General features: G+C 43.3%; 3 protein-coding genes and 1 long non-coding RNA gene across 5 annotated transcripts in view; 3 read left to right on the forward strand and 1 right to left on the reverse strand.

Annotated features, from left to right (window-relative positions):
* The first annotated feature begins 8600 nt into the window (after positions 1-8600).
* LOC144893052 (uncharacterized) lies at positions 8601-24334 on the forward strand. Its single transcript, XM_078782668.1, has 11 exons — positions 8601-8879; positions 9365-9401; positions 11655-11776; positions 12120-12162; positions 12285-12440; positions 13119-13252; positions 17974-18162; positions 18368-18547; positions 18679-18858; positions 23879-23983; positions 24206-24334. Exons 1-11 carry the CDS (start codon positions 8778-8780, stop codon positions 24332-24334), a joined length of 1377 nt encoding a protein of 458 aa, XP_078638794.1. The 5' UTR covers positions 8601-8777.
* A 128-nt stretch (positions 24335-24462) lies between these two features.
* LOC144892799 (eukaryotic translation initiation factor 4 gamma 3-like) lies at positions 24463-29789 on the forward strand. 2 transcript variants are annotated; one of them, XM_078781129.1, is made up of 4 exons: positions 24463-24654; positions 25365-25688; positions 25811-25909; positions 29325-29789. In XM_078781129.1, exons 1-4 carry the CDS (start codon positions 24493-24495, stop codon positions 29409-29411), a joined length of 672 nt encoding a protein of 223 aa, XP_078637255.1. In that variant the 5' UTR covers positions 24463-24492; the 3' UTR covers positions 29412-29789. The 2 variants fall into 2 exon arrangements, with proteins under 2 accessions (XP_078637255.1, XP_078637254.1); XM_078781128.1 differs by lacking the exon at positions 29325-29789 and having other exon boundaries at positions 25811-26210.
* Positions 29790-41897: 12108 nt separating this feature from the next.
* On the reverse strand, positions 41898-46377 carry LOC144892800 (uncharacterized). Its single transcript, XR_013623950.1, has 2 exons — positions 46237-46377; positions 41898-42232 (listed from the first exon to the last, which is right to left on the reverse strand). It is a non-coding gene; the product is annotated as an uncharacterized LOC144892800 (long non-coding RNA).
* A 3652-nt stretch (positions 46378-50029) lies between these two features.
* The window catches only part of LOC144893053 (uncharacterized), a 22425-nt gene continuing 365 nt past the window's right edge, over positions 50030-72089 (forward strand). Inside the window, exons 1-18 of the mRNA XM_078782669.1 lie at positions 50030-50071; positions 50379-50438; positions 51312-51374; positions 51860-51896; positions 54147-54268; positions 54612-54654; positions 54777-54932; positions 55611-55744; positions 57830-58018; positions 60467-60655; positions 60860-61039; positions 61171-61350; positions 65958-66062; positions 66709-66813; positions 67036-67140; positions 67287-67484; positions 68182-68505; positions 68628-68726. Coding sequence (XP_078638795.1) covers positions 50030-50071; positions 50379-50438; positions 51312-51374; positions 51860-51896; positions 54147-54268; positions 54612-54654; positions 54777-54932; positions 55611-55744; positions 57830-58018; positions 60467-60655; positions 60860-61039; positions 61171-61350; positions 65958-66062; positions 66709-66813; positions 67036-67140; positions 67287-67484; positions 68182-68505; positions 68628-68726 — 2331 coding nt within the window. The remainder of the gene's footprint in view (positions 50072-50378; positions 50439-51311; positions 51375-51859; positions 51897-54146; positions 54269-54611; positions 54655-54776; positions 54933-55610; positions 55745-57829; positions 58019-60466; positions 60656-60859; positions 61040-61170; positions 61351-65957; positions 66063-66708; positions 66814-67035; positions 67141-67286; positions 67485-68181; positions 68506-68627; positions 68727-72089) is intronic.

The raw sequence follows: 72089 nt of genomic DNA on the forward strand, positions 1-72089 counted from the left end.
GCTCAAGGGAACCCCCAAAAAGTTTGATGACAGGTTGTCTCTTGTTCCAACCAAACCAAAAGAGACTTGTTCCACACAAGATTTGTTTTAAATTATAACTGTAATTTGAAAAAGTCTTATAAATTGTTATAAATTGTTCTAAAGCACGTAATGTCATACAGTGTATGTGAAGAAATATTAACAAACGTTTTATCAAAAAATATGAAACAACTGAACTTCTCCGTCTCTGTTATGATTAGCACATGAAGTGGTTAAAGACAAAAACAAACTTTTACTTTGACATGTACATATGTGCAACGATTCTTCTATAATGTGAGAACTTTAAGCGACATTTTCCCGACCTATTTCCCGACGAAATGCTCCTACACATCACACGGTCCATGCTATTCCTAACTCAAACCTACCTTACCTACCTCCATAAACATAACAATACATTTATACTCCATGCATATTCCTATTCGTTGGAGAAATACATTTTTAATGCTGAAGGAACTTGTGAACAGGAGTAAATACAACTTTACATGTACACATAATCCTGTACCGCACTCTTTACTTGTCATTCTACTATAATGTGAGAAGTGTCTGTTTCATTGCACGTTTCTTTATTTGACGTTTATGCATTCCTAAACCGCTGGATAGAATGAGGTGAAAGCTTGTGATTGTTTCTATCCATGTCTTGACTCAATTAGTCATGCTAGAACCTTACAAGAACCGTCAAAACAATTGAACATTTTACATTGTTCATTTTTAAAAGAAAAGATCTGCCAGCAAGCTTGTGGCTCGTGCACAGAACAACATACTGTATTTACAAACCAAGTGCAATCCTAAGTACAATATCAACATACAAAATAAGTGAAATCATAATTACATCAACATAAAAAATAAGTGAAATCCTAATTACATCAACATACAGTATCGACAGCCCAAGTGAAAATCCTAACATTTGAAGTTAGTCATAACTTTTATACTTGCTGAAACTGGGAGGAGAAAGTGGAGAGGGAGGAGCGAAGATGGGATTGGTCGCATGAAGAAAAGGGGAGGAGAGCAGTAGGATTGGTTAAGCAAAGTGTAGGTGGGAGGGATGAGGGAAGTGGGGATTGGTCGAATGAAATATTGGGGTGGGAGGGAGCAAAGATTGAGGGATACAATGTGATTGGTCGAGTGAATGCTGCGATGGGTGGACTTCCCGCCGAGTCGGTCCACATATCAAATCTTTTAATGAGGCACATCTGTTTCCCATTGTCTTCTGCTAGACTTTTCGGAGCAATCATCCTTTTAAAGTTCTTGAAGACCATTAATTTTTGAAGGTCATTCATTGACTATCTTCAAAAAAAACTTTATTTCAAAGTACCATATCTTTAACTATATTAGCCTTAGTCATAAATAAATAATTACAGTGCCTTTATTATTAAAATTATACCAAATTATTTACCATTCTGTGGTTTTATCCATAATTCATTTATCCTTAACATCATTGTTTCCACAGGACCTGAGTATTCTGCCAGTTGATGAGAGGGTGAAAAACGTGAAAAATGGCACGTGAAACGTGAAAGCTGAATGCCTCAACTCTGTGTTTGCCTCTAAATCTTGTGTCCCAAACCCATCCCTCTGTACCCACCGTACCCAGTCGTACCCAGCTGCTCCTGGACTCTGTGTCCTTTCCTCCTGACAAGGTGCAAAAGTTTCTGTCAACCCTCGACTCTGATTCTGCAACTGGACCTGACGGCATCAGCCCACGGGTCCTAAAATCCTGTTCCTCCGCTTTACAGAAAAAAGGTGCAAAAACAGATCCTAGCAACAACAGACCAATCAGCCTTCTCCCAAATTATCAGCAAAGTCATGGAATCCATCATTGCTTCATATATGAAATCTTTCCTCTTCTCCATTGGCTTGATCTCTGATCATCAATTTGGTTTCTGACCAGGTCACTCTACTCTGGACATGCTGCTTCTGCTGTCTCAACAATGGATGGAGGTCCTCAATGCCAAACAGGAAATTAGAGCTGTCTCCTTCGACATATCATGTGCCTTCGATACGGTCTGACACCCCGCTCTGCTCACCAAACTCTCCTCCTTTGGTATCTGTGGAAATCTCCACGCATGGCTGGCGGACTTCCTCTCTAGTCGTAGTCAACGCGTGGCCCTGAATGGGTTTCTCTCATCTCCTCTTCCTGTTCAGGCTGGAGTTCCCCAAGGCAGTGTTCTGGGCCCTGTGCTTTTTCTGGTCTTCATCAATGATCTCTCCGACTCTCTTGGAAATCCTCTCTATCTCTTTGCTGATGACTCCACTCTCTGCCGCTCCATTCCTCATCCCTCAGATCGGCAGTCTGCAGCCTCCTCACTCTCTGCAGACCTAGACAAAATCAGACTGGGCAAACAAGTGGAACATGTCTTTCAATCCTGACAAATCTCACACTCTTACGATGTCTCTCCGAAAAGACCGACTGGACAACCCTCCCATCCACTTTCTGAATCAGGATGCACCATAGGAATCAAACGGCATAGGAATCAAAATGGCGGTGTGTGGAGTCAGCCGTCGCACTGCCGAAATGACATCACATCACCCCTGTCACGTGACCAGATCCTCAACTCTGATTGGTGTACGTTTGAGGGGGCATACATTCATACATACATACATACATACGGACAGACAAACACTGTTATAGACGGCTTTGCCCGATGGGCTACGCAGTAAAAAACTTTTAATAAGACTATGCAATAACAACACAGACAAGCACATGTCATTGCCACGCACGATAGGAGGGGTTCTAATTGGAATACTCTGCACTTTGCACTTCACTCACCTTTCTGACAATCGTGAGACGGGGATGAAGGTTCGACATGCCACCAGGAGGTAGCGATGAACAACTTGTAGTGAACTGCAGCAAGGCCTCGCGTTCGTGCGGGGCCATCTTGCAAAGCACATTCACAAAGCGCAAAAAGCCCGGACTGTGGGAACCCACGCATACAATGTCATGTGCTCCAATGGTTATTGGGTAAACACAAATCCTATTAAGCTACTGCAAAACCCACAAATGAATTGTGCAGATTTCGTTCCTCTGCTGTGGTCAACACTTGAAGTTCAATGGAAGAGATTTCTGTTGGTTTGGGAGCACAATCCATCAAATTTGCATTGAGATCACAGTAGCTTTACCATCTCTTCCCAACAGAAGGTCAAAGCAAACAGCCATCATTCACCAAATGATTTAGAAGCTGAACATGAGCAAGCTTTATTAAAAACATGTTTGAGGTGATAAGAAACGTCTGCATTCATGCCAAATTGCAGGAATTGCAATGGGACAGCTGAGAAACAGTAAAGTCTTTTGGGTCCTCTGGATCTTTGGGGTCCTCGTGTATTTTCGGTCATATGGGTCTTTGGGGTATTTTGGCTCTTTGGGTAATTTTGGTCTTTGAGATCCACTGCACCCTCAGGATCTTTAAAGGTCTTTTTGGTGTTTTGGATTGACATCCCACAGACGTAAATGAAGAATCAGTTTACTCTGCACACTTTGCACGTCACGTTCAGCGAATTTCACCTCCCTACACCGTGTATTTATTGTAATTTTTAAAAAACGCCACCGTACACCGACCTTGAGGCTCGGTTTGCAAGCCACCGTCCACAAATCCGGACATATAATTGCGGCCAACGATATCCCCGAGAGAGGAGGCGGGAAAAAGGATCGTGTGGCATGCCGGGAAACTAAGCAAATCGCCATTCACGCCTCATTAGTGTCCACAGCTCATTTGTACAGGTGAATAATTTGTACAATAAGAACAAAAAAATCAGAATTTACTCGCACGATTTTTAAAGGTTGAAAATTTATTTTCTTTATTGGTTCTTGAGTTTACTCTGACACTTTCTTCTCTCAGCTTTCTTTTATTTTTATCGTTCTTTCTTAAACACACACACAATTTCGCGCGTCCTCTTGCATCATCCGCATTACACGCACCTCACCTGCACCTGTACAGGGTGGCCACAAAGTCCCTATGCATAATAATTAATATAGTGTGCCCTTTGTTACTTTTGTTTTTATTTTAAAAATTGTATATAAGATCGAGGCTCGTGTAAGAGCTAACATTAATCACAAAAAACACAGACACATAAAACATATAATAAAGGGAGCAGGAGACAAGATGGGGAAGAGAGGGAAGCACAAAAGCACAACAAAAGTAGTTAAACGGTATTAGACGGCGGACACTGAAGCACTGATTGACTGGTTGGTATCCACGGTTGATTTATCGACCTGCTGCGGCACAAGAAGTTCATGCGCGGTAGCCTCAGGCCCTGTAAATTTGAGGTCAACTGATGCTACCCCTGTTAGTAGCCACAAAACCCAGGGCCGCAAAAATATAGACAGTTCTGAAGATGTTAATTACATAGGCCAAGGGATTGACCGGCTCTGAAATGACTGGTAACCATGGTGACAATATTTGAAAAATGACGGAATAACAGGATACCACAATAATTATAATGGGAACTAGAACGCCACTAAGTAGAGCGCATACTCCCGCTGTGGGTTTAGTTGGAATAATACGTTTTGTTTAACATCCCTTCTCCCCAAAACAATAAATGAAAAAGAAAGTAGGCCCTAACTGTCAGAGAATTTATTTTGATATATCTCGGAATTGGAGGAGAAAAACATCATTTAAGAATAAGAATAAAAGATTTAATGCAGTAAAACAGAAAAATCTTTCCCAAAAAAATTCCTTGATCCGGAATAATATCCTGAGCTTCACCAAAAACTAATGATCAATTCTTCCTTATCCCAAGGGCAATCATCCCACCAACTTTCATCCAAATCCGTTCAGAACTTTTCCAGATATCTTGTTCACAAACACACGAACACATGAACATACGAACACACACACGGACTCCCTTGCGGGAGTAATAAACCTGAAAATCGCAGAGCCAGAACGAGAATTATTTATTTGGTCTGGGAAGCCCATGCGAGGTTTCTTCTTCTTCAGCCTCTCACAACCCTGGGTGAATATGCGATCTTTTAAAAAAAAGTTCGAATTTTGCCAAATCTGTTTTATTCGTTTGTTAATATACCTCAGCCATTGACAAATCTGGAATTATAATTTTATTTGAGGTTCAAATTAACCCGGGAGATTGTGTCAAACGATGCCTGCAAGTCTGTACATGTGATAAATAATTAATCCGCCACAGTCGAAGACTTCTTCTTCACACAATAACAACTTCTAGCTTCCAGACCATACATCCAATGATCTTCAAATTTTGCACACTTGTTACTCTTCATGACTTCTACTACAGTATGAAGTTTCACAGCGATCAATGATCGTTTGCAATGCAATCAATGAACCGTTTCACGGTTCAAGAGATATAAATGTTTTTATTATTTGCGTTTAATTAACGATGTCTGCCAAACCACGTGACCTATCGCAAATTCCAAAAGGACATTTTAGTAGACTGATATGCTGAACAGATCTGTGAAGTTTCCCCTCGATTGGATCACAAATGAGGGAGGAGCTAGGTTTTAAATGTTTGTGCTTAAAAACGTTATATAACTCTGAAACCATGTGATGCATGACGTCATGCTCGTTGACTTTTTTGTTCGTCATGGGTATGCGATTCTGCCTGCAAAGTTTGGCCTCGATCTGTTCAGGCGTTTTGGAGAAAATTGGATTTTAGTGTTTTTCACTCAAAACAATATGGCGGCCGAACCACATGGCCTGTGACGTCATAATTACCATAAAAATATTGTACAGACCGAGTCCCTCCTATGGTGAAAATTTGCTCTCAATCGCTCCAATTATTGCAGAGAAAATGGTTTTTAAAGGAAAACAGAAAAAAAAATTCCCAAAGAAAATTCCTGGATCCGGAATAACATCCTGAGCTTCACCAAAAACTAATCAATTCTTCCTTATCCCAAGGGAAATCATCCCACCAACTTTCATCCAAATCCGTTCAGAACTTTTCCAGATATCTTGTTCACAAACACACACACACAGACACGCACACACACACACGGACGGACACGATCGGATGCATTACTCCCTGGCGGGCGTAAATATATGGAAACAAATGACGAGGGCTCATCATCAATGGGTTAACGAACATACTCGAAATTAAATTCCATTTCAATTCGACTATTAGAAGCGACAGCCATCAGAACCCTTAATTGTGAAGTCACCAATGGGCGTGACTGCATGAGTGTGTGACGTCACAGAGCGACAGTTATTTATCGCATTTGAAACATTGCTTCAAGATGGTGAGGACGTGTTTCTTCCTCGTTGCCTTGCTTTTCTGTTTCACACTCTACTTCAACCTCGGTTACCTGCTAGTACTTCAACAGGTGAGCTTTAAACGAGTGGGAAGATTTACGTGTACGTTTTAACGTGTTTAGAAGTGTGGTTTGAGAATCGAAGCTTCCAAGTGGATGGTGACATGCACAGCTAGCTGCTCGTTCCCACCTCGCTGGAGCTGAGTTTTCTGAACCGAATGGTCCTGTTTGTGTGTGTGTGTGTCAATGTGTGTGACGTTGGTTGTTATCTCCACATGCGGGTTTCAGAGGTTGAACGGATTCCTGCCAGGTCTCGATATATCCACCTTTGTGTGTGTGTGTGCCATGTTTTTTGTGGAGTTTTACTTGAGCGTTCTGATGTGGAATGTGATACAACAGAATGATCGTTATGACCTCCTGAGTTGATTAGGCTTTCAATGTTTTTAACACACATCATGTTCAGGTGTATAGAGAGCAGCTTAATAGGTCCTTCCATGGCATGTCATTCAAAATAAACAACAAAAAGAATCATAACATTGTAACAAAGTATATAATAATTAATACTAATAATATTAACAACAATAATAAGAGTAACATCATTTGGCAATAATAATAACGAACGTACAATCCTCCCAGCCCTGCCAAAGCTCATGATTCGTAAAATTTAGCAGAAATGCATACATAATATATAGACAGTCCTGAAGACATTCATTACATCGGCAGAGGGATAGACCGGCTCTGAAATGACTGGTAACCATGGTGACAATAATTTTAAAATGACGGAATAACACGATAACACAATAATTATAATGGGAAATATACGGAAACAAATGACGAGCACTCATCATCAATGGGTTAACGAACATACTCGACATTAAATTCCATTTTTTTTTTTGTTTGTTTTTGTATACAGTCGAGGTTCGTGAAAGAGCTAACATTTATCAATCAAACAAACAAGCAAACAAAGTATATAAAAAGGGGAGCGGTCGACAAGATGGGGAGAGAAGGGGAGGAGGCACACAAACACAACATTTGAGAGCAGGGACATCGGGAGATGTGTGGGAGGGAGAGGGATTGGGGGGAGGCAGGATAGGTATAAAACGAAAGGACACCAAGAACTTCCAGGAAAGAAGTTGGTATTTCAAAAAAGTGGATTTGGGGTGAAATTCGACTTCAATTCGACTATTAGAACCGACAGCCAACAGAATCCTTCATTGTGAAGTCATCAATGGGCGTGACTGCATGAGTGTGTGACGTCACAGAGCGACAGTTATTTATCGCATTTGAAACATTGCTTCAAGATGGCGAGGACGTGTTTCTTTCTCGTTGCTTTGATTTGTTGTTTCATGCTCTACTTCAACCTCGGTTACCTGCTAGGACTTCAACAGGTGAGCCTTAAACGAGTGAGAAGATTTACGTGTACGTTTTACCTGGTTTAAAGGTGCGGTTTGAAAACCTTCCATGTGGATGGTAAAATGTGCAAGAGCTCGTTTCCACCTCGCTGGAGCTGAGTTTTTCGAACCGACTTCGTCGTGTGTGTGTGTGTGTGTGTGTGTGTGTGTGTGTCCGATTTCACCACCAATTGGTCCAAATAAGTTTTCCTGATCCAAAATGTTTTTTGCTTCCATCTCTCTCATATAGAAGCTGCCAGGATATTTCGGATACATCTCCGAGAGTCTGGTAAACCTCGTTACGTTTCAGGTATGACGTCAAACAACACTCCATCAATATGTGACAAATTTTCCGTGTAAGCAACAGTACACAAGTGTTTTATAAGAGGAGGTAAAATTCAAAGAGCAGAGATAAAGGACACCAGCAGGAACCTTACAAACAGGTAGGGAAGTGGGAAAGGCAGGTGAGTCGGCTGTGGAATAACTTTGTATCTCCTGAGTCGATATCTCTTCCACCGCACACTTCCACAACATAATAACATTGTCCAGACAGAGCTTATGACGTGGTGTTTTAAAACCTTGTGGTCTCCACACATCATTCGCCACAAACATAAACAATCTCGTCAAGTACAATCGTCCCAATGTTGTTCTTCTGAGTGACCACATGTGCATCAGAAAGAGCTGATGGACAATTTGTATCGAGCTCTGAGTTTACATCGTACACATTTCCGGGTGGTACTTTCCCTTCGACAGTAAAACACAATTCAGGAAATTCACTTTGACTGATACAAGATGTTTTGTTTATCTCTGTCTGTCGTACAGGAGCCTCCAGGTCTTTCTGACCATCTTTGGAAAGATTCTTCAACTATGTTCCCTTCTTGAAGATAAGATGGTTTCGAGAGGGGGGGGGGGGCATTGGGATTCCCATGTTTGTATGAGATTATAACCGTGTGTAGCTTTTCTTGGTTACTTGATGCAGCTTTCTTCGCTGGAAGAGCATGGGACTTGATTTATTTGATAATCCTAGCCACCTGGGGTAATTGGTTAGGTGAGAGCGGATTGGTTATACCCTCCAATTGTGGGTGAGAGACGTGATTGCGTCTTGTTATTTATTTGCATGTTCACTGGGATTAGCAGTGCAGATGGTACATCAAGATATTTTGTTTGTGTCTGTCCTCCAGAAACCTCAAAGTTTTTCCGACCATCCCTTGAAAAGACTCTTCAACCTTGTTCCTTTCTTGAAGGTAAGATGGCATGGATGACTCCAGGTACGTGATATAAAATACCATATTGGGATGAAGGTTAAAATTTATATACAACATTAAACCGGTAAACCAGTTCAGTTGCAGTTTGTAATAAAACACAGAACCACCGCTGCCTGATACAGTACCAGCTGCTACACTGCTAACTGTAGCAACAATCAGCCTAGACGCCTTCAGAAGGCTTTTATTTGGCAAATCAGGAGCCCACCTCTTGAGGAAATGGATCAATCCAGGGACATATTTCTGGCTCACTGGTTGTCATCAGCATGGAGTGGATACCCCTTGGGCTGAGGAGATTGGCTGGTAGACCATCCTGTGGTGTGTGTGCACGTCTGTGTGCATGAGTGCATCTGTGTGCGCTTGTTGTGTGAGAGAGTACAACTTTGACTCGAGGACTCAAACTCGAAGAAGAAGATGAGTGAAAACCTATCCTTTTTGACATTGTTGCTCTTTCTATTCTAACGCAGCCCCGGAAAACAAACTGGATATCAAAACTCTCTCAGGGTAAGTCATTATGTTCCATTATGTTCATTTTCATCTTTGTTCTATTTGCCATACATGATGAGATTGCAGATTGAATCGAATTCACACGCATTGAACAGAACACCACAAATGTAAGTATGTTTATTCACTTCTTTTTTTTGTATACAAGATCGAGGCTCGTGAAAGAGCTTACACTTGAACAAGCATGTGGTAAGATGAACCGATTGGAGCAGAAGAAGAGCAGCAGACATTTGCAGTGAAGTTCGTCATAACCAAGTCTCGAAGAGAAGATACTCCATTGACTGAGATCCGGGTCGGGAAATTGACAGATTGTGCCAGTCCCCGTTGGTCGCAGAAGTCCTTTGCTGAAGAGCCATGACTGGTGAGAGAGGTACCCACACCCAGCCAACTGGCATGGTGACAGTTGAAATCACCACATATGAGGAAGAGACGGTTGGGATGAGTGGATAGAAGTTGGTCCATGTTGTCAGACAGCGAGATGTAGATGGAGTCATCACTGTTTGGTGGACGGTACAACACACACATGAAAAAACGGTGGGAGCGAAGGGGATGCCGTAGCCAGAGGTACTCCTGGGGGTGAGATGGAGAGAGGGCAGTGCAGGGCGAGTGAGGAAGAGAGTTTTTGATAAAGATAGCAACCACACCACCAAGACGAGGCTCAGGTCTATCATACCGGAGGAGGGAGTAACCAGGGAGAGATATTAAGGAATCAGAGACATCTTGAAGGAGGAAAGTTTCTGTTAAGCAGATCAAGTCTGGTTTGTCAGAAGCAACCTGAATGGAGAGATCAATCAAGTTTGAGCGAAGGCCCCAGATGTTTGAGGTCCATACCGTTAATGAAGAGGAAGGGGGAGCATCGGATACAGGACAGGGGAGGGAGGGGGGGTCGGGTAAGATGTGGAAGAGGAGGAGGAGGTAGGGAGAGCTGTTGAAGGTGTGTCAGAGATTTCAGAATAGTTCGGAGGAAGGGAAGGATGAGGAGGACAAGGGGTTTGATGGTGATTGGGTGAGGCACAGCGAGGTGTTGTTTGAGGGGGGGGGGGGCAGAGAGAGGAAGAAGGTTGGAGGAGATGGAGGTTGACAGTTGGAAGGGAGAGGAAGCAGGGAGGACGCTTTGAGGAGGAGGGGGGAGAAGGGAGAATTGGAGAAAAAAAAGTCGGGTGGGGAGATTTGAAGGGGAGAGGGGAGTTTTTAAGGAGAGGGGTGAAGGTGTAATTTAGGAGGAGCGAGGTGAGGGGGGAGTTTGGGAGGGGATGGTGAGGGGGGAATTTAGGAGAGGGAGGGGTGAGGGGGATGTTTAGGAGGGGAGGGGCGAGGGTGGAGTTTATGAGGGGAGGGATGAGTTTGGATTTTAGAAAGTGTTGGACAATTATAAATGGAAAACGAACATTTATTGCAAAATTAGTTTCTTGTGATTTTCAAGTCAGAGATCCTTTTGAAAACGTTGGAAGAACGAACGAACACGAACAAAGAAGGAAATAAATAATGTATATATATGTATTTTTTTAATTAAGATTTTAAACAAAGGGTAAGATGTTCGGGGGAAGTATGGGGTGAAAAGAAGACTCGGAAAAACTGTGAGAGAACGAAAATAAATGGACCACAATCGACCGCTGAGAGAAGACAACAAGGCCTCAAGGCAGTAAACTTGAAAGACCAGGCCTCAAAATCGCGGCAGGAAATAACCGACGATTTTATACAGGTGTGCATGATTTACACCAAGATCTTCCTAGAGACACACAGTAGGTACACACACCGTGACATAAAAATACAGTTTTGACAAAAATACAAACGGGAACAATTACTTAACTTTGATAGCATGGAGAGCGTGGAGATCTTCGAAAAAACACAACTTCGCCTGCAAAACCGGAAGCGGCAGTTCCCTTCTTCAGGCAAATTTCAGGTAAATTACCTTTTCTTCAGGTAAAACTTTGGGTAAATTACCTTGTCTAGTTTTGATCATTTATAACTTATCTCCTATTATTTGAAGCACAATGAAACCAAGAAACCACTTTCTCTGGGTTAATCTGCTGGTGGTCTTTATCTGAACTCCTCGCTCATGTTGCCAAGGAAGATAGGTGTTCAGGTCCCTCGTGCGATGGAATTGTTCATTGTCTACCAATGTCTTTGTAATTCACATTCAAGTACACAGGTGTTTATATCAATATCCTTGTCCCCTAATTGATGTATGTATCTTTGAATCAATGAAAGTTGAAATAAGCCTTTTAACACTCTCTTTGCTCTTGTTTACAGGACTAACATCTTCCTGGAGCGAGTACTTCAACCGAGCCGCCACTCAACACTGGCAGATGGGAATGATGATGAATTACCAAAAATTTATTACACTTGTCGTGTTCCTCAGCCTCATCATCGAGGTATAAAAGTGATATAAGCTCATGGGCTTTGGTTAACAATCTCGTTGACAGACCATTTCAGAGTTTATTTTGGGTGAAAAAGTTCAAGTGATAAAATGCAGTCCCAAACGGAATTACACCTCAGATTGAACAAGTGATGCTAAACAGCAGGAGGTCATATACCCAAGGATCCATCGCTACTTGGTGGAGGAGTAGACCGTGGGGTTTGTGATTAGTCTCAGTCAAGATTGAGAAATGTCAGGTTTTAAATTTTAAAATATCCCAAAATAACAACCCAACAAAAATATGCCAAGACACAAGGTCCTCTCTTAATGTGTATTGTTTGCTGCTCTTTGTGTTACAGATCATAAATGGCTTCCAGAATCACCGACATCGCAACAAATGCTGTAAGTTCAAGCTTCTGGAATTGAGATTGGGGACATTTTACGAAAGTACACTAATAATAAAATAAAATTAACTTGAGGAATTGCCACTCCATCTGGTAATGATTTTGTTAACTCATTCACAGCCTGCACGGGAAAAAACTACACGAAGAGCAGAAGCACCGGGAGACGGAATGATGGGATCCCGGAAGTGGATGCTCTTATGGTGATCATGGAATCACAGCAGCATCACACATCGCGACCACCAGCTCTTCAGAATCAGACGGCCATGCTACAGAGAGGTGATGGTTTATCCACAGTGATGCAGAGCGGCTTCAGATCATGTGGCATCAGATCAGAGGCCCGAGAGAATGTGTCTCTTGTGTCTCATGGAATGGAGAATGGAAATTTAGAGTTTTGTACAATCCTCAATTTGATGTCCATTTGGTTCACGACAAACAATCAGCAAGTGATCATCACTGTTCATGCATCCCGACATGTAAACACCCGATGGTGTATGATTGAATCGGATTCAGTCGGAATCGGAATACCCAACCAACTAGGAATACCTGTACAGTGTGAACTTGGCCAGTCAGCCTGTAAGAATGCACTGGGATCACCTGGATCAACTAAATACATCCTGACATCTAAAAGTTCCTCCCCAGTCCTTGAGCAACAGGGATGGTCTGATATTACTCACCATCTGGTATCACTAGTATCAGATAATGTAACTGAACAAGGCAACACTCATTTTGCAATAAATGTTCGTTTTCCACTAACCGTCCAACACTTTCTACAATCCAAACTCCACCCTCCCCTCCCAATTTCCCCTCTCCTCCAAACTCACCCCTCCCCTCCTAATCTCCAAACTCACCCCTCCCCTCCCAATCTCCCCCATATCTGAACTTAGTGATATTCTGTCCATTGATCTTTTTCTGTCACAATATCTGTTTCATGTTCATTTTTCCTCTTCTTTCCAGGATCTTCTCTCTGTCATGGTGAAGATGATGAGAGTTCTTCCGGTGATGAGAGTACTTCCGGTGATGAGACTACTTCCATTGATGGTAGTTATTGCAGACCTGATCTTGGAGAGTACGAGGTGCAGCAGGTGGTGGTAAGCAAGACATTCAATTTCCTTTTTGTGCCTCTGTTACCGAAGTCGCCGGAGGCATTATGTTTTCAGGTTGTCCGTCCGTCCGTCCGTGATAGGTTTTCATTACCGCGATAACTTGAGAACTGCTGAAGGGATCTTAGTCAAACTTGGTGCAGGTATGTATAATGAGGTAAAGATTAACTGATTAGATTTTGGGGTCACGAGGTGAAAGGTCAGAGGTCATGTTTGGAAAAATCCTGTTACCGCAATAACTTGTGAACCAGTGATGTGATCTGCCCAAAGTTGATACAAGGATGTATTATGATGCTGAGATTAAATTATTTGATTTTGGCGTCAAGAGGTTAAAGGGTCAAAAGGTATCTGTGATAGGTCTACAACTTGAGAATGACTGAAGCGATCTAATTCAAACTTGGCACAGGTATGTATAATGATGTAAAGATGAACTGATTAGATTTTCTGGTCAAGAGGTCAAAGGTCACAGGTCATGTTAAGTAAAAAATTATGTTGCTGCGCCAACTCCTGAACCAGTAATGGGATTTTGAACACACTTGGTGTTAGTGTTTATGATACAAACATGAACTGATTGGATTGTGGCATCAACAAATTAAAGTTCAGAGGTCACGCCAGGTAAAAATGTGATAACTTGAGAACAGCTGATGGGATTTAAATCAAACTTGGTGCAGGTATTATAATGATGTAAACATGAACTGATTAAATTTTGGGGGGAAGAGGTCAGAGGTCCTGTTTCGGAAAAAATATTTTGCTGTTCTAACTTGTGAACCGGCAATGGGATTTTGCCCAAACTTGGTACAAGTATATATTATGATGCAAAGATGAACTTCTTATATTTTGGCATCAAATGTGAGAATTGAGGTGATTTTGTGATTTTATTGAGGTCAGAGGTCATGTCAGGTAAAATGTGATAACTTGAGAACAGCTGATGGGATTTAAATCAAACTTGGTGCAGGTATTATTATGATGTAAACATGAACTGATTCAATTTGGGGTGAAGAGGTCAGAGGTGCTGTTTCGGAAAATATCTGTTGGTGTTCTAACTTGTGAACCGGCAATGGGATTTTGCCCAAACTTGGTACAAGTATATATTATGATGCAAAGATGAACTTCTTATATTTTGGCATCAAATGTGAGAATTGAGGTGATTTTGTGATTTTAGTGAGGTCAGAGGTCATTGTCAGGTAAAATGTGATTCTTGAGATCTTCTGAATGGATTTAAATCAAACTTGGTACAAGTTTCAAGTTCACAAACGTACAGTCGTTCTGTCGACGATTTTGCGATTTCCCAATTTTGTACTTTGTGATGTATTATGGTGTTTCTATCAGTCTTGTAAGTTCTGAAAACGTTCGAGAATAAAAGTTCAGTCTTATCAAGTGATGTACGTGTGAGTTGAGGCGACGCAAGTCGGGTGGTGCTATAATTACATGATGACATAATTGGTGGTATTACTCCATTTATTTATTATTCCAATTATTTCTTCCTTTTTAGTTCCCATGAGATATCTTAGTCGTTGATGTGAGCTGTCTAGCCTGGGTTTGAATCCCAACCCAGCTATAAACTGTCATTCCGGTGTTTCATAGGCCCTGTGATTCATCAATGTGTGTGTCGTCCTTCGGATGGACGTTAAACTGGTCATCCGTATGCCGGAATTAGTTGGTGGACATTAAAGATCCCATGATGTACTTCACAAAGAGGAGGCAAACTATCGCTGGCAACCTGAACACATTTCGAATTCCTGCCCCAACTTCGTACGCTGAGCTGGAGTGGTGACCTGACCAGCATTGTGGCCAAATATCTGCTCTGCCTAGACTAGGAGTTTCAATAAAAGGAAGAAGAGGAGATGCAAGGAGTAAAGGAAGAAGAGAATCAGGGAAAGGAAGAAAAAGATGCATTGCTAGCGAAACGAGAGGTGCAGAAGGGACAGAAAAAGGAACACCAATTAGAGCTGGAATCCACTAATTACCACTAATTACCAACCAATTATAATTATCGTTGCTTGTATGTGTGAATTATTATCTTCATTATGCTATTTCTGTCTCTTCGTGAGCGCAATGTTTCTACCACACAGGTCGAGGTTCTTTCAGAACGCTTGATCATGCAAGATGATCAATTCGATGAGATCACCGTGAAAAACAACAAACTTTCGGCGGATCTCAAAAAAGTTTCCAGCACCTTGTCGGAAGTGGAACTTCAGCTCGAGGAGCAGCAACAACAACATGAGGAACAGCAACAGAAGAACGTTGAGAGCTGCCAAAAGGTAAATAACCGTTATCAAACATGTGGGACTACAGATGGCCAAGGTGGTGAACATCATGCTCACCTGCACATGTTCTGATGAGTTTTAACACCTTGCACGGTTCATGCTGCTCTTGAGACTTTCACAAATGGAAGACTGTTGATTGAGATTTGTGAAACTAGTCCACCTGCTAACTACAGGAGAGCCAGGAAGGGTCATTCCTCTTTGGGGTATTTCGATTACAGTCGATCTATGGTCGGGTCTCAAGAACATTGGGTGTGTGTTCATTTACCAAGCTTCTTGTGGAGAGATCGTCAAGTGGTTTAAGCATTTGAGCAAGCACTCCATTCAAAACCGTGAAGGAACGGCTGGCTTGGCAAGCGCGAGCTAGCTGCTTGGTAAAGGAGCACAGCCCGAGCTTGTCCCTTTCAGTTTCGCGTTAAACAGAAGGAGCTTGTTTCAAAAGTTCACTACGAAAAACGCCACGTTAGCGCCAGGAAAGGCCATGTTATTAACCCAACATTTGTGGGTTATTTAGAGTACAGTAGATCTTCGCTCAGTTCTGTAAGTAAACCTTACTTCACGGATGTTGGGATTCCTCCAAATTTCTTAATTTAGTGTTTTAAAGAGCATTAGCGACTGTTTAAAAAGTTAATCACACGTGTTTGTAGTTCATAATAGCCGGCGAAGCCGGTGTTGTCAATAAACGCGTACGTATTATGTCGAAAACCTCATTATGCCTTGGCTTGAGAATTCCGAAGCGCAATGGAGGCCGCCATCTTGCGGATGCGGAAGTATGCATAACAAATTGAAAACGTTCAATAGGAATTTCTTTCACCCGTCATTGTTTGATTCACAATCTTATGCACCTCTAATTTATTATTAAAATACTTTAAGACCAACCTCGGCCCACACGGGCCTGGTTATCTTCAACGAAACGCGTCACCAAACACCGGACCCAATGAGAGTCGAGCATTTGAAAAAATATTTCTAAAACCAAATCACGCACTGGAGGCCGCCATTGACCGGATGCGGAAGTTTGCATAAACCAATTGCGAAAAAGTTCAATCGGAGTTTGTTTCACCCGTCTTTCTTTGATTCACCATCTCATGAACCTCTAATTTGTAATTAAAATACGTTAAGACCAACCTCGTTATCTTCACCGAAAATCGTCACCAAACACCAAAACCAATGAGATTCGAGCATTTGAAAAAGAAAAATTTCAAAGCTTATTACGTGTTTCGGAGGGTGAAATCGGCATCCAATATTCTAAAATTGACGAAGAATTATTTTTTAGAAATCTCGTGGTCGTCGGGGATAGTTTTTCACCGCCAGAAATATGGTATAAGCGGTTTACATATTTAGTTTAGAAATACGGATAGTTTTTCACGGCCAGAAATACGGTATAAGCGTTTACATATTTAGTTTAGAAATACGGATAGTTTGTCACAGCCGGAAATATCCGAAGTTGAGACGGAATTCACCGAATTCATCACTGCAAGCTAACTTCTTCTGGTGGAGGAAGCCGCAGTGCCCGGAGAGAACCAGTCCTGACAGCGACTGAAGTTAGAAGACTACACACAAACTGTGAAAACGTATGTTAAGCCCAGTTAAAATTTCTTAAAATAGGCCTTAAGCTAGCACATCGTATAGTTACTTCCTTAAGCTTCTTGTGACATTTATTGTATGCAGGTATTGGGGAGGACTGTCTGCTCTTCTCTTTTACCAAGTCATACCAGGTACGGTACCTACACCGACCTACTATCAACTACCTAACCTACTGATGCCATAGTGATGGGTAAAATAGTGGCAAGAGGCTTTGGCTTCGCCAGCTCATTGTGGCTTTGCAGTCGGTACTAGTATTTTTACTTCCAGTAGAAGCTGTTGATCACACAGAAACGCCATTATAGCAATAAGATATTTATACACGTTATCACTGCAGGAAAAACACCTTGGGGAAGTCGGACATTATTAGTATGAATATTATTTTGTATTAGCATCAATAATATGCGATTATCATTAATTTTGTTATTAAAAGCGTCTTTGGAAAAACGCCACGATAAATCTTCTTTGGAAAAACGCCACGATAAAGCTAATTTAACATTTATATACACCTCAACGTTCAACCCCATTGACGGCAATGGCGGGGAAACTCGCCCAGGGGGAGAAAACCCCCTTGGGGAGCGGGGCAAATGAATGTGCTACAACCTTCATTGTGCAACCCTTCGTCATCCTGTCAGGTTTGGTTGAGATTCGTCTTGGATAAGTAACGACAGAATGTGTTGGCGTCAAAAATTCATCAGATCAGACACGAAATGGCGTATTTAGTGTGATTCCATGTGAACTTTGCACTGAAACCAGAATTGATCCCACTTTAGACTTGAGAAGACACCTCCATAAAGTATTGATTATGTGTAGATCAGAAAACAGTAACTTTAACTGTTGATTACACTGTCATGTACCACACAGGTCGAGGTTCTTTCACAACGCTTGATCATGCAAGATGATCAATTCGATGAGATCACCGTGAAAAACAACGAACTTTCGGCGGATCTCACGAAAGTTTCCAGCACCTTGTCGGAAGTGGAACTTCAGCTCGAGGAGCAGCAACAACAACATGAGGAGCAGCAACAGAAGAACGTTGAGAGCTGCCAACAGGTAAAGAACCGTTATCCAACATGTTGGATTACAGATGGCCAAGGTGGTGAACATCATGCTCACCTGCACATGTTCTGATGAGTTTTAACACCTTGTAGGATTCATGCTGCTCATGAGACTTTCACAAGTGGAAGACTGTTGATTGGAAAGTAGAACAGAAAACAAACTTTCCTGTCAATGACACCGTCATGTTTCTGTCGCACAGGTCGACCTGCTACCTGAGCTGTTGAAAGCAAATGAGCATAAACACCATGGGCTCGCTGTCCAATTTGAAGGACTTTCAGGGCATCAATCACACCTGAGCAGCAGGTTTGCTGCATTGGAACAGCAGCAGCAAGAACAGCGAGAGAGGCAGGAGCACCAGGATGTTGATTACCATCAACAGGTGAGCAACCGTTATCAAACAATGTGGGACTTGCTCTGCAATGTGTAACTGGTGAACACAAAAGAGCAGATACCAAAGAGTTGAAGATAATGTTTCCCTTGATGTGTATTATGTGTTTTAATCACTTGCAGGTGACGCAGCTGGAGACGGATTTGGAGGATCGAGACAACCGCTGGAGAGACGTGGCCGTTAAAAACCACAACGCCATGAAAGCGATGTACGAGCTGTTCAAGTGGATGGAGAAATTGAAAGAGAAGGAACAGGTGTGCCGAAAGAACCAGCAGCAGGTGTATCGATCACAGCCAAATAAGGTACCGCAGCACAATCTCAAGAAGCCAACACAAATACTACAGTTAACCCATGAAGTGCTCCATTTACTGCTCGTTCGGCCATAAATGCTTTTTGTTAACGGCTTTTCTCCACCAATTAGAAGCAAGATTTCCATAAGTTACCTGGGAATTACACATTGAAAGAAAAGTCATGATTCGTTCTTTTGGTTGACGTCAGTTTAAACTCATTTACTGGAGGATAGTGGCCCAACGCTCTTTATGGGTTGACAATGCTTATGGGTTGACAATGTTTATGATAACAGTTTATGGGGTAACTTTAAAGGTTAAAAACAACATTGTTGGGCAGTCATCAAAACACGGAAACCAACTCGCATTTCTGAACATTCGAATCATTTTCCAATCTGGTTTTACTTTGGAACACGATATTTACTGGTGAAGAACTCGTCCTCAGGTTCGGGTTAATTCCGTCGAAAATGGCGTATTTTAGTCTAACTTGTAATATCGACTTTCACCACCAGGAGGCGCGACACGATAAACATTTACATAGAGAGAATTGGTGTACACGTCCACCCTGAACCCTGGGGACTGAATTGTTTTTACCCTCTAAAACTTTCCTGTGCACACCCTTCATACAACCAAAAGTTTTCAACTCATTCTGTCCAGTGGTTCAGGAGTGCATGGATGTCAAACAAACACACAAACAAGTACAGATACATTCAAAGTACACCGACCCAATGCCAAATAATTAAATATCCTACAGCGCGGCATGTCCGGGTGCCTATGGCGCCCGACAATACCGCAGTGCAGCTCATAGAGACTGCATTGGGAGGGAGAGGTGTACGCTAATTGATTGATTAATTGTATAATTAAAATCAATAAAAGATTATCACAAAATATTTTCTTAATAAATTGGCTAATAGCATAACTAAACCACTAGTGCTTCATCCGAAGATGTTTCTTTTAGAAATGTAATTAAATATGTCATCAATAAAAAAATTAATAATTGATTGATTAATCAATAAATAATTAATCGATTAAATGATTAATCAATAAATCAAATATATCCTTGATAGCCACATCACTTGGTCGCTGTCATGTCCAAATATTAGCTACCCAGCTCAAAAGGTGCCTGAGATATTGGCCAAATGAGAAAGAAAATAAATAAATGATGAATAATGAAAATAAATAAATAATAATCATTAAAAAATTAAATTATCAATCATTTTGGTCACAGAACACATAAACCACCACCATTTCATCAGAATCTGTAACTGAAAAAAAAAAATTTGGGTCATTAATCAAATAATTAAATGATTAATCAATAAATCAAATATATCCTTGATAGCCACATCACTTGGTCACTCATGTCCAAATATTAGCTACCCAGCTCAAAAGGTGCCTGAGATATTGGCCAAATGAGAAAGAAAATAAATAAATGATTAATAATGAAAATAAATAAATAATAATCATTAAAAAATTAAATTATCAATCATTTCGGTCACAGAACACATAAACCACCATCATTTCATCAGAATCTGTAACTGAAAAAATAAAAATTTTGGTCATTAATCGAATAATTAAATATTTAATCGATTAATTGATTAATTAATAAATCAAAAATAGCCTTTGCAGCCAAATCACTTGGTCACTCATGTCCAAATATTAGCTTCTGAGCTCAAAAGGTACCTGAGATATTGGCAAAATGAGAAAGAAAATAAATAAATGATTAATAATGAAAATAAATGAATAAAAATCATTAAAAAATTAAATTATTAATCAATTCGGTCATAGAACACATAAACCACCACCATTTCATCAGAATTTGTAACTTAAAAAAAAATTTTTTTGGTCATTAATCGAATAATTAAATAATTAATCGATTAATTGATTAATTGATTGACAAGAAAGAAAGACAAGTACAGATACATTCAAAGTACACCGCCCCCATGCCAAATAATTAAATATCCTACAGCGCGGCATTGCCGGGGCGCCTTCGGCGCCCGACAATACCGCAGTGCACCTCATCGAGGCTGCATTGGGAGGGAGAGGTGTACGCTAATTGATTGATTAATTGTAGAATTAAAATCAATAAAAGATTATCACAAATTATTTTCTTAATCAATTGGCTAATAGCATAACTAAACCACTCGTGCTTCATCCGAAGATGTATCTTTTAGAAATTTAATTAAATAAGTCATTAATAAAAAATTAAATAATTAATTGATTCACCAATAAATAATTAATCGATTAAATGATTAATCAATAAATCAAAAATATCCTTGATAGCCACATCACTTGGTCACTGTCATGTCCAAATATTAGCTTCCCAGCTCAAAAGTTAAAAGGTGCCTGAGATATTGGCCAAATGAGAAAGAAAATAAATAAATGATTAATAATGCAAATAAATAAATAATAATCATTTAAAAATTGCACTATCAATCAATTCGGTCACAGAACACATAAACCACCACCATTTCATCAGAATCTGTAACTGGGGGAAAAAAAAAAATTGTCATTAATCAAATAATTAATCCATTAATTGATTAATTGATTAATTAATAATTTATTAATCAATAAATCAAAAATATCCTTGATAGCCACATCACTTGGTCACTCATGTCCAAATATTAGCTTTTGAGCTCAAAAGGTGCCTGAGATATTGGCCAAATGAGAAAGAAGATAAATAAATGATTAATAATGAAAATAAATAAATAATAATCATAAAAAATTAAATTATAAATCAATTCGGTCAGAGAACAAATAAACCACCACCATTTCATCAGAATCTGCAACTTAAAAAAAATTTTTTTTTTTGTCATGAATCAAATAATTGAATAATTAAAGAATTAATAAATTAATAAATAAATAATAATAATAAACAAATTAAATTATTAATCAATTCGGTCAGAGAACACATAAACCACCACCATTTCATCAGAATATGTAACTTATATAAAAAAAATTTTTTAGTCATTAATCGAATAATTAAATAATTAACCGATTAATTGATTGATTAATTAATAAATCAAAAATAGCCTTTGCAGCCAAATCACCTGGTCATTGGCATGTCCAAATATCAGCTTCCTAACTCAAAAGGTGCCTGAGTTAATGGTCAGAAGAGAAAGGAAATTTAATTAATTAAATAAGTACTTAATTAATCGCTAATAATTAAATAACTCCTCAATTAATTGATTAATCAAAAAACAAAAAAATAATATTTTTGACAACGGACTTGCTCACTACTGTGCCGAAATTTCAGCTTCCTAGCTCAAAGGATGGCTGAGATATCGTCCGGACCAGTGTTTCCCAACCGTTTTCTGATCGAGTACCACTTGGAGGTCCCGTACCGTCGCCGCGTACCACCTGGTTTCAGAAAAACCCAATCCGCGTACCACCTGGTTCCAGAAAAACTCAATTCGATAAGATATCAGGCTTATTTCAATTTAATGCGAGGGCTGCATCTGTTTCTTCTCCACCAGCTGGTCGATGCGGGGCATAACTTTGCTCACAGCACATCGGAAATCATGAAATATATCAGAAATCAGAAATAAAAAAATTATCAGGCCAAATCATTTTTTTTAAAGGTTGTCGCGAACCACCTGGAAGGCCCTCGCGTACCACTAGTGGTACGTGTACCACAGGTTGGGAAACACTGGTCCGGACAAACAAACAAGAAAGAAAACAAGAAAACAACCAGAGTGAAAACTGAGTACTCACTTTCAGCGTTCGTCACTGTCGAGCTCCCTTCGGTGCCCAGCAATGACGATTTGCAATGCCTGGAGATGGCATAGGAAAGGAGCGGTGTACAACAGAGTGAAAACTGAGTACTACCTTTCAGCATGCGTCACTGCCGAGCTCCCTTCGGTGCCCAGCAATGACGATTTGCAATGCCTGGAGATGGCATAGGAAAGGTGCGGTGTTCAACAACCAATAAAACAAACAACCAGAGTGAAAACTGAGTACTCCCTTTCAGCGTGCGTCACTGCCGAGCCCCCTTCGGTGCCCGGCAATGACGTTTTGCAATGCCTGGAGATGACATAAGAAAGGTGCGGTGTACAACAAACTATAACTGCACTCAGTAGAGACATACCTCCGCAAGGTGAACAGGTCACGTTTTGTATCCCAGAGTAGACCAGAAAATCACAATACAGAATCACATTTAATCAAAATCATCCGTCCACAACTTTTTGACAAATCCGGCTTTGTAGCATTTTTGGCCCAATCTCCCGATGGTGAAGAATCGCTTTAAAATTATAGTAGCTGGATCCGGAGCTTCACCAAAATCTAATAATTTCGTCCTGCTCACGTCTCTGACAAATTTCGTCTGCATCCATCCACAAATTTTTGAGATATCTTGTTCACAAATGGACAGATGGACAGACAAACTGACAAACGGACAGACAGACAGACAGACAGACAGGGGTGAAAATATAATCTCCATCCACCTTTGGTGGCGGAGGTAACAAACACACAAACAGACAAACAAATAAACAAACAATCAAACAAACACACAAACAAACAGACAAACACAAACAAACAAACAAACACACAAACAAACACACAAATGGACAAACACACAAACAAACACACAAATGGACAAACACACAAACAAACACACAAACAAACACACTAACAAACAAACACACAAACAGACAAACACACAAACAAACACCAAACACAGAAATAAACACACAAACAGACAAACAAATAAACAAACAGACAAACACACAAACAAACACCAAACACACAAACAAACAAACACACAAACAAACACACAAACAAACAAACACACAAACAGACAAACACACAAACAGACAAACAAACACACAAACAGACAAACACACAAACAAACACACAAACAAAGACTTCTCCAGTGATAAATTGGATGATTGCTATTATTATGATGATTATGATGATTATTATGATTATTATTATTAATATTATCATTTTTGGAGCAGGTGCGGTGTTCACTTTACAGTATTGTCAATTTCATGTTTTCTGCTGCTGTTTTATTTGAAAAACTCTTCATTTGTTTCCACAGGGTGCTCGCGTTGTTAAGCACGTCGTCCCAAGTGGTCTGGACCTCAAAACTTCCAACAATACCTGGAGGTCCAGCACGAAAACAGGGATGACAAGTTGTGATCAAGTGAGTTTGGTGTGTTCTATTTGAGAGGATGCTCATTTGTGTCGATTTCACGTTAAAACATCAAACTTTCCTTTCTTCTCTCATTTATTATGATGATTATTATGATTATTATTATTAATATTATCATTTTTGGAGCAGGTGCGGTGTCCACTTTACAGTATTGTCAATTTCATGTTTTTCTGCTGCTGTTTTATTTGAAAAACTCTTCATTTGTTTCCACAGGGTGCTCGCGTTGTTAAGTACGTCATCCCAAGTGGTCTGGACCTCAAAACTTCCAACAATGCCTGGAGGCCCAGCATGAAAACAGGGATGACAAGTTGTGATCAAGTGAGTTTGGTGTGTTCTATTTGAGAGGATGCTCATTTGTGTCGATTTCACGTTAAAACATCAAACTTTCCTTTCTTCTCTCATTTATTATTTTGACACCTCACCAATGACACCTCCTTTGTTTTATTCCCATTTCCTTCCCCAAGGATGTATGTCGACAGTTTCGAGTTCTCCTCAACAAAATGACACCAGAAAATTTTGGCCGCCTCATAAATCAGATGAAGAGGGTCAATATCACCAAAGAAGAAGATCTTGAGGACATTGTACAGCTTGTCCTGGACAAGGCGATAAAGGAATCCAAATTTTCTGAGGTGTACGCACACGTGTGTCACCACCTTGCAAAGGTGAGTTAAGTTAACCACTACCACAACTCATGAGAGGAAGAACACCATACCAACAGACATCATTTTCTGAAACTTGTGAAATATCTGCTCTGCGCCCCTCCTATCACCTCCTACCACCTCCTACTACCCCCTCCTACCACCACCCCCTCCTACCCCCTCCTACCACCCACTCCTAACACCCACTCCTTACACCTCCGCCTACCATCTCCTACCACCCCCATCTTACCACCACCTCCTACCATCCCGTCCTACCACCTTCTCCTACCACCTTCTCCTACGACCTCCTCCTACCACCTACTCCTACCACCCCCTCTTACCATTGCCCTCCTACCATTTTCTCCGACCACCGCCTCCTTCCACCTCCTACCACCCCCTCTTACCATCTCCTCATACCACCTCCTACCACCCCCTACCACACCCTCCTTCCCCACTCCCCTTTTCACAAACTGATACACAGTGTGCATTACTCTCATTTCCTTGGTGATATTTCCTCCCAAACTTGTTTACCCTCCATTGCAGGCCTCACTGCACTCCTTCCCTTCTTTTTTTCACTCCCTCTATTACAGGCCTCACTGCACTCCTTCCCTTCTTTTTTTCACTTTTGATTTTCTCAATTTATCTCCCTTGACCCACACCTGTTTAGAAAGTATTTAATAAACAGGTACCCCCTTTTCTTCAACAACATCCACCATTCTTTCATGTTTTCATAGATTGAGGTACAAGGAAGAGATAAACCTGGAAAGGTCCTCAACTTCCACACGCTCCTCATTGAAAGCTGCAAGAATGAGTTGAGAATGGGGAATGATGGGAACTCCAGCTCGGATGATGACGCATCCAAAGAGAAAGGTCGACAGCGCGCGCTGGGCCACGTGGTCTTCATCGGGGAGCTTTTCAACGCACAGGTATTGGACGAATCATTTATCACCAACACAGGTAAGGGATTGCTCCAGGATGGGAATGAGCAATCTCTCGAGTGCTTCTGTCGTCTCATTGGAATTGCTGGAAAGGTCATCGACTCGACGCAAGCCAAAATGGTAATGAACCTTCACTTTGGAGTTTCCATAAACACATTTACTCTTCAACTTCCCCTCTAAAATCATCCTTCTTGGTCGTCTTCGTTTTGCTCACCGAGCACCATGTTTTTCTGTCTTCACAGATGGATGAGTATTTCACCTTTTTGGACAAATTAATGAAGGAGCGGAAAATTGTGCCACGCATCCGTTTCATGCTCCAGGATCTGGTAGATCTTCGTATGGTAAGTCACACCTATCGTCCTCAGGTGTGCCAATTCACAATGAATACCTGTCTCAAGCCGTCTACCGTCCCGGTTCCTCGAGCTCGGTCATGCTGATCTTTAGACTCCCTGCCCTCTTTTCAGTGAATTCCCAGACGGTCTTCACTGTTTTGTTTTAAAATGTTTAAACTTCCTTCTTCCGCGTTGTTTACTCTCTTCTATTACAATTCAGTCTTCTTCTTCTTTTCAAAAGGCTGTTTTCAAATCGCTCTTTAAATCATTCCCTTTATAAAAGTTTAACCTCTTACAGTTTTTCCCTTCTCAAAACTCTAAACTCACCTTCATTCCACCCTTCCTCCAACGTTTTCAAATGTATCTGACTTGAAAATCCCGAGAACCCCAGTTTGTTTGCAGTTGATGTTCGTATTTCATTAATCGTTACTTTTGTACATCTTCAGTGCCAAACCCTTCCCTGTCTGTTCCCTCCTCTCCTGGTACTCGCCCCGATCCTACCAACCCTATCTCTTACCAGCATCCCACTCCATACCCCCATTCCATCACTACCTGCCCGCTACCATTCCCTTTCAAAACTCCCCCCACACCCCTTCCCTTCAAAACTCCCCCATAAACTCTCCCCTTTAAATACCCCCCCCCCCCACACCCCTTCCCTTCTAATCTCCCCCCTCAACCCTCCCCTTCAAATGTCATCACGCCAGCTGGTTGGGTGTGGGTTCCTCTCTCACAAGCCATGGCATCTCAGCAAAGGACTTCTGTGACTCACTGGGACTGACACAATCTGTAAATTCCCGACCCGGATCTCAGTCAATGGAGTATCTTCTCTTCTAGACTTGGTTATGACAAACTTCCCTGCAAATGTCTGCTGCTCTTCTTCTGCTCCAATCGGTTATTCTGATCATGTGCTTGTTAAAGTGAACATCTCTCTGGCCATTCTCAGAGAGCCTCCTCAGCGCCGACGAGTCTGGCATTTCACTCAGGCCGACTGGCACAGTCTGCAAGCAGCCATCAATCACCTGGACTGGTCTCCCATCTCTACTGCCTCTGACATCAATTCTTCCTGGGAATTCTTCCAAAGCAAACTGCTCTCTCTCATGCACAGATTTATCCCATCTCGTCTTCAGTTGTCTTACCCTTCCTCCCATCCATGGTACACTGAATCTTGTGTTGAGGCAGTTGCCCTGAAACAACTTGCCTTTGCCTCTTCGAAGGCTAATCCAACTGAAGGCAATTTCAGTTCCTTCCACCAAGCTCGGAACAAGTGTGTGTCTACCCTCAGGAGTGCCAGGAAGCACTATCTCTCCACACTCAAGAATGAACTCTCAAACCTGTCTCCTTCATCCAAATCCTGGTGGCGTCTGGTCAAATCCGTTTCTGGTGTTTGTTCCCCCTCCCTTACCTCAAATGGTTACACAGTTGACACCGCACGTGACAAAGTCAAATGCCTCAACTCTGTGTTTGCTTCAAAATCTTATGTCCCAAACCCATCTCTCTCTGTTCCCACCTTACCCAGTCATACCCAGCTGCTCCTGTGCTCTGTGTCCTTCTCTCCCGACAAGGTGGAGAAGTTTTTTCAAACCTCGACTCTGATTCTGCAACTGGACCAGACGACATCAGCCCACGGGTCCTAAGATCCTGCTCTGCCGCTCTATCTCACCCTCTCTCTATTCTCTTCACCCTCTCTCTATTCTCTTCACCCTCTCTCCATTCTCTTCACCCTCTCTTTTGCTCAAGGTCATCTGCCATCTGCTTGGAAATCAGCCAACATTACCGCTTTACACAAAAAGGTGCAAAAACAGATCCTTGCAACTACAGACCAATCAGCCTGCTCCCAATTATCAGCTCATGGAATCCAATATTGCTTCTGATATCAAATCCTTCCTCTTCACTAATGGCTTGATCTCTGATCATCAATTTGGATTCAGACCAGGTCACTCCACTCTGGACATGCTGCTTCTGCCGTCTCAGCAATGGATGGAGGTCCTCAATGCCAAACAGGAAATCAGAGCTGTCCCCCTTGACATATCACGTGCCTTCGATACGGTCTGGCACCCAGCTCTGCTCACCAATCTCCCATCCTATGGTATCCATGGAAACCTCCACTCATGGCTTGCGGACTTCCTCTCCGGTCGTAGTCAACGTGTGGCCCTGAATGGGTTTCTCTCATCTCCCCTTCCTGTTCAGGCTGGAGATCCCCAAGGCAGTGTTCTGGGCCCTGTGCTTTTTCTGGTCTTCATCAATGATCTCTCTGACTCTCTTGAAAATCCTCTCTATCTCTTTGCTGATGACTCCACTCTCTGCCGCTCCATTCCTCATCCCTCAGATCGGCAGTCTGCAGCATCCTCACTCTCTGCAGACCTGGACAAAATCACAGAGTGGTCAAACAAGTGGAACATGTCTTTCAATCCTGACAAATCTCACACTCTTACTATGTCTCTCCGAAAAGACAGACTGGACGACCCTCCCATCTATTTTCTCAACAATCCTCTCCAAGAAGTTCTGTCGCCCAAGCTCTTGGGTCTCACTATCTGCCATGATCTTTCTTGGGAAGACCACATTTCCAAGCTGGCCTCCAAAGCCAGTCGCCGACTGGGCATCCTCCGTCGTGCGAAGTCCTTCCTTGGCACACCTGAGCTTCTCACCACATACAAGGCTTTCATCCGCAGCTCAATGGAATACTGATCTCCCCTCTGAGCCGGTGCTCCTGCCTCACACCTAGCTAGGCTTCACGCTGTTGAAACGAAAGCTTTCAGCATCATTGGAATCTCCTGCGATGAAGTTAACTCCGAGGGCCTTTCACTTACTCACTGCAGGCAGGTTGGTGGTCTTTCTGTCTTTTACCGACTCCTCTCCGGCCTTGCTCCCCCAGCTCTGTCTGTGCTCTGAACCCCAAATATTCCTATAGGTTGCACAAGATCTGCCTGCAACCCTCTTATGGTTAAATTGCCAAAATCTAGGCTCTCTGCTCACCTTCACTCTTTCATTCCTCTTTTCTCCCGCATCTGCAACAAACTCCTTCACTCTCTTCAATCCCACTTCTACCTCCATGTCTTCAAAACAGCTGTTCACCACCATCTCTTGTGTTCCCACATCCAAAACATTGATCTTTTTAACCCCCGTTAATCCATGCCAAGCCCACCTCTTGAAATTCCGTTTTCTTTCCTGAAATCCCCTGTAGCGTCCATCTTGTTTATACCGTGTACCCCGCCACAGCCCTCTCCCTTCCACAGATCTCCCAATGTGCATGTTCTCTACTGTTGTTGTGCTTCCCTCTCTCCCCCTCTTGTCTCCTGCTCCCGTTATTATATGTTTTTATACGAGTGTGTGTTGGCGCTTATACGAGCCTTGACTTTGTTTGAAAATAAAATAAATAACAAACCACCTGCATCCATAACCACAGGTATGCTCTTCCCTTCCTTAGTATAATTGGATTCCACGCCGAAAGGTCGAGCGACCAAACTACCTCCAAACGATACGTGAGGAAGCTCGTGCAGAACAACAGCGATGAAGGAGATCACACCACCACTGAAGTTACCATGTGCTGCTCTTTTATGACACAGCACATGGCACACACACACACACACACACACACATACACACACACACACGTACACCGTCACACATGCATACACATACACACACGCATATATATATATGCACATTTTTTACACACACACACATATACACATACACACACACACACACACACACATATGTACACCTACACACATCCCACATGTATATACATATTTAAAGTGTACGTGCCCTTCCCCTCTCCCCCCTCCATCCCCCTGCGCCCCCACCTCCCCCGTCCCTCCCTCCTCCCTCCCCCACCCGGCAACGCCGTGTACTTCTGCTCGTAACTAATAAAATTAAAACGAAGAAATATCTCTCTGTAATTTCCTGAAACTCGGTGAAATTCGATGAAATTCGCTCGGTGAATTCACTCTGTTTATCGGTGAAATTTTTCCTTTGGGCGGTGTATAATCGCTCCGAACGAAATATCAATCAGCAATTTCCCATCTGATAATTTATTTATTTTACATATGTGAATTACACGTCCATGCACACGTAAAATGGAGTTTGTTTTTGCACACGTGAAATGAACACGTGAACCTTTACTTCCGGATAATAATGCTGAATGAAATAAGAACGGAGATCCCAGAGTAGACCTTCCCGTCGTTTGATATGGACTCTTCTCTTCTCGGAAGTTCTTCTGCCTCTTCCGTTATCCAGCAGAAGAGGCGGTTAGAAGAGGAAGAGGCGGAAGAGAAGAGGTTATACTTACGCAGCAAAACTTGCAAGTGAAAACACAATCTGGATATTTGCATCAACTTGTGATGTCCTGTCATCTTTGTCTAATTATTCCATCATGAGCGCGAGTAATACATGTTTGGCCGCCATCTTGCTTCTCTTCTGCCTGTTCGGCGCAAAGCAATCTTCCGGAAGAGGCTTCTGTCTTCGGAAGAGACCAAATCGCACGCGCTTCAGAAAATCACAATACAGAATCACATTTAATCAAAATCATCAGTCCACAACTTTTTGAGATATCCTGCTATGTCGTTCTTGGCCCAATCTCCCGATGGTGAAGAATCACTTTTAAAATTCTAGGAGCCGAATCCGGATCTTGATGCAACATAGATTCAAACTATTGGGAACACAGCCTTAATTACACACATACTAATGAGATATCTATAGAGATCCTAAGGTGTGCTACGTGTTGCTCATGGCCTAACTAGGGTGCGACCTTTGACCTTTACACCAAAAATGGGATTATTTACAGGGGATTATTTATAAGGGAATATTACAGATATTTACAAAGTGGAGGGTTCTAAAAACCACAACACTGCACCCTCATTACCTCCAGGGCCGGCCCGGCCCGAAAGAACTTTAACTTAGTGTGACACTCAGGTGTGGTAACCCTCTACTATTAACTTCACCCTGAGTGCGACATTTTAAAAACCATTAAGTATGTCCCGCCTGCTGCGTTGCATTCTATCGAACAGATTCACGCCCACAGGATAACCGAATCACGGAATTAATTTCAAAACTAAACATGGACGGTGGGGAGCATTATTTACAAAGACACGATTTGGTATTTACAAACGTGAACCCAGGACCTGTCTTTTGGGAAACAAAAAGAAGATGTTTTGAAAAGAGGAAAGCATACACTGCACTGCACCGATACCACCAGCACCAATAAGCACCATAGAACAAAAAGCACCAAAACACCAATATGCACAAAAAGCACCAAAAGCACCATCCGGTGCACAGTCATACATTGCAATAAACGAAGCCTTGCGACGTCTCCTCTGCTGGGCCGCTGGTTCTGGATGACTTCTTTGCTTGTGGCCTATTTGGTAATAATTAAAAAAGGCACAAAACGCGTCCACTTTTTTAAAATTAGGGCCAGCAGGGGCCAACTAAAGGTGGTTCACCTGCTTGGCTTAGGTGCCACCTTTGCCGTGGTCCGCAAGCAAGATCTCCCTGGCCACAACGGCCGGTCCCCAGCAGAGGTGCCAGGCCCCAAAATGTGGGGTCCATGAATGTGGTGCTCGGCCACAGACCTGTGGTCCATATGGTGGTGCTCGGCCACAACAACGTGCGGTCCATAAGTGTGGTACCGGTCCAGGCAGGCAGCAGCGAGGGTGCGGGCACACAACTGCGACACCTGCACACTTTCCCCTCGGCACACAAAGACCACGGTCCATGAGTGGGGAAGGAAGACAAAGCAGGGTTAGCGGGGTGCAAGGGCGCAAGAGTACACGTTAACACAAGGTAATGCAGAGGTGAGGTGCGTTGGAGAGCGAGCGGAGAAAGATCGGCCCTAGCATATGCTCCCCCCCTGTCACCTAATCTACCCTTGCCCTTACCCCATATTTACACAATTTACAAATTCGTCGCTACGTCTTGTCTTCCCCATATCTCCCCTCGACACCAAATTCGTCATCAATCTCAATTTCTCATTAATCCCTTTATTCCGAATTTACCATCAATCCCTCATAAGGAGGAAGAGATGGAATAGCAAGCACAATGTCACCCCCACGTCATGATGCGTCTTACATTATCTCTCCGACTCTCTGGAAAATCCTCTCTATCTCTTTGCTGATGGCTCCACTCTCTGCCGCTCCATTCCTCTTCCCTCAGATCGGCAGTCTGCAGCCTCCTCATTCTCTGAAGACCTGGACAAAATCACAGACTGGTCAAACAAGTGGAACATGTGTTTCAATCCTGACAAATCTCACACTCTTACTATGTCTCTCCGAAAAGATCGACTGGACAACCCTCCCATCTACTTTCTCAACAATCCTCTCCAAGAAGGATTGCAACATAGATTTCTTGTTGCCATGATCTTTCTTGGGAAAACCACATTTCCAAGCTGGCCTCCAAAGCCAGTCGCCGACTGGGCATCCTCTGTCGTGCGAAGTCCTTCCTAGGCACACCTGAGCTCCTCACCACATACAAGGCTTTCATCCGCAGCTCAATGGAATACTGTTCTCCCCTATGGGCTGGTGCTCCTGCCTCACACTTGGCTCGGCTTCACGCTGTTGAATCCAAAGCTTTCAGAATCATTGGAATCTCCCGCGATGAAGCTATCTCTGAGGGCCTTTCACTCACTCACAGGTAGGCAGGTAGGTGGTCTTTCTGTCTTCTACCGACTCCTCTCCGGCCTTGCTCCCCAAGCTCTCTCTGTGCTCTGTCCCCCAAATATTCCTACAGGTCGCACAAGATCTGCCAGCAACCCTCTGATGGTTAAACTGCCGAAATCTCGGCTCTCTGCTCACCTTCACTCTTTCATTCCTCTTTTCTCCCGCCTCTGGAACAAATTCCCACACTCCCTTCAATCCCACTCCTCCCTCCAGGTCTTTAAAACTGCTGTTCACCACCATCTCTTATCTTCCCCCATCCAAAACCTTGATCTTTTCTACGCCCACTAATTCACCCCAGATCCACCTTGTTTGAAATTCCAACTTCTTTCCTGGAAGTCCTGGCAGTGTCCATATGTTTTATACCTCTCCCACCCCCCCCCCCCCCTTCCCATGCCTCCCCCCAAAGCCCTCTCCCTCCCACAGATCTCTCGATGTCTCCATGTCTCTCGGTCCCTGCTCTCAAATGTTGTTTGTGTCCTTCCCCCTCTCTCCCCATCTTGTCTACCGCTCCCGATGTTATTTGTTTTATGTGTCTGTTTGTCTTTCTGTGTGATTAATGTTCGCTCTTTCACGAGCCTCGATCTTGTATACAAAAAAAAACAAAAAAAAACATACCAGACATTTGCAAAAAACCGGTGGTGTTGAGTCCTATCACCCTGGTGAGTGGATGCAGATGGTGCGAAGAGACTTCAATCCTAACTAACTTCTAAATGACTTTAACACTTTTACTCTACCCGGGGTCTTTCCCTGCAAAACCATTGGCCATTTTACACTATGTGGTTCTAAATATCGAACTCCCATTGACCAAACTGGTGCTCACCAATTTGGGGTCTCACTCCCCCGATTCTTCACCCTGTGCCCTCGCACAATTTCAAGGCTGGGTCGTGTGGAGCTCTCAGCAGGTCCGCTCACCTGCACACCTTCGCCACTGCAGTTGTCTCCCGAGCTTACCTGCTCCTTACCGTAACCTACCTGGGGAAGGCCCTCTGGCTCCCTTACCCCACTACCGCCCTCTCTGGCGTCGGGCTACCCGGGTCCGTCCTCCGGATCGTCGGGCACCATTGAACAACTCTACTGGCTCCCAGAGCCTACCTGCGGCCTCACCTGGCCGACAGACTAACAGTGGCGGAGTGCCCATTTAACCATACGTACTAACAGGCCACATGCCCAGCCAATTTCGTTCCACTAATGCACCCATCCAAGCAGTACTCTGCGACTCTCGCACCACAGATGCCAATATCCAAACACAATTTACCTACTCCCTCTACCTAACTTTTAAACTACCCTACCCGGGTACTCGTGAAGGGGGGGTCCATCCTTCCCCATCCACTCCTTTCGCACCAACCACTCCACTCCATGTATTCCACACTACTCACTCCACACCATCCATTCCATACTCCATGTATTCCATACCATTTATTCCATGTAACCATTCTTCATTCACCGGTACTTTCACTTGCACACCTTGTGCCCACACACCTGGTGGCACTTGCACACCTGGTGGCACCTGCACACCTGGTGGCACTTGCACACCTGGTGGCACCTGCACACCTGGTGGCACTTGCACCCTCCTTCCCTCCAGGACCATTCACTCAATACAATACACTCAACTCAATGCACAATCACACCTTTCACAATACTCTGCTCAATCACTTCCTACACACACACTGCATCATCTGATCTACCTGGTTTTCCCACTAACTTAGTGCTTCCCGTCTTCCCTTATACTATTGCACATCCCACGTCGTTATCATCCAAACTAATCTACCTACGTCCCCTACTACAGGTATGATGTCGCTACTTAAATCTACAGTTACCTATGGTCATCTTTCTAAATCCCTATCATTATCCAAACCCTCCCTGGCTTGGTTTTCACTGCCCTACCCCATAAAACTATAGCTCCTCTGCCCCCGCATACGATGTGAGGGATGGTAAATCTACCATCCCTCTACACCATATACCATTTGCCATCAATTTCCCTATTACACTATCACTATCGCCATCACAGTCCATTAAACTTGAGCCACCCGGAACGTCAATACATCATTAAAGCTCGGCTTCACAAAGCCGAGCAATGAATACGGGTGGTTTGGTCTGCTGCAGGTTGGGTCCGTCCGGCATTTGGTTCAGGGGGGGGGAGATTTGCTCGGGGCAAGGCTCCAAGCACCATCCCGGCGCGGGGCCTTGCGCTCCCAAGCGCGATGGCCTAGCCTTGCCCGGGTGGAGCGCCGCCACCACAAGGGGGCGCCGCGCCGGCCCCTCCTCCTTCCTCTCGAACCGAGCCGCCCGCTTTGCCTGGCAAAGCGCTGACTCGACCGTGCAGGGCGGGGCCCGGCCCGAATCGTGCACGACTCTCCGAACAGGAGCGAGGCGACACCGATCCCCGCCGGTTCCCGCAGCACACACCGCCCGTCACGGACCGAGGGCTCGTGTCGGCTATCCGTCAGCCTAAACGCTGCCCCGGTCAACGTCGATGCCCTACTCGCATGCTCACACCACTCGTTCCATTCTTTACTCATACATCCCATACACTCCGTCAATTCCACCACCGCACTCTCTGTTACACACCACTCGCTGTTCGCACACTCCATAACACACCTTGGCGCACACTCGTTGTTCGCACACCTCACGTGCACTCACCCCCGTTACGTATTCCGTAACCCCCACGGGCGTGCACTCTTCCGTTACATCCCCTGTAACACTCCCCATCACGTGCTCCACCACCAACTCAGGTGTGCCTCGTCGCACACGCTCAACCATTCCAAGTGTGCATCCTCGCACCCGCTCCTCATCCATCTCACTCTCCGTATCACTCGTCGTTCCACTTCCACACTCCGATGTGCATTCACTCTCGCACTACTCTGTCGCATACTCGCATTCACCCCATCACTCCCATACTCTGTCGTCATTCGCACACGCGCGCCGTTCACCTTCACACACCTTTTCCTCACACGCGTGCCATTGCCATTCACACAGCGCACCACGGCCCTTTTACGAGCGCCCGGGTTACGCCTGCATCCCAAGCGCGCGAAAATTGTTTTTGCACCAACCACAGCCCGACTCACCTGGGCGCTTCCTCTTCCTCCTCGCTCCAACACCTGCAAATCTTTATAAGGATTAAGCACGGCATCATGATGCGAGCACGGACTCTGTGCATTATCCATCTCTCCCTTCAATTCCTGGACTACCTCCGTCGTCTTTTCATTTTCAATTTCGACTATTTGTTCGATTGATTCGATTCTAATTTCTTTTTCTTTAATTTCAATGTTCTCTCTTCGAATTCGAATTCTCTCTGGACCACAGTGAAGCAGTTGGTCATCACATTCTTGAATGAGGAGCTTGGTTACTGGGTGAGGAGGATCTAAAACAATAGGATGCACAGCATCTTGTGTAAGGACATCCGCATGGCGTAGTCTTCCTCCTACTCTGATGAGCCCAAGGGTACGGTCATATTCAGGTGAGAGAGATGCCAGTCGACCTCTGATGGGTAAATCCCTACCCGTGGCAAGTATCTGGACTTCGTCCGGAAAACTATTGTGCTGTGAGCGTTGAAGCAGAAGATTCTCTATCTCCCCATGCTGGTGAGCGCTTAAGGTAAGATAGTCTTGATCGTAGGCCACCCCGTTGGGACACTGCTGTGCAGCCACAACCATAGTGTTCCAAGTCTTGTACTGTGAAGGGTCAGGGAAGGCCTGAATGTCCACCGACATTGTTCCAGAGAAGGTTGACTTCCGGAGCTCAGTCACATCACTTTGCTCTAGTACGCTGACCGGTCCTTGTAGTGACCAGCCCAGGTTGGTACAAACTGCTACTGGAGCACCCATGGGGCCAAATCGCACAGGTTGCTTTGGTAAGATGAGGTGCGGATAGTCTGACCCGATCAATATTGTTGGTTGAGCCTTGTTAATCAAAGGGAGTGGTATCCCAGCTAGGTGGGGGTGCCGTTTCTGAAGATCGGCCACTGGGTACGAATACTCAGATAAGCGCAGCATTGTGGCAGTGAATGCTGCATCTATCCCATACCTCTGGTTCGGGTTCTCGACCGATGATATCTGAAGCTTGACAGAAGCCCCGGTACACTGCAACTTATCTTCTCGCACTGTCTTGAGCAGTAATGCTTCAGGTTTACCCACCAGGTTCAGCCGCTCCGTTATTGAATTCAAAAGCATAGTCCTTTCTGAACTATCGTCTAGAATGGCATAGGTCTCTATGGACCCTTGTGGGCCACGAAGAAGCACCTTTACGACCTTTAACAGGACATCATGTGGACGGGAAGGCTTGTCAAGGTACACTGCAGATGGTGCAGAGCCTGTCATGAGGACGGTATCGCTGGATCTCTGCGCTGCATCATGTAGGATGGTTAGGTTCAACTCGTTGCAAGCAATGCATGGCTTCCTAAGTGTACAGCCATCAGCTGGGTGTGACCTACCGCACCTCCAGCAACAGTCATGTTCCCTTATCCACTTAATAATATGGTCTGTGGAAAGCTTCTTGAATTCCGCACAGGAACCGAGGTAATGATCACTGGTGTCACAATGAGGGCAATAAGGCTTGGTCTTGGTTGTTGAAGAAACATTACGCAATGGCTGTGGCCTCGTGCCAGCTATTGGTGACTCAGAGTTGTGAAACACTGAGGCCTGTGATTCTTTCTTCTTGAAAGATGAAGAATGCTGTTCCTTTCTCTCTAATCCCTGGCCCTCACATTTGTAGAGGACAGCAGCTTGGTTCGCTATACGTTTAGCTTGGGCCTTCGCCTGCAGCCAAGCTGCCAGATGGTGCAACGTGTAGGTCTGATTAGAATCTGCATTTAAAAGTCCTTGGTTAATGCAGTGCTCAATAAATCCATCACGATAGCTCGGAGGCAGTTTGCTAATTAGCCTGTCTACATGTGAGCCACATCGTAGTTCAGATCCATGCTCACCCTCGAGGGATTGTAACATACCCACAAGGGAGTGCACTGCGAGAGCAAATTCTTCAAAGGCTTCTGCATCTCCAGTCCTCACTGGTGCCATGTTCATGATGGCACCAATTTCGCTCTGTACGAGTTGCCTTGGCTGTCCATACTTGTCCCGCAGGGCCCGTAAGGCCACCGTGTATGGCTTTGGATCATGCACGTAGGCCTGAGCAAGTTTGTATGCACTTGGTAGCTTCAGGTGGGTTAAGAGTACTTGATATTTGTACTCCCCTGACAAGTAGGTGTGATTACTTATCAGGCGATCCAATGCAAGCTTGAGAAGGGCAAAGTCACTTTCTCTGCCACTGTGGAAATAAGGCAGACTCGGTTTTGGTACGCCAAACCACACCCATCATTCCTGTCTGACTTCTCCTAATTTCTGACCCAGCTATGTTCCCTCTCTCCCTCAATCCTCCTCCTCGGTGATTTCAATATCCACATGGACTCCACTGACTCCACAATAACCACTGACTTCACTGATTTACTCACCTGCTTTAACCTCACTCAACATGTCAACTTTCCTACCCATAACCGTGGTCACATTCTGGACCTTGTCTGCTCTACTGGATTAATTTTGCACCATCTCTCTGGCTCTGACCTCACCCTCTCTGACCACTTAGCCATCACTATGACCATCAACATCCCCACCCCAGCACCAAGGCATTATCGCACTATCAACTTCCGTAAGCTAAACGCTCTTTCACCTCCCTCATTCTCATCCACCCTCTCTGAAAAAATGTCCACTTCTCCCTTCGTTGACCTCCACACCCCTTCTGACCTCACTGACTACTACAACCACACTCTCTCCTCCTGCCTTGACCAACTTGCGCCTATAAAAACCAAAACAGTTTCTTTCACCCATTCTGCTCCCTGGTTTACCCCTGAACTCCGCCTGATGAAAACTCGTGCTCGCCAACTTGAAAGACTCCGCAATAAAACAGGTCTCACAGTTCACTCCCAGGCCTACAAGGACCACATACAACACTATAAAGATGCCCTCTCCCGCGCCCGCTCCGCCTACTACTCTCAAATTATCCACTCTGGCTCCGGAAACCCAAAAGCACTCTTCTCTACAATAAACAAACTCCTCAGCCCCCTGAACACCACCACCCAGTCATTCACAATAGACAACTGCATCTCCTTCCTTTCATTCTTCCAACGCAAAATTGAAAACATCTACAACAGCTTGACCACCGCCGCACCCGCTCCCCCTCAAACCACCTGCCCCCCCCTTATCCTGCCATCCCCTGTCTCAATTCTCCCCAGTCTCCCCTACTGACCTCTCTGAACTCCTCATCGGAATGAAAACTGCCACCTGCACTCTTGACCCCATCCCCTCCAGCTTTGTCAAGGCCTCCCTTCCTGCTCGCTCTCCACTTATCATTGCAACAATAAACTCCTCCCTGTCTACAGGCATCGTCCCACCATCCCTCAAAATTGCTGCTGTTACCCCCATTCTGAAAAAACCTGGACTAAACCCTGACACCCTAAATAACTTCAGACCCATCTCCAACCTACCCTTTCTGTCAAAGGTTTTGGAACGCGCTGTAGCCACTCAACTCAAACATCACCTCTCTGCCAATAACCTGTATGAAACATTCCAATCCGGATTCCGCTCCAACCACAGTACTGAAACTGCTCTCCTCAAAATCACCAACGACCTTCTCCTCTCCTCTGACGCTGGCAACCTCAACATTCTCATCCTCCTCGACCTCAGCGCAGCCTTTGACACCATCGATCACACCATCCTCCTCACCCGACTTGAAACCACCTTTAACATTACCGGCACTGCCCTCTCTTGGATTAAATCATACCTCTCTGACAGACGTCAATTCATCTCCATCAATAACTGCAAATCCCCAACTGCTCCCCTCCCCCAAGGTCTCCCCCAAGGTTCAGTTCTTGGCCCCCTCCTCTTCATCCTTTACCTGTCCCCCCTCGGTCACTTAATCCGCCATCATGGTCTCCAATTCCACTGCTTCGCCGATGACATCCAGCTTTTCATCTCCACCAAGTCCATCTCCACCGCCACCCACTCTATCCTGACAAACTGCATCACTGAAATAAAATCCTGGCTTCAAATCAACTTCCTCAAACTTAACTGTGATAAATCTGAAATAATCATCATTGGCCCAAAAACGCTCACCAAGTAGTCCACCCATAACTTTGCCCTCAACATCGACGGTTTCCCAGTATCCACCTCCCCTCACATCCGGAATCTTGGCATCATCTTTGACCAAACCCTCTCCTTCGACAAATACACTAAACAGATCACAAAGACAGCCTTCTTTCACCTGAAAAACATCGCCCGTCTCCGTCCATCCCTCTCCTCCGTGGCTGCAGAAACCCTCATCCACGCCTTCATCACTTCCCGTCTGGACTACTGCAATAGCCTCCTTTATGGTTCACCCTCAACAATCACCAATAAACTCCAATACATTCAGAACTCCGCTGCCCGTCTACTCACCCATTCCCGGACCCGTGACCACATCACCCCCGTCCTTTACAAGCTTCACTGGCTCCCCATCTCCCAGAGAATCCAGTACAAAATCCTCCTCTTGACCTACAAAGCCCTCCATAACCTGGCCCCATCCTACCTGGCTGACCTCCTCTCCAGACACACTCCCACCCGCAACCTCCGCTCTGCTGGTACCAACCTCCTGACCCCCCCCCCCCCCCCCCCAATCCGGACCAAATTTAGATCCTGGGGGGACAGGGCCTTCTCCATCGCTGCTCCCACCCTCTGGAACTCGCTACCTCACACCATCAGAGACTCCTCCTCACTCACCACATTCAAAACATCACTCAAGACCCACCTGTTCAACACTGCATTCAACATTTAACCCACAGCATCTAACCCCTGACTATCTCCTCTCCTTCTCCCTCCTTTGTGCTTTGAATATTTCCCTATTGATTCTTCTTTTTTTGCAATTGTTTTTATGTTTTGCTATGCATTATGTTTTGCACTCTGTCAAAGCGTCTTTGGGCTTCCTGAAAAGCGCTATATAAAATAAATGCATTATTATTATTATTATTATAGGATGAAGCTATTAGTAGGTCCATGAGGTTGGGTGTTGCAGGCGTCTCAGATGGGTGAACTGGATGCCCATGTGGTAAAGTCGAGGGTGGTAGATAGGGTGCATGATGACATGGTAACATGTTAGGATGAAAATTTGAAGCTTGGAATGGAGCTGTGGTTGCGGATGAATATGCAGTTGGATGAGTTTGCTTCACCTTCTCTTTCGGTGATGGATTGTCATTGATGATTAATCGAGGAGTAGATGTGGATTGCAGGTCGGCAGTGATGGCAATTTCCGGCTCTGGCCGCAGTAGCGGCAGCTGCGTTGGCAATTGTTTGTTTGGTTGAACTGAGGGAGAACATGACGCTCCACCACCGTGCAGAATCGTATGCTGGGCGGTAACGGTTGGACGCCCGGTTGGAGAGGTGGGCGCTTCATCTCCTGCATTTAAGAACGACACTATCAACCGTGCTTCCTCCAGTTCCTATTCGGCCTTCCTCAGATGTCTCTGTCTTGTTAGCTGGACGGACAAGGTCTCGCGTTCCCTCAGAGCCTGGCGCTCCATCTCCTGAGCCTGGCGCTCCATATCCTGAGCCTGGCACTCCATCTCCTGAGCCTGGCGCTCCATCTCCTGAGCCTGAAGGACTTCATCCTGCAGCTGCTGTCCACGTTTCTCAGCTCTCTCATCCTCCCCAACTTGACATGTCAGTTCCTCCAGTTCATACTGTTTTCGTTTTTCCATTAGAATAGCTGATTGTACACCACTGAGTTGGGATGTAATGGATGTACGGCTGTAGCTGGAACAATAGCTGCGTCGTGAGCTATGTGCACTGCATGGTGAGGCAGTCTTTGGTCGGTGGCTTCCTGACGAAATTCGTCGGGAAGAAGAACTCGGCCCACACTCCTGATTAAGGGAAGAACCACTCGTGTTTGAAGGTACGTAGTTAAGAACATAGTCTTTCAAACGTTCAGGGATACGTATATTCTTTTCCGGTCGGGAAGACGCCGTTAATTCATTGCCAATGCTGATGATGGCCGGATCCGGTAATTCGGTGGCTGATACAGGCGCGGGGCTGACGGCGGCCAACGAAACAGAGACAAATGGATTCGTTCCATGAGTCGTTAAAGGACTAACCGGGATAATGTCGCTGGTATTGTCTGCTGTTTGAGTACACTCCGCAGTCAGGGTAGCGGCGACATTCTCGTCCATGATTTCCTTGTCCAGCTGTTCGTTATCCGGCTCAAAGGACCATGAAAAGTAGGGTCTGAAATCCTACGGTAAAGGCTAGCTAGTACGGAGGATACTAGAGAACAGTGGATCCAGGAAAAGGGCCGTGATCAAACGGTTCGGACAGGACGAGACACTAAACTCCCTTTCAGCACAACATTTAATAAAACAAGGCAAAGATGGCGGCAATCAACTCGCTCACATGAGCCATCAGCAAGAAGCCGGAAGTCTCCTCCCTTTCCGGTGCAAATTAAGAGAAAAAAGTAAGAATTACAGGCTCGCACTACACCAACATGGCATCAACATATTGCAAGAAAACATTCATAAGCAAAGCAGGAAACGTTCACGTATATCGTACGCATAACATCAGAGACTTTCTAACATTCACCTTCAGACCTTTTGTCTCCATACATTCCTTCCACTTGTTCATCTTCTGCTTCAGTCCATCCATACTTTCTGCAATCAACACCAGATCATCTGCATACAACAATTCCCACAGTAAACCCTCCTTTACGTTCCGAGCCAGCACCTCCATCACAGATATAAATAGTAGTGGACTTAGTACCGACCCCTGATGCACTCCCACCTTCACCTCAAACTCACCACTGTTCCCGTCCTTCGTCCTTCACAGTCCACGTGAACCATTTTGAAAGAATTGCATCGCATGGAGGAAACAACAGCCAAAGAAGACAGCGACCCAGAATATGAGCACGGGGCTAATGCCGTGTTAATTCGTAGTCGGGGTTAAGGATACTTTCCCCTGTTCGCAATACCCTCTGTGGCTATCCCTAACACTTATAACATCAGCCGGGCAAGCTATTCATGCTCCAATGGACACGATAGCAAAAAGACCTGCCTAGAAGAGGCGGAGCTACAATGGTTTTATGGGCGGGTGGGTGGGGGGGAAGGCTTGGACAGGGTCGGCAGGCCACGTCCCCCCACCCCTCCAGAGTGATGTGGCCCGATGAGGTGGGCGAAGTGTGAAGAAGAAGCTTCGAGATTCTGGCTTTGGCAGTGTGACTGTGAGGAGGCCCGTTGTCTCGGGTGTGCTGGTATGCTGCAGGATGTGGTCGTGCTTCCTTTCGCAAAGAACAAGATTTTTAAAAAATATCTCTCGTGAACGAGTGTGAAGTGGTGGACAGAGGAGAAAAGAACGAGGGCTGTGCTCCCTGATCGCCTCGATCCCGGGTGCCATCGGCTTTTGGTTTTGCCGCCACCTTTCTGGGCTTCCCACCTGTGTGGCTTCGGGCTCCAACAACTGCCGACTTAGCATGGGATCCATTTTGGGCCAGTTGAGTGCCGGAGTGTGAACTTTACTTTCTTACCTTACCCTGTGTGTGTTTTTGTGTCTGTGTATAGGATCCTCACCTTATCATTTTTACCTCGGCATTTATTTTCTTTATTTTCATTCCGTGCCTTATTTTATTGAAAATAATTATTGTTACATTTTTTGTTGTATTATTCTTGATTGGGTTTCAAAATAAACCCATGCGTTCACGAGAATAAACGCTTCGTGGTTCTTCAGTCCCGCGGGTCAATAACCGCCAAAATTGTAAATCACCTCGGGAGTTAAAGCTGGTTCGGCTCATCCATCCAAGGCTTGGTGGTAACCCAGCTGTGGACAGGACAGTATTTTTCGTGGTAATGAGTGGAAATATTGGTACGAACATGGTTTAAAAGACCGCTCAAGGGAACCCCCGAAAAGTTTGATGACAGGTTGTCTCTTGTTCCAACCAAACCAAAAGAGACTTGTTCCACACAAGATTTGTTTTAAATTATAACTGTAACTTGAAAAAAGTCTTATAAATTGTTATAAAGCACGTAATGTCATACAGTGTATGTGAAGAAATATTAACAAACGTTTTATCAAAAAATATGAAACAACTGAAGTTCTCCGTCTCTGTTATGATTAGCACATGAAGTGGTTAAAGACAAAAACAAACTTTTACTTTGACATGTACATATGTGCAACGATTCTTCTATAATGTGAGAACTTTAAGCGACATTTTCCCGACCTATTTCCCGACGAAATGCTCCTACACATCACACGGTCCATGCTATTCCTAACTCAAACCTACCTTACCTACCTCCATAAACATAACAATACATTTATACTCCATGCATATTCCTATTCGTTGGAGAAATACATTTTTAATGCTGAAGGAACTTGTGAACAGGAGTAAATACAACTTTACATGTACACATAATCCTGTACCGCACTCTTTACTTGTCATTCTACTATAATGTGAGAAGTGTCTGTTTCATTGCACGTTTCTTTATTTGACGTTTATGCATTCCTAAACCGCTGGATAGAATGAGGTGAAAGCTTGTGATTGTTTCTATCCATGTCTTGACTCAATTAGTCATGCTAGAACCTTACAAGAACCGTCAAAACAATTGAACATTTTACATTGTTCATTTTAAAAAGAAAAGATCTGCCAGCAAGCTTGTGGCTCGTGCACAGAACAACATACTGTATTTACAAACCAAGTGCAATCCTAAGTACAATATCAACATACAAAATAAGTGAAATCATAATTACATCAACATAAAAAATAAGTGAAATCCTAATTACATCAACATACAGTATCGACAGCCCAAGTGAAAATCCTAACATTTGAAGTTAGTCATAACTTTTATACTTGCTGAAACTGGGAGGAGAAAGTGGAGAGGGAGGAGCGAAGATGGGATTGGTCGCATGAAGAAAAGGGGAGGAGAGCAGTAGGATTGGTTAAGCAAAGTGTAGGTGGGAGGGATGAGGGAAGTGGGGATTGGTCGAATGAAATATTGGGGTGGGAGGGAGCAAAGATTGAGGGATACAATGTGATTGGTCGAGTGAATGCTGCGATGGGTGGACTTCCCGCCGAGTAGGTCCACATATCAAATCTTTTAATGAGGCACATCTGTTTCCCATTGTCTTCTGCTAGACTTTTCGGAGCAATCATCCTTTTAAAGTTCTTGAAGACCATTAATTTTTGAAGGTCATTCATTGACTATCTTCAAAAAAAACTTTATTTCAAAGTACCATATCTTTAACTATATTAGCCTTAGTCATAAATAAATAATTACAGTGCCTTTATTATTAAAATTATACCAAATTATTTACCATTCTGTGGTTTTATCCATAATTCATTTATCCTTAACATCATTGTTTCCACAGGACCTGAGTATTCTGCCAGTTGATGAGAGGGTGAAAAACGTGAAAAATGGCACGTGAAACGTGAAAGCTGAATGCCTCAACTCTGTGTTTGCCTCTAAATCTTGTGTCCCAAACCCATCCCTCTGTACCCACCGTACCCAGTCGTACCCAGCTGCTCCTGGACTCTGTGTCCTTTCCTCCTGACAAGGTGCAAAAGTTTCTGTCAACCCTCGACTCTGATTCTGCAACTGGACCTGACGGCATCAGCCCACGGGTCCTAAAATCCTGTTCTTCCGCTTTACAGAAAAAAGGTGCAAAAACAGATCCTAGCAACAACAGACCAATCAGCCTTCTCCCAAATTATCAGCAAAGTCATGGAATCCATCATTGCTTCATATATGAAATCTTTCCTCTTCTCCATTGGCTTGATCTCTGATCATCAATTTGGTTTCTGACCAGGTCACTCTACTCTGGACATGCTGCTTCTGCTGTCTCAACAATGGATGGAGGTCCTCAATGCCAAACAGGAAATTAGAGCTGTCTCCTTCGACATATCATGTGCCTTCGATACGGTCTGACACCCCGCTCTGCTCACCAAACTCTCCTCCTTTGGTATCTGTGGAAATCTCCACGCATGGCTGGCGGACTTCCTCTCTAGTCGTAGTCAACGCATGGCCCTGAATGGGTTTCTCTCATCTCCTCTTCCTGTTCAGGCTGGAGTTCCCCAAGGCAGTGTTCTGGGCCCTGTGCTTTTTCTGGTCTTCATCAATGATCTCTCCGACTCTCTTGGAAATCCTCTCTATCTCTTTGCTGATGACTCCACTCTCTGCCGCTCCATTCCTCATCCCTCAGATCGGCAGTCTGCAGCCTCCTCACTCTCTGCAGACCTAGACAAAATCAGACTGGGCAAACAAGTGGAACATGTCTTTGAATCCTGACAAATCTCACACTCTTACGATGTCTCTCCGAAAAGACCGACTGGACAACCCTCCCATCCACTTTCTGAATCAGGATGCACCATAGGAATCAAACGGCATAGGAATCAAAATGGCGGTGTGTGGAGTCAGCCGTCGCACTGCCGAAATGACATCACATCACCCCTGTCACGTGACCAGATCCTCAACTCTGATTGGTGTACGTTTGAGGGGGCATACATTCATACATACATACATACATACATACGGACAGACAAACACTGTTATAGATGGCTTTGCCCGATGGGCTACGCAGTAAAAAACTTTTAATAAGACTATGCAATAACAACACAGACAAGCACATGTCATTGCCACGCACGATAGGAGGGGTTCTAATTGGAATACTCTGCACTTTGCACTTCACTCACCTTTCTGACAATCGTGAGACGGGGATGTAGGTTCGACATGCCACCAGGAGGTAGCGATGAACAACTTGTAGTGAACTGCAGCAAGGCCTCGCGTTCGTGCGGGGCCATCTTGCAAAGCACATTCACAAAGCGCAAAAAGCCCGGACTGTGGGAACGCACGCATACAATGTCATGTGCTCCAATGGTTATTGGGTAAACACAAATCCTATTAAGCTACTGCAAAACCCACAAATGAATTGTGCAGATTTCGTTCCTCTGCTGTGGTCAACACTTGAAGTTCAATGGAAGAGATTTCTGTTGGTTTGGGAGCACAATCCATCAAATTTGCATTGAGATCACAGTAGCTTTACCATCTCTTCCCATCAGAAGGTCAAAGCAAACAGCCATCATTCACCAAATGATTTAGAAGCTGAACATGAGCAAGCTTTATTAAAAACATGTTTGAGGTGATAAGAAACGTCTGCATTCATGCCAAATTGCAGGAATTGCAATGGGACAGCTGAGAAACAGTAACTGTTAGTAGCCACGAAACCCAGGGCCGCAAAAATATAGACAGTTCTGAAGATGTTAATTACATAGGCCAAGGGATTGACCGGCTCTGAAATGACTGGTAACCATGGTGACAATATTTGAAAAATGACGGAATAACAGGATACCACAATAATTATAATGGGAACTAGAACGCCACTAAGTAGAGCGCATACTCCCGCTGTGGGTTTAGTTGGAATAATACGTTTTGTTTAACATCCCTTCTCCCCAAAACAATAAATGAAAAAGAAAGTAGGCCCTAACTGTCAGAGAATTTATTTTGATATATCTCGGAATTGGAGGAGAAAAACATCATTTAAGAATAAGAATAAAAGATTTAATGCAGTAAAACAGAAAAATCTTTCCCAAAAAAATTCCTTGATCCGGAATAATATCCTGAGCTTCACCAAAAACTAATGATCAATTCTTCCTTATCCCAAGGGCAATCATCTCACCAACTTTCATCCAAATCCGTTCAGAACTTTTCCAGATATCTTGTTCACAAACACACGAACACATGAACATACGAACACACACACGGACTCCCTTGCGGGAGTAATAAACCTGAAAATCGCAGAGCCAGAACGAGAATTATTTATTTGGTCTGGGAAGCCCATGCGAGGTTTCTTCTTCTTCAGCCTCTCACAACCCTGGGTGAATATACGATCTTTTAAAAAAAAGTTCGAATTTTGCCAAATCTGTTTTATTCGTTTGTTAATATACCTCAGCCATTGACAAATCTGGAATTATAATTTTATTTGAGGTTCAAATTATCCCGGGAGATTGTGTCAAACGATGCCTGCAAGTCTGTACATGTGATAAATAATTAATCCGCCACAGTCGAAGACTCTTCTTCTTCACACAATAACAACTTCTAGCTTCCAGACCATACATCCAATGATCTTCAAATTTTGCACACTTGTTACTCTTCATGACTTCTACTACAGTATGAAGTTTCACAGCGATCAATGATCGTTTGCAATGCAATCAATGAACCGTTTCACGGTTCAAGAGATATAAATGTTTTTATTATTTGCGTTTAATTAACGATGTCTGCCAAACCACGTGACCTATCGCAAATTCCAAAAGGACATTTTAGTAGACTGATATGCTGAACAGATCTGTGAAGTTTCCCCTCGATTGGATCACAAATGAGGGAGGAGCTAGGTTTTAAATGTTTGTGCTTAAAAACGTTATATAACTCTGAAACCATGTGATGCATGACGTCATGCTCGTTGACTTTTTTTTTCGTCATGGGTATGCGATTCTGCCTGCAAAGTTTGGCCTCGATCTGTTCAGGCGTTTTGGAGAAAATTGGATTTTAGTGTTTTTCACTCAAAACAATATGGCGGCCGAACCACATGGCCTGTGACGTCATAATTACCATAAAAATATTGTACAGACCGAGTCCCTCCTATGGTGAAAATTTGCTCTCAATCGCTCCAATTATTGCAGAGAAAATGGTTTTTAAAGGAAAACAGAAAAAAAAATTCCCAAAGAAAATTCCTGGATCCGGAATAACATCCTGAGCTTCACCAAAAACTAATCAATTCTTCCTTATCCCAAGGGAAATCATCCCACCAACTTTCATCCAAATCCGTTCAGAACTTTTCCAGATATCTTGTTCACAAACACACAAACACAGACACGCACACACACACACGGACGGACACGATCGGATGCATTACTTCCTGGCGGGCGTAAATATATGGAAACAAATGACGAGGGCTCATCATCAATGGGTTAACGAACATACTCGAAATTAAATTCCATTTCAATTCGACTATTAGAAGCGACAGCCATCAGAACCCTTAATTATGAAGTCACCAATGGGCGTGACTGCATGAGTGTGTGACGTCACAGAGCGACAGTTATTTATCGCATTTGAAACATTGCTTCAAGATGGTGAGGACGTGTTTCTTCCTCGTTGCCTTGCTTTTCTGTTTCACACTCTACTTCAACCTCGGTTACCTGCAAGTACTTCAACAGGTGAGCTTTAAACGAGTGGGAAGATTTACGTGTACGTTTTAACGTGTTTAGAAGTGTGGTTTGAGAATCGAAGCTTCCAAGTGGATGGTGACATGCACAGCTAGCTGCTTGTTCCCACCTCGCTGGAGCTGAGTTTTCTGAACCGAATGGTCCTGTTTGTGTGTGTGTGTGTCAATGTGTGTGACGTTGGTTGTTATCTCCACATGCGGGTTTCAGAGGTTGAACGGATTCCTGCCAGGTCTCGATATATCCACCTTTGTGTGTGTGTGTGCCATGTTTTTTGTGGAGTTTTACTTGAGCGTTCTGATGTGGAATGTGATACAACAGAATGATCGTTATGACCTCCTGAGTTGATTAGGCTTTCAATGTTTTTAACACACATCATGTTCAGGTGTATAGAGAGCAGCTTAATAGGTCCTTCCATGGCATGTCATTCAAAATAAACAACAAAAAGAATCATAACATTGTAACAAAGTATATAATAATTAATACTAATAATATTAACAACAATAATAAGAGTAACATCATTTGGCAATAATAATAACGAACGTACAATCCTCCCAGCCCTGCCAAAGCTCATGATTCGTAAAATTTAGCAGAAATGCGTACATAATATATAGACAGTCCTGAAGACATTCATTACATCGGCAGAGGGATAGACCGGCTCTGAAATGACTGGTAACCATGGTGACAATAATTTTAAAATGACGGAATAACACGATAACACAATAATTATAATGGAAAATATACGGAAACAAATGACGAGCACTCATCATCAATGGGTTAACGAACATACTCGACATTAAATTCCATTTTTTTTTTTGTTTGTTTTTGTATACAGAGTCGAGGCTCGTGAAAGAGCTAACATTTATCAAACAAACAAACAAGCAAACAAAGTATATAAAAAGGGGAGTGGTCGACAAGATGGGGAGAGAAGGGGAGGAGGCACACAAACACAACATTTGAGAGCAGGGACATCGGGAGATGTGTGGGAGGGAGAGGGATTGGGGGGAGGCAGGATAGGTATAAAACGAAAGGACACCAAGAACTTCCAGGAAAGAAGTTGGTATTTCAAAAAAGTGGATTTGGGGTGAAATTCGACTTCAATTCGACTATTAGAACCGACAGCCAACAGAATCCTTCATTGTGAAGTCATCAATGGGCGTGACTGCATGAGTGTGTGACGTCACAGAGCGACAGTTATTTATCGCATTTGAAACATTGCTTCAAGATGGCGAGGACGTGTTTCTTTCTCGTTGCTTTGATTTGTTGTTTCATGCTCTACTTCAACCTCGGTTACCTGCTAGGACTTCAACAGGTGAGCCTTAAACGAGTGAGAAGATTTACGTGTACGTTTTACCTGGTTTAAAGGTGCGGTTTGAAAACCTTCCATGTGGATGGTAAAATGTGCAAGTGCTCGTTTCCACCTCGCTGGAGCTGAGTTTTTCGAACCGACTTCGTCGTGTGTGTGTGTGTGTGTGTGTGTGTGTGTGTGTGTGTGTGTGTGTGTGTGTGTGTGTGTGTGTGTGTGTGTGTGTGTGTGTGTGTGTCCGATTTCACCACCAATTGGTCCAAATAAGTTTTCCTGATCCAAAATGTTTTTTGCTTCCATCTCTCTCATATAGAAGCTGCCAGGATATTTCGGATACATCTCCGAGAGTCTGGTAAACCTCGTTACGTTTCAGGTATGACGTCAAACAACACTCCATCAATATGTGACAAATTTTCCGTGTAAGCAACAGTACACAAGTGTTTTATAAGAGGAGGTAAAATTCAAAGAGCAGAGATAAAGGACACCAGCAGGAACCTTACAAACAGGTAGGGAAGTGGGAAAGGCAGGTGAGTCGGCTGTGGAATAACTTTGTATCTCCTGAGTCGATATCTCTTCCACCGCACACTTCCACAACATAATAACATTGTCCAGACAGAGCTTATGACGTGGTGTTTTAAAACCTTGTGGTCTCCACACATCATTCGCCACAAACATAAACAATCTCGTCAAGTACAATCGTCCCAATGTTGTTCTTCTGAGTGACCACATGTGCATCAGAAAGAGCTGATGGACAATTTGTATCGAGCTCTGAGTTTACATCGTACACATTTCCGGGTGGTACTTTCCCTTCGACAGTAAAACACAATTCAGGAAATTCACTTTGACTGATACAAGATGTTTTGTTTATCTCTGTCTGTCGTACAGGAGCCTCCAGGTCTTTCTGACCATCTTTGGGAAAGATTCTTCAACTATGTTCCCTTCTTGAAGATAAGATGGTTTCGAGAGGGGGGGGGGGGGCATTGGGATTCCCATGTTTGTATGAGATTATAACCGTGTGTAGCTTTTCTTGGTTACTTGATGCAGCTTTCTTCGCTGGAAGAGCATGGGACTTGATTTATTTGATAATCCTAGCCACCTGGGGTAATTGGTTAGGTGAGAGCGGATTGGTTATACCCTCCAATTGTGGGTGAGAGACGTGATTGCGTCTTGTTATTTATTTGCATGTTCACTGGGATTAGCAGTGCAGATGGTACATCAAGATATTTTGTTTGTGTCTGTCCTCCAGAAACCTCAAAGTTTTTCTGACCATCCCTTGAAAAGACTCTTCAACCTTGTTCCTTTCTTGAAGGTAAGATGGCATGGATGACTCCAGGTACGTGATATAAAATACCATATTGGGATGAAGGTTAAAATTTATATATAACATTAAACCGGTAAACCAGTTCAGTTGCAGTTTGTAATAAAACACAGAACCACCGCTGCCTGATACAGTACCAGCTGCTACACCGCTAACTGTAGCAACAATCAGCCTAGACGCCTTCAGAAGGCTTTTATTTGGCAAATCAGGAGCCCACCTCTTGAGGAAATGGATCAATCCAGGGACATATTTCTGGCTCACTGGTTGTCATCAGCATGGAGTGGATACCCCTTGGGCTGAGGAGATTGGCTGGTAGACCATCCTGTGGTGTGTGTGCACGTCTGTGTGCATGAGTGCATCTGTGTGCGCTTGTTATGTGAGAGAGTACAACTTTGACTCGAGGACTTAAACTCGAAGAAGAAGATGAGTGAAAACCTATCCTTTTTGACATTGTTGCTCTTTCTATTCTAACGCAGCCCCGGAAAACAAACTGGATATCAAAACTCTCTCAGGGTAAGTCATTATGTTCCATTATGTTCATTTTCATCTTTGTTCTATTTGCCATACATGATGAGATTGCAGATTGAATCGAATTCACACGCATTGAACAGAACACCACAAATGTAAGTATGTTTATTCACTTCTTTTTTTTGTATACAAGATCGAGGCTCGTGAAAGAGCTTACACTTGAACAAGCATGTGGTAAGATGAACCGATTGGAGCAGAAGAAGAGCAGCAGACATTTGCAGTGAAGTTCGTCATAACCAAGTCTCGAAGAGAAGATACTCCATTGACTGAGATCCGGGTCGGGAAATTGACAGATTGTGCCAGTCCCCGTTGGTCGCAGAAGTCCTTTGTTGAAGAGCCATGACTAGTGAGAGAGGTACCCACACCCAGCCAACTGGCATGGTGACAGTTGAAATCACCACATATGAGGAAGAGACGGTTGGGATGAGTGGATAGAAGTTGGTCCATGTTGTCAGACAGCGAGATGTAGATGGAGTCATCACTGTTTGGTGGACGGTACAACACACACATGAAAAAAAGGTGGGAGCGAAGGGGATGCCGTAGCCAGAGGTACTCCTGGGGGTGAGATGGAGAGAGGGCAGTGCAGGGCGAGTGAGGAAGAGAGTTTTTGATAAAGATAGCAACCACACCACCAAGACAAGGCTCAGGTCTATCATACCGGAGGAGGGAGTAACCAGGGAGAGATATTAAGGAATCAGAGACATCTTCAAGGAGGAAAGTTTCTGTTAAGCAGATCAAGTCTGGTTTGTCAGAAGCAACCTGAATGGAGAGATCAATCAAGTTTGAGCGAAGGCCCCAGATGTTTGAGGTCCATACCGTTAATGAAGAGGAAGGGGGAGCATCGGATACAGGACAGGGGAGGGGGGGGGGTCGGGTAAGATGTGGAAGAGGAGGAGGAGGTAGGGAGAGCTGTTGAAGGTGTGTCAGAGATTTCAGAATAGTTTGGAGGAAGGGAAGGATGAGGAGGACAAGGGGTTTGATGGTGATTGGGTGAGGCACAGCAAGGTGTTGTTTGAGGGGGGGGGGGCAGAGAGAGGAAGAAGGTTGGAGGAGATGGAGGTTGACAGTTGGAAGGGAGAGGAAGCAGGGAGGACGCTTTGAGGAGGAGGGGGGAGAAGGGAGAATTGGAGAAAAAAAAGTCGGGTGGGGAGATTTGAAGGGGAGAGGGGAGTTTTTAAGGAGAGGGGTGAAGGTGTAATTTAGGAGGAGCGAGGTGAGGGGGGAGTTTGGGAGGGGATGGTGAGGGGGGAGTTTAGGAGAGGAGGGGTGAGGGGGATGTTTAGGAGGGGAGGGGCGAGGGTGGAGTTTATGAGGGGAGGGATGAGTTTGGATTTTAGAAAGTGTTGGACAATTATAAATGGAAAACGAACATTTATTGCAAAATTAGTTTCTTGTGATTTTCAAGTCAGAGATCCTTTTGAAAACGTTGGAAGAACGAACGAACACGAACAAAGAAGGAAATAAATAATGTATATATATGTATTTTTTTAATTAAGATTTTAAACAAAGGGTAAGATGTTCGGGGGAAGTATGGGGTGAAAAGAAGACTCGGAAAAACTGTGAGAGAACGAAAATAAATGGACCACAATCGACCGCTGAGAGAAGACAACAAGGCCTCAAGGCAGTAAACTTGAAAGACCAGGCCTCAAAATCGCGGCAGGAAATAACCGACGATTTTATACAGGTGTGCATGATTTACACCAAGATCTTCCTAGAGACACACAGTAGGTACACACACCGTGACATAAAAATACAGTTTTGACAAAAATACAAACGGGAACAATTACTTAACTTTGATAGCATGGAGAGCGTGGAGATCTTCGAAAAAACACAACTTCGCCTGCAAAACCGGAAGCGGAAGTTCCCTTCTTCAGGCAAATTTCAGGTAAATTACCTTTTCTTCAGGTAAAACTTCGGGTAAATTACCTTGTCTAGTTTTGATCATTTATAACTTATCTCCTATTATTTGAAGCACAATGAAACCAAGAAACCACTTTCTCTGGGTTAATCTGCTGGTGGTCTTTATCTGAACTCCTCGCTCATGTTGCCAAGGAAGATAGGTGTTCAGGTCCCTCGTGCGATGGAATTGTTCATTGTCTACCAATGTCTTTGTAATTCACATTCAAGTACACAGATGTTTATATCAATATCCTTGTCCCCTAATTGATGTATGTATCTTTGAATCAATGAAAGTTGAAATAAGCCTTTTAACACTCTCTTTGCTCTTGTTTACAGGACTAACATCTTCCTGGAGCGAGTACTTCAACCGAGCCGCCACTCAACACTGGCAGATGGGAATGATGATGAATTACCAAAAATTTATTACACTTGTCGTGTTCCTCAGCCTCATCATCGAGGTATAAAAGTGATATAAGCTCATGGGCTTTGGTTAACAATCTCGTTGACAGACCATTTCAGAGTTTATTTTGGGTGAAAAAGTTCAAGTGATAAAATGCAGTCCCAAACGGAATTACACCTCAGATTGAACAAGTGATGCTAAACAGCAGGAGGTCATATACCCAAGGATCCATCGCTACTTGGTGGAGGAGTAGACCGTGGGGTTTGTGATTAGTCTCAGTCAAGATTGAGAAATGTCAGGTTTTAAATTTTAAAATATCCCAAAACAACAACCCAACAAAAATATGCCAAGACACAAGGTCCTCTCTTAATGTGTATTGTTTGCTGCTCTTTGTGTTACAGATCATAAATGGCTTCCAGAATCACCGACATCGCAACAAATGCTGTAAGTTCAAGCTTCTGGAATTGAGATTGGGGACATTTTACGAAAGTACACTAATAATAAAATTAAATTAACTTGAGGAATTGCCACTCCATCTGGTAATGATTTTGTTAACTCATTCACAGCCTGCACGGGAAAAAACTACACGAAGAGCAGAAGCACCGGGAGACGGAATGATGGGATCCCGGAAGTGGATGCTCTTATGGTGATCATGGAATCACAGCAGCATCACACATCGCGACCACCAGCTCTTCAGAATCAGACGGCCATGCTACAGAGAGGTGATGGTTTATCCACAGTGATGCAGAGCGGCTTCAGATCATATGGCATCAGATCAGAGGCCCGAGAGAATGTGTCTCTTGTGTCTCATGGAATGGAGAATGGAAATTTAGAGTTTTGTACAATCCTCAATTTGATGTCCATTTGGTTCACGACAAACAATCAGCAAGTGATCATCACTGTTCATGCATCCCGACATGTAAACACCCGATGGTGTATGATTGAATCGGATTCAGTCAGAATCGGAATACCCAACCAACTAGGAATACCTGTACAGTGTGAACTTGGCCAGTCAGCCTGTAAGAATGCACTGGGATCACCTGGATCAACTAAATACATCCTGACATCTAAAAGTTCCTCCCCAGTCCTTGAGCAACAGGGATGGTCTGATATTACTCACCATCTGGTATCACTAGTATCAGATAATGTAACTGAACAAGGCAACACTCATTTTGCAATAAATGTTCGTTTTCCACTAACCGTCAAACACTTTCTACAATCCAAACTCCACCCTCCCCTCCCAATTTCCCCTCTCCTCCAAACTCACCCCTCCCCTCCTAATCTCCAAACTCACCCCTCCCCTCCCAATCTCCCCCATATCTGAACTTAGTGATATTCTGTCCATTGATCTTTTTCTGTCACAATATCTGTTTCATGTTCATTTTTCCTCTTCTTTCCAGGATCTTCTCTCTGTCATGGTGAAGATGATGAGAGTTCTTCCGGTGATGAGAGTACTTCCGGTGATGAGACTACTTCCATTGATGGTAGTTATTGCAGACCTGATCTTGGAGAGTACGAGGTACAGCAGGTGGTGGTAAGCAAGACATTCAATTTCCTTTTTGTGCCTCTGTTACCGAAGTCGCCGGAGGCATTATGTTTTCAGGTTGTCCGTCCGTCCGTCCGTGATAGGTTTTCATTACCGCGATAACTTGAGAACTGCTGAAGGGATCTTAGTCAAACTTGGTGCAGGTATGTATAATGAGGTAAAGATTAACTGATTAGATTTTGGGGTCACGAGGTGAAAGGTCAGAGGTCATGTTTGGTAAAATCCTGTTACCGCAATAACTTGTGAACCAGTGATGTGATCTGCCCAAAGTTGATACAAGGATGTATTATGATGCTGAGATTAAATTATTTGATTTTGGCGTCAAGAGGTTAAAGGGTCAAAAGGTATCTGTGATAGGTCTACAACTTGAGAATGACTGAAGCGATCTAATTCAAACTTGGCACAGGTATGTATAATGATGTAAAGATGAACTGATTAGATTTTCTGGTCAAGAGGTCAAAGGTCACAGGTCATGTTAAGTAAAAAATTATGTTGCTGCGCCAACTCCTGAACCAGTAATGGGATTTTGAACACACTTGGTGTTAGTGTTTATGATACAAACATGAACTGATTGGATTGTGGCATCAACAAATTAAAGTTCAGAGGTCACGCCAGGTAAAAATGTGATAACTTGAGAACAGCTGATGGGATTTAAATCAAACTTGGTGCAGGTATTATAATGATGTAAACATGAACTGATTACATTTTGGGGGGGAAGAGGTCAGAGGTCCTGTTTCGGAAAAAATCTTTTGCTGTTCTAACTTGTGAACCGGCATTGGGATTTTGCCCAAACCTGGTACAAGTATATATTATGATGCAAAGATGAACTTCTTATATTTTGGCATCAAATGTGAGAATTGAGGTGATTTGGTGATTTTAGTGAGGTCAGAGGTCATGTCAGGTAAAATGTGATAACTTGAGAACAGCTGATGGGATTTAAATCAAACTTGGTGCAGGTATTATTATGATGTAAACATGAACTGATTCAATTTGGGGTGAAGAGGTCAGAGGTGCTGTTTCGGAAAATATCTGTTGGTGTTCTAACTTGTGAACCGGCAATGGGATTTTGCCCAAACTTGGTACAAGTATATATTATGATGCAAAGATGAACTTCTTATATTTTGGCATCAAATGTGAGAATTGAGGTGATTTTGTGATTTTAGTGAGGTCAGAGGTCATTGTCAGGTAAAATGTGATTCTTGAGATCTTCTGAATGGATTTAAATCAAACTTGGTACAAGTTTCAAGTTCACAAACGTACAGTCGTTCTGTCGACGATTTTGCGATTTCCCAATTTTGTACTTTGTGATGTATTATGGTGTTTCTATCAGTCTTGTAAGTTCTGAAAACGTTCGAGAATAAAAGTTCAGTCTTATCAAGTGATGTACGTGTGAGTTGAGGCGACGCAAGTCGTGTGGTGCTATAATTACGTGATGACATAATTGGTGGTATTACTCCATTTATTTATTATTCCAATTATTTCTTCCTTTTTAGTTCCCATGAGATATCTTAGTCGTTGATGTGAGCTGTCTAGCCTGGGTTTGAATCCCAACCCAGCTATAAACTGTCATTCCGGTGTTTCATAGGCCCTGTGATTCATCAATGTGTGTGTCGTCCTTCGGATGGACGTTAAACTGGTCATCCGTATGCCGGAATTAGTTGGTGGACATTAAAGATCCCACGATGTACTTCACAAAGAGGAGGCAAACTATCGCTGGCAACCTGAACACATTTCAAATTCCTGCCCCAACTTCGTACGCTGAGCTGGAGTGGTGACCTGACCAGCATTGTGGCCAAATATCTGCTCTGCCTAGACTAGGAGTTTCAATAAAAGGAAGAAGAGGAGATGCAAGGAGTAAAGGAAGAAGAGAATCAGGGAAAGGAAGAAAAAGATGCATTGCTAGCGAAACGAGAGGTGCAGAAGGGACAGAAAAAGGAACACCAATTAGAGCTGGAATCCACTAATTACCACTAATTACCAACCAATTATAATTATCGTTGCTTGTATGTGTGAATTATTATCTTCATTATGCTATTTCTGTCTCTTCGTGAGCGCAATGTTTCGACCACACAGGTCGAGGTTCTTTCAGAACGCTTGATCATGCAAGATGATCAATTCGATGAGATCACCGTGAAAAACAACAAACTTTCGGCGGATCTCAAAAAAGTTTCCAGCACCTTGTCGGAAGTGGAACTTCAGCTCGAGGAGCAGCAACAACAACATGAGGAACAGCAACAGAAGAACGTTGAGAGCTGCCAAAAGGTAAATAACCGTTATCAAACATGTGGGACTACAGATGGCCAAGGTGGTGAACATCATGCTCACCTGCACATGTTCTGATGAGTTTTAACACCTTGCACGGTTCATGCTGCTCTTGAGACTTTCACAAATGGAAGACTGTTGATTGAGATTTGTGAAACTAGTCCACCTGCTAACTACAGGAGAGCCAGGAAGGGTCATTCCTCTTTGGGGTATTTCGATTACAGTCGATCTATGGTCGGGTCTCAAGAACATTGGGTGTGTGTTCATTTACCAAGCTTCTTGTGGAGAGATCGTCAAGTGGTTTAAGCATTTGAGCAAGCACTCCATTCAAAACCGTGAAGGAACGGCTGGCTTGGCAAGCGCGAGCTAGCTGCTTGGTAAAGGAGCACAGCCCGAGCTTGTCCCTTTCAGTTTCGCGTTAAACAGAAGGAGCTTGTTTCAAAAGTTCACTACGAAAAACGCCACGTTAGCGCCAGGAAAGGCCATGTTATTAACCCAACATTTGTGGGTTATTTAGAGTACAGTAGATCTTCGCTCAGTTCTGTAAGTAAACCTTACTTCACGGATGTTGGGATTTCTCCAAATTTCTTAATTTAGTGTTTTAAAGAGCATTAGCGACTGTTTAAAAAGTTAATCACACGTGTTTGTAGTTCATAATAGCCGGCGAAGCCGGTGTTGTCAATAAACGCGTACGTATTATGTCGAAAACCTGATTATGCCTTGGCTTGAGAATTCCGAAGCGCAATGGAGGCCGCCATCTTGCGGATGCGGAAGTATGCATAACAAATTGAAAACGTTCAATAGGAATTTCTTTCACCCGTCATTGTTTGATTCACAATCTTATGCATCTCTAATTTATTATTAAAATACTTTAAGACCAACCTCGGCCCACACGGGCCTGGTTATCTTCAACGAAACGCGTCACCAAACACCGGACCCAATGAGAGTCGAGCATTTGAAAAAATATTTCTAAAACCAAATCACGCACTGGAGGCCGCCATTGACCGGATGCGGAAGTTTGCATAAACCAATTGCGAAAAAGTTCAATAGGAGTTTGTTTCACCCGTCTTTCTTTGATTCACCATCTCATGAACCTCTAATTTGTAATTAAAATACGTTAAGACCAACCTCGTTATCTTCACCGAAAATCGTCACCAAACACCAAAACCAATGAGATTCGAGCATTTGAAAAAGAAAAATTTCAAAGCTTATTACGTGTTTCGGAGGGTGAAATCGGCATCCAATATTCTAAAATTGACGAAGAATTATATTTTAGAAATCTCGTGGTCGTCGGGGATAGTTTTTCACCGCCAGAAATATGGTATAAGCGGTTTACATATTTAGTTTAGAAATACGGATAGTTTTTCACGGCCAGAAATACGGTATAAGCGTTTACATATTTAGTTTAGAAATACGGATAGTTTGTCACGGCCGGAAATATCCGAAGTTGAGACGGAATTCACCGAATTCATCACTGCAAGCTAACTTCTTCTGGTGGAGGAAGCCGCAGTGCCCGGAGAGAACCAGTCCTGACAGCGACTGAAGTTAGAAGACTACACACATACTGTGAAAACGTATGTTAAGCCCAGTTAAAATTTCTTAAAATAGGCCTTAAGCTAGCACATCGTATAGTTACTTCCTTAAGCTTCTTGTGACATTTATTGTATGCAGGTATTGGGGAGGACTGTCTGCTCTTCTCTTTTACCAAGTCATACCAGGTACGGTACCTACACCGACCTACTATCAACTACCTAACCTACTGATGCCATAGTGATGGGTAAAATAGTGGCAAGAGGCTTTGGCTTCGCCAGCTCATTGCGGCTTTGCAGTCGGTACTAGTATTTTTACTTCCAGTAGAAGCTGTTGATCACACAGAAACGCCATTATAGCAATAAGATATTTATACACGTTATCACTGCAGGAAAAACACCTTGGGGAAGTCGGACATTATTAGTATGAATATTATTTTGTATTAGCATCAATAATATGCGATTATCATTAATTTTGTTATTAAAAGCGTCTTTGGAAAAACGCCACGATAAATCTTCTTTGGAAAAACGCCACGATAAAGCTAATTTAACATTTATATACACCTCAACGTTCAACCCCATTGACGGCAATGGCGGGGAAACTCGCCCAGGGGGAGAAAACCCCCTTGGGGAGCGGGGCAAATGAATGTGCTACAACCTTCATTGTGCAACCCGTCGTCATCCTGTCAGGTTTGGTTGAGATTGGTCTTGGATAAGTAACGACAGAATGTGTTGGCGTCAAAAATTCATCAGATCAGACACGAAATGGCGTATTTAGTGTGATTCCATGTGAACTTTGCATTGAAACCAGAATTGATCCCACTTTAGACTTGAGAAGACACCTCCATAAAGTATTGATTATGTGTAGATCAGAAAACAGTAACTTTAACTGTTGATTACACTGTCATGTACCACACAGGTCGAGGTTCTTTCACAACGCTTGATCATGCAAGATGATCAATTCGATGAGATCACCGTGAAAAACAACGAACTTTCGGCGGATCTCACGAAAGTTTCCAGCACCTTGTCGGAAGTGGAACTTCAGCTCGAGGAGCAGCAACAACAACATGAGGAGCAGCAACAGAAGAACGTTGAGAGCTGCCAACAGGTAAAGAACCGTTATCCAACATGTTGGATTACAGATGGCCAAGGTGGTGAACATCATGCTCACCTGCACATGTTCTGATGAGTTTTAACACCTTGTAGGATTCATGCTGCTCATGAGACTTTCACAAGTGGAAGACTGTTGATTGAAAGTAGAACAGAAAACAAACTTTCCTGTCAATGACACCGTCATGTTTCTGTCGCACAGGTCGACCTGCTACCTGAGCTGTTGAAAGCAAATGAGCATAAACACCATGGGCTCGCTGTCCAATTTGAAGGACTTTCAGGGCATCAATCACACCTGAGCAGCAGGTTTGCTGCATTGGAACAGCAGCAGCAAGAACAGCGAGAGAGGCAGGAGCACCAGGATGTTGATTACCATCAACAGGTGAGCAACCGTTATCAAACAATGTGGGACTTGCTCTGCAATGTGTAACTGGTGAACACAAAAGAGCAGATACCAAAGAGTTGAAGATAATGTTTCCCTTGATGTGTCTTATGTGTTTTAATCACTTGCAGGTGACGCAGCTGGAGACGGATTTGGAGGATCGAGACAACCGCTGGAGAGACGTGGCCGTTAAAAACCACAACGCCATGAAAGCGATGTACGAGCTGTTCAAGTGGATGGAGAAATTGAAAGAGAAGAAACAGGTGTGCCGAAAGAACCAGCAGCAGGTGTATCGATCACAGCCAAATAAGGTACCGCAGCACAATCTCAAGAAGCCAACACAAATACTACAGTTAACCCATGAAGTGCTCCATTTACTGCTCGTTCGGCCATAAATGCTTTTTGTTAACGGCTTTTCTCCACCAATTAGAAGCAAGATTTCCATAAGTTACCTGGGAATTACACATTGTAAGAAAAGTCATGATTCGTTCTTTTGGTTGACGTCAGTTTAAACTCATTTACTGGAGGATAGTGGCCCAACGCTCTTTATGGGTTGACAATGCTTATGGGTTGACAATGTTTATGATAACAGTTTATGGGGTAACTTTAAAGGTTAAAAACAACATTGTTGGGCAGTCATCAAAACACGGAAACCAACTCGCATTTCTGAACATTCGAATCATTTTCCAATCTGGTTTTACTTTGGAACACGATATTTACTGGTGAAGAACTCGTCCTCAGGTTCGGGTTAATTCCGTCGAAAATGGCGTATTTTAGTCTAACTTGTAATATCGACTTTCACCACCAGGAGGCGCGACACGATAAACATTTACATAGAGAGAATTGGTGTACACGTCCAACCTGAACCCTGGGGACTGAATTGTTTTTACCCTCTAAAACTTTCCTGTGCACACCCTTCATACAACCAAAAGTTTTCAACTCATTCTGTCCAGTGGTTCAGGAGTGCATGGATGTCAAACAAACACACAAACAAGTACAGATACATTCAAAGTACACCGACCCAATGCCAAATAATTAAATATCCTACAGCGCGGCATGTCCGGGTGCCTATGGCGCCCGACAATACCGCAGTGCAGCTCATAGAGACTGCATTGGGAGGGAGAGGTGTACGCTAATTGATTGATTAATTGTATAATTAAAATCAATAAAAGATTATCACAAAATATTTTCTTAATAAATTGGCTAATAGCATAACTAAACCACTAGTGCTTCATCCGAAGATGTTTCTTTTAGAAATGTAATTAAATATGTCATCAATAAAAAATTAAATAATTGATTGATTAATCAATAAATAATTAATCGATTAAATGATTAATCAATAAATCAAATATATCCTTGATAGCCACATCACTTGGTCGCTGTCATGTCCAAATATTAGCTACCCAGCTCAAAAGGTGCCTGAGATATTGGCCAAATGAGAAAGAAAATAAATAAATGATGAATAATGAAAATAAATAAATAATAATCATTAAAAAATTAAATTATCAATCATTTTGGTCACAGAACACATAAACCACCACCATTTCATCAGAATCTGTAACTGAAAAAATAAAAATTTTGGTCATTAATCGAATAATTAAATAATTAATCGATTAATTGATTAATTAATAAATCAAAAATAGCCTTTGCAGCCAAATCACTTGGTCACTCATGTCCAAATATTAGCTTCTGAGCTCAAAAGGTACCTGATATATTGGCAAAATGAGAAAGAAAATAAATAAATGATTAATAATGAAAATAAATGAATAAAAATCATTAAAAAATTAAATTATTAATCAATTCGGTCATAGAAGACATAAACCACCACCATTTCATCAGAATTTGTAACTAAAAAAAAAAATTTTTTGGTCATTAATCGAATAATTAAATAATTAATCGATTAATTGATTAATTGATTGACAAGAAAGAAAGACAAGTACAGATACATTCAAAGTACACCGCCCCCATGCCAAATAATTAAATATCCTACAGCGCGGCATTGCCGGGGCGCCTTCGGCGCCCGACAATACCGCAGTGCACCTCATCGAGGCTGCATTGGGAGGGAGAGGTGTACGCTAATTGATTGATTAATTGTAGAATTAAAATCAATAAAAGGTTATCACAAATTATTTTCTTAATCAATTGGCTAATAGCATAACCAAACCACTCGTGCTTCATCCGAAGATGTATCTTTTAGAAATTTAATTAAATAAGTCATTAATAAAAAATTAAATAATTAATTGATTCACCAATAAATAATTAATCGATTAAATGATTAATCAATAAATCAAAAATATCCTTGATAGCCACATCACTTGGTCACTGTCATGTCCAAATATTAGCTTCCCAGCTCAAAAGGTGCCTGAGATATTGGCCAAATGAGAAAGAAAATAAATAAATGATTAATAATGCAAATAAATAAATAATAATCATTTAAAAATTGCACTATCAATCAATTCGGTCACAGAACACATAAACCACCACCATTTCATCAGAATCTGTAACTGGGAAAAAAAAAAAAATTGTCATTAATCAAATAATTAATCCATTAATTGATTAATTGATTAATTAATAATTTATTAATCAATAAATCAAAAATATCCTTGATAGCCACATCACTTGGTCACTCATGTCCAAATATTAGCTTTTGAGCTCAAAAGGTGCCTGAGATATTGGCCAAATGAGAAAGAAGATAAATAAATGATTAATAATGAAAATAAATAAATAATAATCATAAAAAATTAAATTATAAATCAATTCGGTCAGAGAACAAATAAACCACCACCATTTCATCAGAATCTGTAAATTTAAAAAAAAAATTTTTTTTGTCATGAATCAAATAATTAAATAATTAAAGAATTAATAAATTAATAAATAAATAATAATAATAAACAAATTAAATTATTAATCAATTCGGTCAGAGAACACATAAACCACCACCATTTCATCAGAATATGTAACTTATAAAAAAAAAATTTTTTAGTCATTAATCGAATAATTAAATAATTAACCGATTAATTGATTGATACATTAATTAATCAAAAATAGCCTTTGCAGCCAAATCAATAATCAGTTAATGGTCAGAAGAGAAAGGAAATTTAATTAATTAAATAAGTACTTAATTAATCGCTAATAATTAAATAACTCCTCAATTAATTGATTAATCAAAAAACAAAAAAATAATATTTTTGACAACGGACTTGCTCACTACTGTGCCGAAATTTCAGCTTCCTAGCTCAAAGGATGGCTGAGATATCGTCCGGACCAGTGTTTCCCAACCGTTTTCTGATCGAGTACCACTTGGAGGTCCCGTACCGTCGCCACGTACCACCTGGTTTCAGAAAAACCCAATCCGCGTACCACCTGGTTCCAGAAAAACTCAATTCGATAAGATATCAGGCTTATTTCAATTTAATGCGCGGGCTGCATCTGTTTCTTCTCCACCAGCTGGTCGATGCGGGGCATAACTTTGCTCACAGCACATCGGAAATCATGAAATATATCAGAAATCAGAAATAAAAAAATTATCAGGCCAAATCATTTTTTTTAAAGGTTGTCGCGAACTACCTGGAAGGCCCTCGCGTACCACTAGTGGTACGTGTACCACAGGTTGGGAAACACTGGTCCGGACAAACAAACAAGAAAGAAAACAAGAAAACAACCAGAGTGAAAACTTAGTACTCCCTTTCAGCGTTCGTCACTGCCGAGCTCCCTTCGGTGCCCAGCAATGACGATTTGCAATGCCTGGAGATGGCATAGGAAAGGAGCGGTGTACAACAGAGTGAAAACTGAGTACTCCCTTTCAGCATGCGTCACTGCCGAGCTCCCTTCGGTGCCCAGCAATGACGATTTGCAATGCCTGGAGATGGCATAGGAAAGGTGCGGTGTTCAACAACCAAGAAAACAAACAACCAGAGTGAAAACTGAGTACTCCCTTTCAGCGTGCGTCACTGCCGAGCCCCCTTCGGTGCCCGGCAATGACGTTTTGCAATGCCTGGAGATGACATAAGAAAGGTGCGGTGTACAACAAACGATAACTGCACTCAGTAGAGACATACCTCCGCAAGGTGAACAGGTCACGTTTTGTATCCCAGAGTAGACCAGAAAATCACAATACAGAATCACATTTAATCAAAATCATCCATCCACAACTTTTTGACAAATCCGGCTTTGTAGCATTTTTGGCCCAATCTCCCGATGGTGAAGAATCGCTTAAAAATTATAGTAGCCGGATCCGGAGCTTCACCAAAATCTAATAATTTCGTCCTGCTCACGTCTCTGACAAATTTCGTCCGCATCCATCCACAAATTTTTGAGATATCTTGTTCACAAATGGACAGACGGACAGACAAACTGACAAACGGACAGACAGACAGACAGACAGGGGTGAAAATATAATCTCCATCCACCTTTGGTGGCGGAGGTAACAAACACACAAACAGACAAACAAATAAACAAATAAACAAACAATCAAACAAACACACAAACAAACAAACACACAAACAGACAACCACACAAACAAACAGACAAACACAAACAAACAAACACCAAACACAGAAATAAACACACAAACAGACAAACAAATAAACAAACAGACAAACACACAAACAAACACCAAACACACAAACAAACAAACACACAAACAAACACACAAACAAACAAACACACAAACAGACAAACAAATAAACAAACAGACAAACACACAAACAGACAAACACACAAACAAACACACAAACAAAGACTTCTCCAGTGATAAATTGGATGATTGCTATTATTATGATGATTATGATGATTATGATGATTATTATTATTAATATTATCATTTTTGGAGCAGGTGCGGTGTTCACTTTACAGTATTGTCAATTTCATGTTCTTCTGCTGCTGTTTTATTTGAAAAACTCTTCATTTGTTTCCACAGGGTGCTCGCGTTGTTAAGCACGTCGTCCCAAGTGGTCTGGACCTCAAAACTTCCAACAATACCTGGAGGTCCAGCACGAAAACAGGGATGACAAGTTGTGATCAAGTGAGTTTGGTGTGTTCTATTTGAGAGGATGCTCATTTGTGTCGATTTCACGTTAAAACATCAAACTTTCCTTCCTTCTCTCATTTATTATGATTATTATTATGATTATTATTATTAATACTAGGGCATGCCCGTACTATATACATATCTAAAATTATATCCCCCCCCTCTATTTACATGAAATGGTTTGGTCCAAAGCGAACGGCCTGCGAGTACGGTGACAATCCCCCCCCTCTATTTACATGAAATGGTTTGGTCCAAAGCGAACGGCTTGCGAGTACGGTGACAATCCCCCCCCTCTATTTACATGAAATGGTTTGGTCCAAAGCGAACGGCTTGCGGAGTTTGGTAAAGAAATCGCCATAGCTCGGTAACTACTTGTCCGATTAATATGAAACCTTGAAAAGGCACATCCTCGGGTCCCCAGCAATATACCTGGCAAGTTTCAAGTATATCGGACCTGTGGTTGTCGAGAAACAGCGGTCACAGACAAACACACAGACACACACACAGACACACAGAGATTACTGGAATAATAGATAGATTATCATTTTTGGAGCAGGTGCGGTGTTCACTTTACAGTATTGTCAATTTCATGTTTTTCTGCTGCTGTTTTATTTGAAAAACTCTTCATTTGTTTCCACAGGGTGCTCGCGTTGTTAAGTACGTCATCCCAAGTGGTCTGGACCTCAAAACTTCCAACAATACCTGGAGGTCCAGCACGAAAACAGGGATGACAAGTTGTGATCAAGTGAGTTTGGTGTGTTCTATTTGAGAGGATGCTCATTTGTGTCGATTTCACGTTAAAACATCAAACTTTCCTTTCTTCTCTCATTTATTATGATGATTATTATGATTATTATTATTAATATTATCATTTTTGGAGCAGGTGCGGTGTCCACTTTACAGTATTGTCAATTTCATGTTTTTCTGCTGCTGTTTTATTTGAAAAACTCTTCATTTGTTTCCACAGGGTGCTCGCGTTGTTAAGTACGTCATCCCAAGTGGTCTGGACCTCAAAACTTCCAACAATGCCTGGAGGCCCAGCATGAAAACAGGGATGACAAGTTGTGATCAAGTGAGTTTGGTGTGTTCTATTTGAGAGGATGCTCATTTGTGTCGATTTCACGTTAAAACATCAAACTTTCCTTTCTTCTCTCATTTATTATTTTGACACCTCACCAATGACACCTCCTTTGTTTTATTCCCATTTCCTTCCCCAAGGATGTATGTCGACAGTTTCGAGTTCTCCTCAACAAAATGACACCAGAAAATTTTGGTCGCCTCATAAATCAGATGAAGAGGGTCAATATCACCACAGAAGAAGATCTTGAGGACATTGTACAGCTTGTCCTGGACAAGGCGATAAAGGAATCCAAATTTTCTGAGGTGTACGCACACGTGTGTCACCACCTTGCAAAGGTGAGTTAAGTTAACCACTACCACAACTCATGAGAGGAAGCACACCATACCAACAGATATCATTTTCTGAAACTTGTGAAATATCTGCTCTGCGCCCCTCCTATCACCTCCTACCACCTCCTACTACCCCCTCCTACCACCACCCCCTCCTACCCCCTCCTACCACCCACTCCTAACACCCACTCCTAACACCTCCGCCTACCATCTCCTACCACCCCCATCTTACCACCACCTCGTACCATCCCGTCCTACCACCTTCTCCTACCACCTCCTCCTACCACCTACTCCTACCACCCCCTCTTACCATTGCCCTCCTACCATTTTCTCCGACCACCGACTCCTTCCACCTCCTACCACCCCCTCTTACCATCTCCTCATACCACCTCCTACCACCCCCTACCACACCCTCCTTCCCCACTCCCCTTTTCACAAACTGATACACAGTGTGCATTACTCTCATTTCCTTGGTGATATTTCCTCCCAAACTTGTTTACCCTCCATTGCAGGCCTCACTGCACTCCTTCCCTTCTTTTTTTCACTCCCTCTATTACAGGCCTCACTGCACTCCTTCCCTTCTTTTTTTCACTTTTGATTTTCTCAATTTATCTCCCTTGACCCACACCTGTTTAGAAAGTATTTAATAAACAGGTACCCCCTTTTCTTCAACAACATCCACCATTCTTTCATGTTTTCATAGATTGAGGTACAAGGAAGAGATAAACCTGGAAAGGTCCTCAACTTCCACACGCTCCTCATTGAAAGCTGCAAGAATGAGTTGAGAATGGGGAATGATGGGAACTCCAGCTCGGATGATGACGCATCCAAAGAGAAAGGTCGACAGCGCGCGCTGGGCCACGTGGTCTTCATCGGGGAGCTTTTCAACGCACAGGTATTGGACGAATCATTTATCACCAACACAGGTAAGGGATTGCTCCAGGATGGGAATGAGCAATCTCTCGAGTGCTTCTGTCGTCTCATTGGAATTGCTGGAAAGGTCATCGACTCGACGCAAGCCAAAATGGTAATGAACCTTCACTTTGGAGTTTCCATAAACACCTTTACTCTTCAACTTCCCCTCTAAAATCATCCTTCTTGCTCGTCTTCGTTTTGCTCACCGAGCACCATGTTTTTCTGTCTTCACAGATGGATGAGTATTTCACCTTTTTGGACAAATTAATGAAGGAGCGGAAAATTGTGCCACGCATCCGTTTCATGCTCCAGGATCTGGTAGATCTTCGTATGGTAAGTCACACCTATCGTCCTCAGGTGTGCCAATTCACAATGAATACCTGTCTCAAGCCGTCTACCGTCCCGGTTCCTCGAGCTCGGTCATGCTGATCTTTAGACTCCCTGCCCTCTTTTCAGTGAATTCCCAGACGGTCTTCACTGTTTTGTTTTAAAATGTTTAAACTTCCTTCTTCCGCGTTGTTTACTCTCTTCTATTACAATTCAGTCTTCTTCTTCTTTTCAAAAGGCTGTTTTCAAATCGCTCTTTAAATCATTCCCTTTATAAAAGTTTAACCTCTTACAGTTTTTCCCTTCTCAAAACTCTAAACTCACCTTCATTCCACCCTTCCTCCAACGTTTTCAAATGTATCTGACTTGAAAATCCCGAGAACCCCAGTTTGTTTGCAGTTGATGTTCGTATTTCATTAATCGTTACTTTTGTACATCTTCAGTGCCAAACCCTTCCCTGTCTGTTCCCTCCTCTCCTGGTACTCGCCCCGATCCTACCAACCGTATCTCTTACCAGCATCCCACTCCATACCCCCATTCCATCACTACCTGCCCGCTACCATTCCCTTTCAAAACTCCCCCCACACCCCTTCCCTTCAAAACTCCCCCATAAACTCTCCCCTTTAAATACCCCTCCCCCCCCACACCCCTTCCCTTCTAATCTCCCCCCTCAACCCTCCCCTTCAAATGTCATCACGCCAGCTGGTTGGGTGTGGGTTCCTCTCTCACAAGCCATGGCATCTCAGCAAAGGACTTCTGTGACTCACTGGGACTGACACAATCTGCAAATTTCCCGACCCGGATCTCAGTCAATGGAGTATCTTCTCTTCTAGACTTGGTTATGACAAACTTCCCTGCAAATGTCTGCTGCTCTTCTTCTGCTCCAATCGGTTATTCTGATCATGTGCTTGTTAAAGTGAACATCTCTCTGGCCATTCTCAGAGAGCCTCCTCAGCGCCGACGAGTCTGGCATTTCACTCAGGCCGACTGGCACGGTCTGCAAGCAGCCATCAATCACCTGGACTGGTCTCCCATCTCTACTGCCTCTGACATCAATTCTTCCTGGGAATTCTTCCAAAGCAAACTGCTCTCTCTCATGCACAGATTTATCCCATCTCGTCTTCAGTTGTCTTACCCTTCCTCCCATCCATGGTACACTGAATCTTGTGTTGAGGCAGTTGCCCTGAAACAACTTGCCTTTGCCTCTTCGAAGGCTAATCCAACTGAAGGCAATTTCAGTTCCTTCCACCAAGCTCGGAACAAGTGTGTGTCTACCCTCAGGAGTGCCAGGAAGCACTATCTCCCCACACTCAAGAATGAACTCTCAAACCTGTCTCCTTCATCCAAATCCTGGTGGTGTCTGGTCAAATCCGTTTCTGGTGTTTGTTCCCCCTCCCTTACCTCAAATGGTTACACAGTTGACACCGCACGTGACAAAGTCAAATGCCTCAACTCTGTGTTTACTTCAAAATCTTATGTCCCAAACCCATCTCTCTCTGTTCCCACCTTACCCAGTCATACCCAGCTGCTCCTGTGCTCTGTGTCCTTCTCTCCCGACAAGGTGGAGAAGTTTTTTCAAACCTCGACTCTGATTCTGCAACTGGACCAGACGACATCAGCCCACGGGTCCTAAGATCCTGCTCTGCCGCTCTATCTCACCCTCTCTCTATTCTCTTCACCCTCTCTCTATTCTCTTCACCCTCTCTTTTGCTCAAGGTCATCTGCCATCTGCTTGGAAATCAGCCAACATTACCGCTTTACACAAAAAGGTGCAAAAACAGATCCTTGCAACTACAGACCAATCAGCCTGCTCCCAATTATCAGCTCATGGAATCCAATATTGCTTCTGATATCAAATCCTTCCTCTTCACTAATGGCTTGATCTCTGATCATCAATTTGGATTCAGACCAGGTCACTCCACTCTGGACATGCTGCTTCTGCCATCTCAGCAATGGATGGAGGTCCTCAATGCCAAACAGGAAATCAGAGCTGTCCCCCTTGACATATCACGTGCCTTCGATACGGTCTGGCACCCAGCTCTGCTCACCAATCTCCCATCCTATGGTATCCATGGAAACCTCCACTCATGGCTTGCGGACTTCCTCTCCGGTCGTAGTCAACGTGTGGCCCTGAATGGGTTTCTCTCATCTCCCCTTCCTGTTCAGGCTGGAGATCCCCAAGGCAGTGTTCTGGGCCCTGTGCTTTTTCTGGTCTTCATCAATGATCTCTCTGACTCTCTTGAAAATCCTCTCTATCTCTTTGCTGATGACTCCACTCTCTGCCGCTCCATTCCTCATCCCTCAGATCGGCAGTCTGCAGCATCCTCACTCTCTGCAGACCTGGACAAAATCACAGACTGGTCAAACAAGTGGAACATGTCTTTCAATCCTGACAAATCTCACACTCTTACTATGTCTCTCCGAAAAGACAGACTGGACGACCCTCCCATCTACTTTCTCAACAATCCTCTCCAAGAAGTTCTGTCGCCCAAGCTCTTGGGTCTCACTATCTGCCATGATCTTTCTTGGGAAGACCACATTTCCAAGCTGGCCTCCAAAGCCAGTCGCCGACTGGGCATCCTCCGTCGTGCGAAGTCCTTCCTTGGCACACCTGAGCTTCTCACCACATACAAGGCTTTCATCCGCAGCTCAATGGAATACTGATCTCCCCTCTGAGCCGGTGCTCCTGCCTCACACCTAGCTAGGCTTCACGCTGTTGAAACGAAAGCTTTCAGCATCATTGGAATCTCCTGCGATGAAGTTAACTCCGAGGGCCTTTCACTTACTCACTGCAGGCAGGTTGGTGGTCTTTCTGTCTTTTACCGACTCCTCTCCGGCCTTGCTCCCCCAGCTCTGTCTGTGCTCTGAACCCCAAATATTCCTATAGGTCGCACAAGATCTGCCTGCAACCCTCTTATGGTTAAATTGCCAAAATCTAGGCTCTCTGCTCACCTTCACTCTTTCATTCCTCTTTTCTCCCGCATCTGCAACAAACTCCTTCACTCTCTTCAATCCCACTTCTACCTCCAGGTCTTCAAAACAGCTGTTCACCACCATCTCTTGTGTTCCCACATCCAAAACATTGATCTTTTTAACCCCCGTTAATCCATGCCAAGCCCACCTCTTGAAATTCCGTTTTCTTTCCTGAAATCCCCTGTAGCGTCCATCTTGTTTATACCGTGTACCCCGCCACAGCCCTCTCCCTTCCACAGATCTCCCAATGTGCATGTTCTCTACTGTTGTTGTGCTTCCCTCTCTCCCCCTCTTGTCTCCTACTCCCGTTATTATATGTTTTTATACGAGTGTGTGTTGGCGCTTATACGAGCCTTGACTTTGTTTGAAAATAAAATAAATAACAAACCACCTGCA

The sequence above is a fragment of the Myxine glutinosa genome, chromosome 7, assembly GCF_964187855.1.
Source record: "Myxine glutinosa chromosome 7, kmMyxGlut1.1, whole genome shotgun sequence".
NCBI classification, from domain to species: domain Eukaryota; kingdom Metazoa; phylum Chordata; class Myxini; order Myxiniformes; family Myxinidae; genus Myxine; species Myxine glutinosa.

What these genes read in the sequence shown, in the direction of transcription:
- LOC144893052 (XM_078782668.1), top strand. Translation starts at nt 8,778, where the DNA reads ATGGTACATCAAGATATTTTGTTTGTGTCTGTCCTCCAGAAACCTCAA. An exon ending in ACGAGGTGCAGCAGGTGGTG is followed by an intron (nt 13,253 to 17,973) that starts GTAAGCAAGACA and finishes TGTACCACACAG; the next exon opens with GTCGAGGTTCTTTCACAACG. An exon ending in ATCGATCACAGCCAAATAAG is followed by an intron (nt 18,859 to 23,878) that starts GTACCGCAGCAC and finishes TTGTTTCCACAG; the next exon opens with GGTGCTCGCGTTGTTAAGCA.
- LOC144892799 (XM_078781128.1), top strand. Translation starts at nt 24,493, where the DNA reads ATGACACCAGAAAATTTTGGCCGCCTCATAAATCAGATGAAGAGGGTC. An exon ending in TGTGTCACCACCTTGCAAAG is followed by an intron (nt 24,655 to 25,364) that starts GTGAGTTAAGTT and finishes ATGTTTTCATAG; the next exon opens with ATTGAGGTACAAGGAAGAGA. An exon ending in ACTCGACGCAAGCCAAAATG is followed by an intron (nt 25,689 to 25,810) that starts GTAATGAACCTT and finishes CTGTCTTCACAG; the next exon opens with ATGGATGAGTATTTCACCTT.